Source organism: Gossypium arboreum, chromosome 1 (genome assembly GCF_025698485.1).
Source record: "Gossypium arboreum isolate Shixiya-1 chromosome 1, ASM2569848v2, whole genome shotgun sequence".
Taxonomy (NCBI): domain Eukaryota; kingdom Viridiplantae; phylum Streptophyta; class Magnoliopsida; order Malvales; family Malvaceae; genus Gossypium; species Gossypium arboreum.
In genome coordinates, this window is record NC_069070.1 from 4,136,804 (window position 1) to 4,205,851 (window position 69,048).

General features: G+C 32.7%; 3 protein-coding genes and 1 long non-coding RNA gene across 4 annotated transcripts; 3 read left to right on the forward strand and 1 right to left on the reverse strand.

Moving 5' to 3' along the window:
- Positions 1 to 1,692: 1,692 nt before the first annotated feature.
- On the reverse strand, positions 1,693 to 2,662 carry LOC128290180 (uncharacterized). Its single transcript, XR_008279821.1, has 2 exons — positions 2,585 to 2,662; positions 1,693 to 1,897 (listed from the first exon to the last, which is right to left on the reverse strand). It is a non-coding gene; the product is annotated as an uncharacterized LOC128290180 (long non-coding RNA).
- A 20,680-nt stretch (positions 2,663 to 23,342) lies between these two features.
- LOC108480267 (uncharacterized) lies at positions 23,343 to 26,347 on the forward strand. The gene is made up of 3 exons (XM_017783195.2): positions 23,343 to 23,762; positions 25,104 to 25,336; positions 25,908 to 26,347. Exons 1-3 carry the CDS (start codon positions 23,523 to 23,525, stop codon positions 26,089 to 26,091), a joined length of 657 nt encoding a protein of 218 aa, XP_017638684.1. The 5' UTR covers positions 23,343 to 23,522; the 3' UTR covers positions 26,092 to 26,347.
- Positions 26,348 to 26,760: 413 nt separating this feature from the next.
- On the forward strand, positions 26,761 to 36,441 carry LOC108483148 (sister chromatid cohesion protein SCC4). Its single transcript, XM_017786376.2, has 11 exons — positions 26,761 to 27,453; positions 27,595 to 27,862; positions 27,962 to 28,355; positions 28,533 to 28,571; positions 28,664 to 28,785; positions 29,486 to 29,632; positions 29,837 to 29,926; positions 30,042 to 30,166; positions 35,552 to 35,757; positions 35,840 to 35,964; positions 36,087 to 36,441. The coding sequence occupies exons 1-11, from the start codon at positions 27,089 to 27,091 to the stop codon at positions 36,273 to 36,275; spliced, it is 2,070 nt and encodes a 689-aa protein (XP_017641865.1). The 5' UTR covers positions 26,761 to 27,088; the 3' UTR covers positions 36,276 to 36,441.
- Positions 36,442 to 44,078: 7,637 nt separating this feature from the next.
- LOC108483515 (ABC transporter B family member 25, mitochondrial) lies at positions 44,079 to 55,937 on the forward strand. The gene is made up of 19 exons (XM_017786963.2): positions 44,079 to 44,977; positions 45,079 to 45,457; positions 46,579 to 46,640; positions 46,745 to 46,788; positions 46,978 to 47,080; positions 47,304 to 47,411; positions 47,507 to 47,590; positions 47,743 to 47,803; positions 48,666 to 48,811; positions 48,944 to 49,060; positions 49,690 to 49,775; positions 51,698 to 51,786; positions 52,462 to 52,517; positions 52,797 to 52,877; positions 52,965 to 53,030; positions 53,099 to 53,191; positions 54,217 to 54,281; positions 54,729 to 54,864; positions 55,470 to 55,937. The coding sequence occupies exons 1-19, from the start codon at positions 44,678 to 44,680 to the stop codon at positions 55,611 to 55,613; spliced, it is 2,220 nt and encodes a 739-aa protein (XP_017642452.1). The 5' UTR covers positions 44,079 to 44,677; the 3' UTR covers positions 55,614 to 55,937.
- Positions 55,938 to 69,048: the final 13,111 nt, after the last annotated feature.

The window sequence follows — 69,048 nt, forward strand, 5'->3', positions numbered from 1 at the left end:
TTTAATATTACAGGGAAGGTTAGATATTTATAAAAGGGCTATATTGAATATAAAAAAAAAATATTTAATTCGTAAACTCCGGTAATGCCTCGTACCCTATTCCGGCAATGAATACGGGTAGGGGTATTACAATATTAGCAAAACGAGCAAGCTTTCTAGTTATTCTCCTTGGCTTGTTAGTTGCAATTGATTAAAGTTGTTGTGGAAGTTCTAGGGTCTGAACCTCCTCTTAACTGGAGTCTCATTCTTCCACTGGATCTTCTCTACTAGATTCTCCTTCTACCATAAGAGAATCATTAACTTCTTCATTTGTTAGAATCACCACTTTTTCAAACTCCACCCGCTTATGAGTATCATCTGACTGCTCCTTTTGTACCTTTGAAAACATGGTAGATTCATCAAAGGTAACATCTAACCGCATGCGTGTGTGCACATAAAATAAATAATTTTATAAAACAATTTTAAAGGTGCGATTTTAACTATAAGCATATAGTGTCAATTGTAATATTTGTAGTGTAAATAGAACACTAGAGCATTTCAAGGATCGAACCCAAGGGATTGCTGGTAAATGTATTTATCAAGTTAATTACAAGTTAAACAATTACTAATCTAATCGAGTAAAAAATTATTAGTGCAAATTCCAAAAAAAAATTATTTATAAACAAAATTTAAATTATCAGTTAAACCAACTAATCTAAATTTCTTCCCTATTGCTTTAGACAATGTAGATGATAAAACAATGGTCGGTTGATTCGTTAATTACTAAGCTAATAGACCTATACAATTATATTGATTGCTACTCTTAGCTAGGAATCTCATCTTGATCTCATCCTTGACTAAAAGATACCATCTAAGCTCTCCTTTCGGTTTCACCCAGGCATATCAATTTTTTCTCGGTCTCACTATTTGGTACAATCATATCGAACTATCTAAGGATAAATTCTCCTCTCATTCTCGTTTATCTAGATTTTTCCACTAGGGGTGTCAATTCTAGCATATTAAGCATTTCGATATAATCGAACAACCAATTAATCAAGCATAAACATTAACTTAAACTAACAAATTGTAACACCCCCTTTACCCGAAACCGTCGCCGGAGTCGAGCACGAGGCATTACTAAACTTATTTGAGCACTTAACCAAATTCAAACAATTTATATCATACTTTCCAGACAAGCTGTCCAACTGCATTACAGACGCAAAAAAAATCATATCTCGAGTTACAAAACTAGAAATCCAAATCCGTAAATTTTCCCCGAATTTAGGCTCATATATCTACTTACTAATTTTTTTTCTAGAATTTTTGGTTGGGCCAATTAGTACAGTTTATTAGTTGAAGTCTCCCCTGTTTCAGGGTTCAGCTGCTCTGACCCCTGTGCACTACGAACTAAATTTCTCCATGTACAGAATTCAAATAACCAAGCCATTTGTTTCTCTTAAAAATAGACTCAATAAGGAATCCATACATATATAGTATGACTCCTAATTAATTTTTTTTACAATTTTTAATGATTTTTACAAATCAGAACAGGGGAGTTCAAAATCACTCTGACCTTGTCTCACAAAAATTCAAATATCTTCTGATATGAAAGCCTTTTGCTTAAACCGTTTCTTCTATGTGAAACTATATTCAATAAGATTTAATTTCATATTTTATTCAACCTCTAATTAGATTTTCATGATTTATGGTAAATTTTCAAACTCAAACTACTGCTACTAACCAAAAACTGTTTTAGTACAAAATGTTGTTAACTAGTTTATAACATCTTTACTTCATTTCATTTAAACTCTATACATGCCATATAAATCTTCAAACATAAAACAAAAGCTACCGGAATTGATCTGGATAGTGTGCTTTGTTGTGTTGATCCGATCTACCCACTTCACTTCAAGTCAATCTACATAAAAATATTAAACACGCACAAGTAAGCTTATTGAAGCTTAGTAAGTTCATAGGTTTAAAAGTAATGCTTACCAAACATAATATTTCCAAACAATACCAAAACATTTACTAAAGTTTCCTGCGATTCACAACCATTGTTATAATAATTCACATAGTTGAGCTCAACAAGAATAACTACTCAATCTCTTTCATTTGGATCACTTCTCTTTATTTCTTATAATCAAATTAGGAAACGGCTTACGAAATTGAGTACGTCGTTGCTCAATGCCACGATTCACAACTCAGTATGGTTTTCCTCATTGAAATACCATACCTACATTTTTCAACTTCGGTATGGGAAATGCCATACCTACATTTCTTAACTCAAGATGGATTTGATAATACCATACCTATATTTCATACCAAGATGGATAATACCATACCTACATTTCACAACTCAGTATGGATGATACCATAACTACATTTCACACTTTTCCATGGAACAACCATGGTCTTATCCGTCAATTCATCACACGTCACGATACGAACGTACTCAATCCTGCGTTTTTCCTAATTTGTATTTCCACATTTATTCTTTCATTAACAAAATCTACACAATCCCATAACAAATTCGTATATAATAACACATTATATACTTCAATCATTCACAAATAAACATCTAAATTCAACCATATGAACTTACCCGGCTAATTTGTAGAAGATATTGAAATTTAAGGACTATTCTGCAACTTTTTCTTTTCCTCGTTCTTCTTTGGATTCTTGATCTATAATATAAAATATTTCTACTCATTAGCATTTATTTGATTTCTATTTCACTTTACGATTTATGCTGTTCAAATTTCAAAATTACACTTTTACCCCAAAATTTACAGTTTTCACAATTTAGTCCTTGCTCAGTTCACCCATCAATTGAACTAATTTTTCTCAATTAACACTTTATTTTATCATTATAAACTATTTCAAAAACTTTTATATTCTGAATTTCAACAGCAACCTTCAATTCACAACTTTTTCACAATTAGGTCCTAAATATCATTTCCTATCAAAATCACTTAATAAAACCACCTTAATATGAAATTATAACTTAAATTTCATAATAATTCATCATAAAATTCCCTTATCCATCCAGGGTAACTTCCAATTTCACCCATAAAATCAAAAACTAATGAATTCTATAAGTGGACCTAATTGTAAAAGTCATGAAAACATAAAAATTATCAAGAAAAAGCAAGAATTAAACTCACATGATGTAAAAATATGAAAAACCAGCTTTCTCCAGACCTTCTACGGCGTTTTGGCTGAGAAAATATGAAGAAATGTTTAGATTTTTCAATTACATCATTATTTAACTATTAACTTTTATGCTATTTCCAATTTTTCCCCTTGTTCACATTGTTTTCTTGCTTATTTCATACCCAAACCGTCCAGCCATTAACCTTTGGGTCTAATTGCTCTTTAAATCCATCTTTTTAAATACTTAAGCTATTTACTCACAATTTAACAAATTTTGCGCTATTTTCAATTTAGTCCTTTTTAATTAATTAGCCATCCAAACGTTAAAATTTTCTAACGAAACTTTAATACTAACTCAATGACACTCCATAAATATTTATAAAAATATTTATAGCTCGATTTTCAATTTTGAGGTCTCGATACCTCATTTTTGACCTATTTAACCTAATAAATTCTTTTAATTCACTAATTTCACCATTTCACAAATTCTTCTAAATTCTTACTTGATTCATAAATATTAAATTACTATCTTGTTCAATCTTATTTGTCGAATTTAGTGATATCAAATCACCATTTCCGACACCACTGAAAATTAGGCCGTTACACAAATAACCAATCAACCAACGATCAACAAATTTAGCACACGATAAAGCTTAACACCTAAATAGATATTTCATCGAACAGTTAATATGCACAATATAAAGATTAAAGGTAAGAAATGCTCATTTAGATGAAGAACCTAAGGCACCCCAATGCTTAATCCATCTTCATTTACAAGAGTCTTTAACAAGAAAGAAGAAAGCAAACAACAAAAAGAATATCTATTCTAAAAAGAAAAGAGAAAACCCAATCTAAAAATGAAAAAGAAAAGAAAAACCCTAACCTAAAATTATGAAAACTTAAGGAGAGTAGCCACTAAAATCTGAAAACAAAGGTTCAAAAAATTATGTTTATAGCCTATTAGCATTTAACCTAACATTGACCATTATAACCTTAAATGAAAAATAGATTTAAGCTTGTTGGACAAAAATTAACCTTGCAGTTTTTTCACTTGTTAGGCAGTAGTATCGCAATACCCACAACAGTCTTGAGATTGAAAGTCTTGGGGGTTTAGGTATCGCAATACATATGGTTTAGTATCACAATACCACTGTAGATGGCCTCAATTTTCCTCACTTTAACATTGTCAGGGGTATCACGACTTTCATGCTTTGCTATCGTGATACCCCCTACTCGATGATGTTTTCTTCACATTTGGGCCACTACTGATTCCTTACACCACTCAACCACATTGTTAGGTTCCATATGACATGATTGGCCAATTTGGGTTTCAAAAATGACTTAAAACTAATAAAAAATTTATTAAAAAAACTAAAAATTAACAAAAAAAAACATATAAAAGACACCTAAATTGTTTAAGAACAAGCTCTATAAGTGTAATTGAGAGCCTAATTTGACATATCAAATCACGAAAGATCAACATCCTTGCTAAAGATAATTTTTTATTATTTCTGGACACCATAAATGAAAACCCTTTATAATAGAAGTTATTCTTAAGAACATTGCTTTCTTTAATTTTGGATCCAACTTTGATTCCTTAACATGAGAGTATGCAGTGAAACCAAATACATGTAAAGAATCATAATCTATATTAGACTTCCCACTCCATTTCTTTAATGAAGTTTTTCCTTCAACTGGATAGATGGTAAGAGATTAATAAGATGGCATGCATATGTTGTAGACTCAACCCAAAACTTTCTACCTAATCTAGTATTGGATAACATACACTGAACTTTCTTTAGCACCGTTCGATTCATGCATTCTGATATCCCATTCTATTGTGCTGTAGATTTTACAGTGAAGTGTTTGATGATTCCCTCATCTTCATAAATATTTGCAAATGGATCACATCTATACTCTACACCATTGTCTTGTAAAGTTGTTTGATCCTTTTACTCGTTTGAGTTTCCACAATCCTTTTCCACTTAAGGAAAACTTTTAACACTTCATCCTTTATTTTCATTATATACATCCATATTCTTCGGGAATATGTTGGATAAAATTTGGTTCAAAAATAATTTTCTTGCATAGCAGAAAATTAAAAATTTAAAAACTAAGCCGGTTTGTGATATTTATGGTAGTAAACCCTTTATTAAAATCACACCTGTGTTTTCGGCTTAACAGATCCTTGTCGTTCCTGGCTTTCAACTGAACGAACTTCTCATCTATTCTTGTACCACAAGCTACTTCAAGTATGGGTTCAAACGAATTCGAATCAAACATAGAACCTTAAATTATTTACTTTACTTTCAGTTGGAAAGCAAATTCTCTGCCAATAGAAACCGATAGAATTGTCATTCCGAAAAATATAATTAATACTTAAAGAATAAACTCTCACTATTTTCGGGAAAAATAATAATATCTCAAAGTTGTGTAAAACTTCTTCTTTTTTTGCCCTACTGGTGTTATTTATTTATTGGGAGAAGAGATAGAATCCTTGTTGAATTGTAGAAGTCTATTTCAATAGAAAAATGAACTCCTATTTTTAACTAGTATTTGGTCAAAGTGCAAGTCAAAATCCTTTTCAAGTTTGAGGTTCACAATACATTTTCTTACCAAATCGTCCAATGGCTCACATTCATCCAAAATATCAAATATTACTTCAAAATGATATTTCCAATATACAATACTTCGAAATAATCAGAATGCCTTTTCATGAAAAAATTATCATTTTGTCCCTTTTGCGTCTTTGTAGAATTTCATTACATCGAAAAGATATTTATCAACCGATTCTCATAAATCAGATTTAACTCTTATTAATAATCCTTGGGTGGTGTAAATTACACTTTTACCCTTTTTAGGTAAAAATAGAAAGTTTATAGTTTAGCCCTTGTACTTTCAAATATTTCTATCTTTGTCCAAAAGTGATTTTTCATCACCAATACATATTCCACTTATTCTCATACAAAATAATCAATAATAGCCTACAACTCTCATTTTAGTTAAAATTTCAATTTAATCCTCATACTTTTAAAATTTGCAATTTAGTCTTTTTGCCTCATGCTCACTTCTATAATTCTTTTCATTGATTTCTATCTCCAAAATCAATTTTACTTTCATAAAAATTCTCTGTTCGACTCATTTTCAAAAAAATTTTCAAAATTTTCTTGAAATTTTACTATTTTTTACCCCAAAATACTGCCAGATGTCAAATTGAAAATTTTGAGATGTTATGAAACCGGAACCCTCTAGTTTTTTGTGGCTCAACTTGTAACATTCTATATTACAATTGGTACAAAGATGAAGTAAACAAAAATCCTCTAAGAAGGCATGTGAATACAAATTTTGGCTTATTAAAGAAATGAAATAATAATGATAAAATATTTTACAATATGAACTTTGTGACTATGTACAAGAGAAAATTAATAAATTAAGAATTTGAAGTTTTTATCTTAACATTGATTCTTAGATGTGTGCCTCTTGAATTTTGAAGTGTTCTTGAAAGGGAGTTTTACTGATGAACAAGTCTGTGAACGTTTATGGTTGCTAAGGGTGAATTCTAGTCATTGCAAGATGTTTGTAACACCCCTAACCCGTATCCGCTGCCAGAACAGGGTTTCGGAGCATTACTACCATTTACATATCACTAAAAAATTTAAATACTTACCAATTCAATGCATCATATAAATAAATATATTACCATTCAATCAACAGTTTGACACTTGTATAAGCATCAAACAGCAACATTGTTAGTATACTTGCACATATCTCATATAAATTCAACATTGATATATCTATTTTCTCAACATATCGCACTTGAGTTTAATAATAGTCTCAACTTACATAATTTCCTTGTATCAACATATCAAAGATAATCATATATGTACATGTCATGAAACATATCATGCTCTTACCGCTTTCTTCATAAGCATATATCATTCATTTCATTATATCAATATTTCATGCTCCATCATTTCCATATATTTTATGTATATTTATTCCTAATAGCTTATATCAAACTTAACATAAATTATATTCCATGTACTTATACTTATTTCGTTTATCTATCTTTATAATTATTTCACATAACCATTCGTCATCCGATACATATTACACGAATATCAATTGTTCAATGATGTTAGAGCGTCTCCCATCCACGGTCTTATTTATCTTTGACATGATGCCATAGTGTCTTTCAATTATGGTCTTACTCATTTTCTGTCATGTTGCCATGGTATCTTTCAACCATGGTCTTGTTCATTTCATATCACGTTGCCATGGTATCTTTCAACCATGGTCTTACACATTTCATATCAGGCTGCCATGTAATCTTTCAACCATGGTCTTACACATTTCATATCAAAGAGCACACTCCCGCGAACCTCATCCTTACAGTGGGATTACTAGTCCAGGCTAAATCCCCTGTAATATAAACTCATAGAGTATTGTCGAGATTACCAGTCCAAGCTAAATCCTCAGAACGACAATTACTCTAATGAGCTTGGATCTGAATTACCACCAAAGCAAATTCAGACCTAATTCGGATTACCCGTCCGGGCTAAATCCATTTTACACGTATTCTTCGAGAGGGCTATATCAGAATAGGATCACCCGTCCGGGCTAGATCCTTTTTACCGTTAATTCCTTTTCAGAGATCCATCGAATTTTCCTTTCATTTAACTGGGATTTATTTTCAATTTATATCGAGTATTATCAATATTTCATCAAATATCATGAACTGAACATTCAAATCATATTTTCATCACATAACCACATATTTCAAGTATTTAAAATACAATTCAAGTTACACAAACTTACCTCATTGCTTGTTTGTGTTTATAATTTCATTAATTCGATATCTTTTCTTTTCCACGATCAAGTCCCATATTTAAGTCGTCCGGATCTTTATAAATAAATTTGATCATCATTTTCATTCATTTCATCTTCTAATGCATTTAATTAATGCTCTAGGCAAAATTACCATTTTGCCCCTAAACTTTTAATTAATGACGATTTCGTCCTTAGGGTCAGGAAAATAAAATTCTTGCAATTTAATCCTTCTTTCCAGCTATTATTCTCATATATATTGATAACAGTTAGAGGTGTGCATGGGCTGGGCCAGGCAGGGCAGTTCGGGCAGGCCCATTGAAAATTTCAGTCTGCTTTCTAGGCTCGGGCCCACCCGACCAAATATGGGCCTAAAAATTGCCCAAGCCCGGCCCGAAATAAAATTGTTAAGCCCGAGCCCTGCCTGGCCCGACCCATATTAAATTTTTTTTAACTTATTTCATTAAATAAAAAATTTTAAAATATATTAAATAATCAAATACATTTAAAACAAATATTAAAACAAGAAACAAATAAAAATATATTAAAACAATTCTTAAAACAATACACAAATTAAAAAATATAATAAAATTGATTATACTAAAATTAAAATTAAAATATAAATATGATTAAAAATAAAAAATATATATTTATTATATAATTGGTAGGCAGGTAGGCCTTTTTTTGCCCAAACCCATATTTTGGGCCTATATTTTTACCCGAACCCTCCCATTTTTCGGGTGGGCCTTCGGGCCGGGCCGGGTAGCCCGGGCATGCACACCTCTAATAACAGTCCATGAATTCTATAAAATATCAGAATTTTCCATAATTTCAACACTTTTCAAATTAATCCCTAAAACATGTTTTCCCCCGATCTTGAACTAAATTAATAATTTCATTCAATTTTATAATTTAAATAATAAAATAATCCATTTCATGCAAATTGGTCATTTCTAACATTTTTACAAAATTGCCCATAAAGTTTTACTTTTATTCAATTTAGTCCCTAAGCCTAAAAAATGCAAATTAGCCATGCTTAATGAATATTCATATATGTTTTCCTCCTCCTCCTCTCCATTCCACATCCTTGATGTATGTAGCACACTTGTAAGTAACATTATCTATAATCTTTATTATGTACTTTTATGAATATTCAAGTTGTCCATCTGTGTCATAGTCACTAAATTATTTATATCTGGAGCTATAGGACTCCAAATTAAGATCCGATAATTTTACTTGAATCTAGACTCATATATCTTCTTACCATAAAATTTTCAGAATTTTTGGTTTAGTCAATAAGTACAGTTTATTCTTTAAATTTACCCCTATTCTGATGTCTAACAGTTGTGACCCTTCTTCACTAAAAATTAATTATCTCCTTGTACAGAATTCGAATGATGTTCATATTTGTTTCTATTGAAAATAGACTCATTCAGGATTCTAAACATATAAATTTAAGCCCCTAATTATTTTTATCCAATTTTTTTTTATGATTTTACAAATTTAGAACAAGGGAACCCGAAATCATTCTGACCTTTTCTCACAAAATTCATCATATCTCATGATTTAGAATTCCATTGCTTACATAATTTCTTCTATAAGAAACTAGACTTAATAAGATTTAATTTCATATTTTATTCATCCTATAATTAGATTTATACAATTTTTGATGATTTTTCAAACTTAGACTATTGCTGCTGTCCAAAACTGTTTTAGTACAAGATATTAATTACCATGTTATAACATCCTTATTTTCTTTTTCTACACCATTTCTCATCACTTTCTCTTATTTTTTCTTCACTAACATATCAATAACATATGACCTTATGTAAGAAAACTCTACTATAACATTATTTCCATGCTTTATCAATAATAAGAAACTTAAAAACATATTGAAATCTTGATGTACTTACCTTTTCTTATTGACTTCAATCTTTAACTTGATTTCTCTCTCTCCTCCAGCTTCGATTTCTTGAATCCAACTTGATATTCTTGCTCCCCATCATCTCCTTGCTATCTTTCTCTCTTGATGGCTATGGAAATTCTTTCAATTTTTAGGTGAAAATAATGAATTTTTGGTGGAAGGACTAAATTGTAAAGAAAGCAAACTTCTTTTCTTCTTATTATCCTACGTTAGTTTGCATGGGAAAGGAAATGTGTTGATAATTCTTCATCTTTCCTTCCTTTTATACTAAATAAATAATAATATAATAATAAACATCTTATAAAATATTAATAAAATAATATTTATCTAATTAATTAATTTAAAATATCATCAACATAATCATTACATTCTAGAATTCTATCTCTTACTAATTGACCATTTTTCCCTTCATGATCTTTTAGAATTCCATCCTTGAGTCATCACTTAATTTGGTAAAATTGCAATTTAGTCCCTCATAATTTTTTTACCTATTCAATTTGGTCCTAATTCATCAATTTTTCTTGGTTTCTAGATCATTCCACCCTTAAAATATTTGCACCATTAGTCATTCAACTTTTTATATTTACACTTCAACCCCTTAAATTTTGAGTATTTACTCTTGTGCAACGAGACTTTTCTCATCTTTACAATTTAGTCCTTTCTTGAATTAATATATCATAATATACTTCTCAATATTGACATCACTCAAAAATTCCCTTTTTGTCACTTTATTTCCTTATTTTACTATATCACGGATAATATTTTACTGTAAAAATTTTCGGGGTATTACAATGTTTCTATAATGTATGTCTCAAGACTTGTCAAGATGTCTTGAGATTTCGCTAAAAAATAGTTATTATATAGATTTTTTGGAGGCTATGTCTCAAGACATACAGATCATGTCTCAAGACTTTGCACCTCTAGAGCAAAGTTTGGTTTCGCACTTGCTTGTCTCAAGACTTGACTACCAAAGTGCTTTAAAAATATCTTAAACACCTTAGGACACATTGTTATCGACTAAAAAACATTTGGATAAAAAAAAATTAAAATAAATTTTTAGTATATTGTAAGTATTTGAAAATGCTTTAAAAATGCTTGATAACGTTTCAACCATATTTTTACATAATAAAATAAGAGATAATTAAATAAAATTTATCTTAAAAGTTGTTATATCAAAAGTTTAGGGCATCAAAGCTAAGAATCAAGTATGCAATCTATTTTCTCATCTTAGGTCAACATCAAAAGTTGATATTGTGTATACATTGTAGTTACTGCAACATTCACTGAGCTTGTTTAAGCTCACCTACTTTCTCTAACCATTGCAGATATTTAACGTTTACATGTGAGAGGTGCGGGGATACCAAGGAAGTGATCCAAGTTAGGCTTTAGTTTTTCTATAGATGATATTAATATTATTTTTGAACTGTGTGGATAAGGCAATGTGGTTAGACTTTGATTGATTATCATTATGGTTCTTATGATATTTTATAGGCTTAGTTTCCTAGCACTTTTGATGGATGTTATAATTATTTCATTAGTATTGTTTTGGTTTAAATATTTGCTATGTTGAAGTGTCATGAACTGTATGTATGGTCAATGGTGTGAAAAAATAAATAGAATAAAATAAATAAAAATAAAGAACACATAAATTTTACGTGGAAACCCTTTCGGGAAAAAAACCACAGCAGAGGAGAAGAAAATTCACTATGTCGAAAAATTTTTACTCTAATACAAGAGGAATAGACTATGTCTATTTATAGGCTTGCAAAGCCATATTCTAGTAGGATTGAAACACCTTATCCTAATCAATATAAAATAGATGGAGTTTAATAAGGTTTAAAACCTTATTCTAAAATAAAATAAAAGAAGTCTAGTTCTATATGGATTTTACTTTTATTTTATTTTCCATCGTATTTTATTTAAATAAGAATTTGGGTCACTTAATTCTAACAATCTCCACCTTGACACAAATTCTTAATGAACAAGTTCTTCATCGCGAACTTTCAATAAACAAGTTCTTCACCTCTTCCAAAAACCCCTTAAGGGTTTAACTTCAACAATGAACACCAACCAAGTCTAAGCAATGCTCAAACTTGGTTATAGGAAGTGACTTAGTCATCATATCTGCAGGATTTTCATGAGTGTTAATTTTGCTCACAACAATATCACCACGAGCAATAATATCACGAACAAAATGATACCGAATATCAATGTGTTTTGTTCTCTCATGAAACATTTGATCTTTTGTAAGAAAGATGGCACTCATCGTCACAAAATCGTGCTGATTTGAAGGTCTTCATTGAGTTCACTAAATAGTCCCTTCAACCAAATAGCTTCTTTACAAGCCTCAAGAATCGCCATGTACTCACTTCAGTGGTAGACAAAGCGATCGTAGTTTGCAAAGTGGCTTTCCAACTAATTGCACAACCTCCGATTGTAAAGACGTAACTCGTGAGAGATCTTCTTCTATCAAGGTCTCCAAGAAAATCAGCATCAACATACCCTATAACTCCATCTTTAGTTCTTCCAAACTGTAAGCAAACATTAGTAGTGCCTCGTAAGTATCTTAAAATCCATCGAATCGCTTTCGGTGTTCTTTACCGGATTCGCCATGTATCTCGCTAACCGCACCGATCGCATATGATAAATCGGGCGTGAACAAACCATAGCATACATGAGAGATCCTCTCGCACTAGAGTATGGAACATGTGACATGTACTCAATCTCATTATCGATTGAGGAGATAAGGCCGATGAAAGTCCGAAATGGGTCGCTAAAGGAGTACTAACGAGCTTAGCACTCTGCATATTGAACCCGCAAAGAACTTTCTCAATGTACCCTTCCGACTTAGGTACAATTTACTTGCTTTTCTATCTCCGAGAATCTCCATACCAAGTATCTTCTTTGCTGGTCCTAAATCTTTCATCTCAAATTCTTCACTTAGTTGGGCTTTAACCTTTCTTATCTCTCTTTATCTTTTCTTGCTATCAACATGTCATCAACATAAAGAAGTAGATACACAAAAGAACCATCACTTTTTTTCTTAAAGTAGACACAACTGTCAAAACTACTTCTTTTGAAATCATGAGAAGTCATAAAGGAATCAAACCTCTTGTACCACTTGTCTTGGTGATCGTTTCAAACCGTAAAGGGACTTTTTCAAAGAAGCAAACATAGTCCTCTTTTTACGAGACTATAAAACCCTCTGGTTGTTGCATGTAAATATCTTCCTCAAGTTCTCCATGCAAAATGCGCTTTTACATCTAACTGCTCAAGCTCCAAATCATGCATGGCCACAATACCAAGCAAAGCTCGAATCGAACTATGCTTAACAACCGGAGAGAACACATCAGAAGTCCACTCGGAATTTGATGTAACCCTTTGCAACAAGCCTTGCTTTATATCCGGTTCTTCAACTCCTGAGTCCCTTCTTTCTTTTAAACACCCATTTACAACGAACAACCTTTTTACCTTTAGGAAGTTTTACAAGATCCCATGTTCTGCTTTTGTGGAGTGATTCCATCTCCTCTTGCATAGCAAACATCCACTTTTCGAGTCTTCACACTAATCGCCTCGAATAATTAAATGGCTCTTGATTCGCATCTATATCTTCACCACATTTAAAGCATAAGCAACTAGATCAACCTCGGCATACTTCTTTGGAGGTTTAATTTCTCTTCTTGTCCTGTTTTTGGCGATAGAGTATTGCGGTGAAGAAGCAACTCTATTCTCAATTTTTGTATTGGCTTGAGGAGTTGATTCAGATTAATCGATGCTCCACCGCTTTTGGTTTTCTTTATTGGAAGAGTCTTTAAGAGATAAGTTAGGTAGCATAGCGGTTTCATCAAAAACAACATCTCTGCTAATCACAACTTTTCTATTTTCAGGACACCATAACTTATAACCTTTTACACCACTTTATAACCAAGAAAACGCATTTAATGGATCTCGGTTCCAATTTTCCATTATCAACATGAGCATACGCAGGACACCCAAAAATCTTTAAATCGAATAATTAGCGGGATTACGGACCATACCTCTTGTGGAGTCTTTTCTCAATGGCAACGGATGGAGATCGGTTGATCAAAAACATGCGAGAAGGTCGCTTCGCCCAAAATGACTTGTAAGTTGGCATTTGACAACATACATCGAACCTTCTCCATGATCGTTCGTTCATTCGCTCGCAACGCCGCTTTTGTCTGGAGTATGACGAATCGTCAAGTGTCTCATGATCCTTCGACTTGCACAATCTATTAAACTCCTCGAGCGTAACTCTAAGCCATTGTGCATGCGGAGGTATTTTATTTGTTTTCCGTCTGCTTTTTCAATCATAATTTTCCAAGACTTAAATGTGGAAAACACATCGCTTTTCGCTTCGGAAGAACGCCCAAACTTTTCGGAAAAATCATCAATAAAGGTTAGCATATAATTAGCTCCACCTCTCGAAGGCACTCGGACTACCCCACGATCGAATGGATATACTCCAACGCTTCCTTCGTGTTATGGATTCCTCTAGTGAATCGAACTCTCTTTGCTTCCCAAAAACACAAGGCTCACAGAAATTCAGTTTGCAAATTCCTTGCCCATTAAGAAGTCCTCTTTTGCTTAATTTCGCCATGCCATTCTCACTCATATGCCCTAGGCGATATGCCAAAGTTTAGTAATATCATCATCCGACAAGGAAGAGGAAGCGACAATTGATCACCAAGAATAAGAGAACCTCAGAAACATATAACTTGGCAATCTTTCTTTGCCCTTTCATCACAACAAGGGACCCTTTGAAATCTTTAAAACCCCACTTTCAATTGTGTATCTGCATCTTTTGAATCAAGAGTACTTAACGAAATTAAATTTCTTTTCAATTCGGAACATGCCGCACGTCACTAAGTGTTCGAAAACTCCATCAAACATCTTAACTTTAATTGTTCCAACACCGCGATTTTACATGAAGCATTATTTCCCATCAAAACAACACCTTCAGACATCGTTTCATAAGTTGTAAACCAATCCCGATTGGGACTCATGTGGAAGGTGCACTGAATCAAGTATCCACTCCTCGCTTACTTTAGAATCATTGATGAAGCAACTAGAAGTTCACCATTGTTGTAGTCTTCACAACATCACTTCACCGAATTTTCATTTGTTTTCCTTTTGATTCGCAGCCTCCTTTTAATCTTATTTTGTAGCTTATAGCACTTTCGATTTAATGTGCCCTTTCTTCTTGCGAAGTTGCAAGTTTTACCTCTGCTTGAAGATTTCGATCTACCCTTAGATTTACCACGAGGATTCCGTTCCTGTGTTCTACCACGATCATCATCAACATTCCGGTCTTGTCTCCCACGAACAATGAGACCCTCTCCTTGAGAGTTGGGTTTAACCACAAGATGCTTCATCTTATCATACGAGGTTAAAGAATCATAAACCTCATCAACCGTGAGAGACTCATGGCTATATAAAATCGTGTCTCTAAAGGTTGAATAAGACTGGGCAACGAACAAAGTAGAATCAACCCTAGATCTTCCTTATCATACTGAACCTCCATGGCCTCCAAGTTTGAGAGAATTTCTTTAAACACTGTTAAGTGTTCGTGTACAGACGCACCTTCCTCCAAACGATGAGCATAAAGACGCTGCTTCATATGCAACTTGCTTGTTAGAGTTTTCGACATACATATTTGTTCTAGCCTCTTCCATAATGCAAGTTGGCGCTTTTCTCTTTCATCACATCCTGCAAAATTTCGTTGGACAAATGCGATGTAATTGTGTTAATGCCTTTCGATCCTTACGCTTATTCTCTTTATCTGTTAATGTCGAAGACATCTTATCTATCCTAGCAGGCATCCTCTAGATCCATCTGCAAGAACGCTTGCATCTTAATTTGCCACAATGCAAATCGGTGTTGTGATCCAACAATGAATTTCATACTTCAAAGACGCCATTACCGTGATCGAGATGAATAACCCGGAAGCTCGATACCAATTTGTGAAAAATAAATAGAATAAAATAAATAAAAATAAAGAACACATAAATTTTACGTGAAACCCTTTCGAAAAAAAACCACGAGGAGGAGAAGAAAATTCACTATGTCGAAAATTTTTTACTCTAATACAAGAGGAATAGACTATGTCTATTTATAGGCTTGCAAAGCCATATTCTAGTAGGATTGAAACACCTTATCCTAATCAATATAAAATAGATGGAGTTTAATAAGGTTTAAAACCTTATTCTAAAATAAAATAAAAGAAGTCTAATTCTATATGGATTTTACTTTTATTTTATTTTCCATCGTATTTATTTAAATAAGAATTTGGGTCACTTAATTCTAACAAATGGACATTAAATAATGTGGTAGAATTGTTGCATGAACTTTCCCATAATGTTTGAATTACTTTGATAGCTTATTTGTTCTTAAGATTTATGGATATTGTTCTTGTTATATCGTTCGCTTACTCAGACATGTTTTTGATGATTGAACCGTCATTGTAGCTGTTTTGGTGATTACTTGATAAGGTAAAAGTTGCATATTAAGTAGTATTATTTTGAATGAATTATATGCCTTAAACTGCTAAATTGTTGTGGTCTGGATCAGAGGTATCGGTATTCAGGTTATAAAAATAATACAAAATAATACCTTTGTGATATTTCGATGTGCAGGAAGTCAATATGGTAAATTGGTATCGATACCTTACCATGAGTATCGATACTCGGGGTAAAATAATCGATATTTTATGAAAGGTACTGATAATTTTTAGGGTTTTAACTTTAAACGAGAAACAAGATGTTATTTTGGTACCTTCGATACAGTATCAATACCTATGTGATTTGTTTCGAAATTTTGCTATGTGGTTCTAATGCATGTTTAATGCTTGTTCTAAGTCTGTATTGATGAATGTTTAGCATGTGTTAACGATGACTAGAATTTGTATGACTTCTAAATATTATGAAAGCTAAAATGAAAGATGTTTACTTAATAACGAGACCATTTGGATTGCATGTGATGTGTGACGGTGGTGTGGCATCTTGATACTCGGGCTTGGTGACTTAGTCGGGTATAGGGTGTTACAGATTCAACACCCATTAGTTATTCTGACAAAAAAAATTCATTGGTACATTTAACGCTAATGTAGACTTTTATCGATGGAAAATATGACCATCGAAATAAGTGCAATGACCTAAACTGATGGTCAAAATAATCACTTGGATATGGAATTTGGATTGGACTGTTATTCTATTAGATGAGCCACCAAGAGTTCATATTTACATTATGTGTTATTATTATAATGTATTATTCATATGGTATTATTGTTTTATTGGGATTGAATGAAATCTTCATTTGTAAGCAAGTCTCGAAATTGAAGTATATATATTTGAGAGACTTGCCTAGGTGAATATATAGAGAGTTAGACACTTAATTTGTTCTTGTGAGAATAAATTTGTAGGAATGTTATTTTGATAATAGAACCTTGTATTGCGGTTTTACTTGTATTCGCAATGGGTGATTACAATGGTGAGAGTCCATATTTCTCAAAGTATAAGGGTGAGGAAAAGAATCATAAGGTATGGATTGGGTAGGTTCACTTGTAACTGTTGAAGAGAGTCCATATTTCTCATCGAGCTAAGCTTCGCAGGCGTAGAGAAACTAAACTGTGTAAACAACCTTCTTGTGTTATGTTTCTTTATTTTTTTTTTTTGTGGTTGAAGGAGTGGCTACTACCTTAGGCACCACTTTACTTTAGCGGATTGGTTTTTAGAAATGTTTTAGTTGTTTTAGTTAGTATAAAAGCCTACCACTTAAAGTAGCTAGTGGAGATCCAAAGTGTTGCCAAAATCAAGCTATGGAAGGTTCATCCACATCTAGACCCCCGATGCTTGAAGTTGGCAATTTTGCATACTAGAAAGCACACATGAATGCCTATATAAAAATTGTTGATGAAGAAGCTTGGTTTATGATTTTGACTGGTTGAGAATCTCCCAAAATGGGTAGTAACGATGGCAGAGTAGTCAAGCCAAAGGCTCAATGGATTATTGAGGAGGAGAAACATGCTAATGAAAATTCAAAGTGGTAGTTAGTGAAGTGGTACAAGTTGTGATCAAGTGGAAAGTTTTGAAGATGTTAAGATTAATTTCTAGTGATTGAACTTGGATGAACATATAATGTTTTGAATGATATCTTGAAGCATTTAAAGGCCTAAAAATAGTTGAGGATGATTGGGAATGCCTAAGAAGTGTTTTGGCATGTTTTAAGGTAGTTTCAAGCTTGGTTTTGGTTTCCTTGCACCTAGGTTCTGATACCTAGACTTAGGTACTGATACATGACTACCTAGAATGAAAAAATCTGCAACAACCTATTTTTGAATCAAATCGGAACAACAGTTTTGGAACCACAAATGTGAAGTCAAAATATTTATTTTATCATTTTATTAAAGTTTACAACATGATAGAATTATTGCGTGGAAGTTTCGTAAAGAAATTTTACCGCTTGAATGCTCAATTTGTGAAAAAGGACTAAATCGCGTAAAATGTAAAATGCATGTTCTATTAGTTAAAGGTGTCAAATAGCTTTGGCTGTTAATTATGGTGGCCTTAAATGGTAATTAAGCCATTTGAAAGATGAGTAGACAATTTTGGACAACTATTATGTGATTTTAATGTTTTATTAGTAAGGTTAATATTGTAATTTATAATTAAAAGTTATTAAGTAAAGAAAATAAAAAAAAAAACATGCATGTTCATCTTTCTCAACTAATTGTTAAAGAAAGGAAAGCCATTTTAGAACACCTATCATTCGGCCATAGTTCAACCTTACTTGTGAGTCCATTTTTCGATCCGTTTTTAATGATTTTTATGTTTTTGAGATCGTTGCTTCGTATTCTAACTAGCCCATGCCTTAAATTTTGAGAATGTTAAAGATTTTGAGAGTTTCCTTTGTTGAACCTATGTGTTCTTTGATGTTTAATGTTGAAATATGAAAGCTTGATGATAGTTTTACATATTTTGTTAAGAGATTTTTAACGAAAATGCATAATAGGGATTAAATTGTGAAATGTACAAATTGTGTGGTTGAAATGTAAAACAAATGGAAGTTTTGGACTGCTAGAGACCTATATATAATTCGATCAAGCATGGGTTTTGTTGAATTGTGTGAATTTTATGTATTTGTGAAATAGAGACTAAATTGATTAAATGCAAAAGTTTAGGTGCTAATGTGTAAAAATTCCCAAATATGTGTTTTTGGATTAATTGAATGAGTGTATGAATAAATAAGTTAATTTTGAATTCATATAGATCAAGAAAGAAAGAATTCGGGTTTAGATCAGGGGAAAAGTAAGGTTATCGAGTAGTAGACCTGATCCGTCAATTCCGAATACGAGGTAAGTTTATATGTGATGATTACATTATAAATTTATGTTAAAATGCTTTAATATTGCATAAATTTTTAAAAAGGGATTATGGATAATGTATGAATTGTGAAAACGGCTCTATGAATGCATTCGGTGATAGAAACGAAAAGTGTGAAAGCCCGGGTGAACCTTAAGAATAGTTTTGGATACTATTGACATGTCAATAAATGATACGTTGAGTTGGCTTCGGGCCATGATATTAGCACTTCGGATGCAAATTTTATAGATGGCTTCTAGCCATGTATATCGGATAATTTGGCTTCGGGCTATGATAATAGTTCTTCAGATAAGTTACCTTGATTTGGCTACGGGCCATGGTATAGGTACTTATCGTACGAGACTCCTGAGTATCTGATTTCTATTCCGAATGGTTCAACGGGTAACGAATGATGTGGTTGAGAAAAAGGTTAGTACGAGGCGATATAGGTATGTGTAGAACCTATTCAAGTATTAAATAGTGAAAGTTCGATGAGTTCATATTTGATCATGTTTTGAGACATGAGAAAGGTTTGTAGTTAATGTGTACATGGTTTTTTTCATATGTAATTAGTTGATTTGCATTTGTTCGATGAATTAAGTTATTCACATACAAGCTTACTAAGTTATGAAGCTTACTTTGTGTTAATTTTCTATGTTTTATAGTGAATCAAGGCTAGCTCGGATCCAGGAGTCGTCAGGAACATCATCGCACTATCAAACATCTAAGTTGGTGCTTTTGAATTATACAATTATGGTATATGGCATGTATAAGCTAGATGTGGTATTTTGGTTGTGATTATAGCTATGAGATTTGACTTGTAAATGATGTTAATATTGAAGTGTGTTTGGTTATTAGAAATGGCTTGTAAATGTATATGTTTTGGTTTGTATATATATAGCCATGAGTGATGGCTTATTTTGGTTTGTTTTGCCATGGTTGTAACCAAGACATTATAGAAGTTAAAAGGGTTATGTGAATTATGATAAATGATCCATATTGTTTGATATTGTTTTAGCATGTATTTGGCTAAGTAAATGGAAGTGATTTGAGAATTGGAATAGATGAAATTATAATGGTATGAATTGTGCATTTAGTTGATGATTTTAGCTGCCTAATTGTATAATGAAATGGTACCATTTTGCCTTGTGTAGGTACATTGAAGTTGGGGTGGCAAATTGGCCTTGCAAATGGCTTAGTTTTGTCCATACGGGCGGAGACATGGGCGTGTGTCTCAGTCGTGTGTGACACACGGCCATGCTACATGGCCATGTGTCCCCTGGTGTTGAAATTGAATTGAAGTCAGTATGCTCCACACGGTCTCACATACAAACGTGTGACTAGCCGTGTGGTGCAAGTCAGTATACCCCTAAATTGGCACACGGCCTAGCACACGGGCGTGTGACTTGGCTGTGTTGCATAAGTCAGTATACCCTACAGGTTTGGCATAGCCTAGCACACAGGAATGTGTGGCCACTTCGAAGGGCACACGAGCTAGACACGCGGGCGTGTGGTTAGCCTTGTGACCCAAGTCGGTATGTATGCCCTGTTTCCACACGGCCTAAGACACGGGCATGTCTGGAGCCGTGTGAGACGCACGGCCTATTCACACGGGCGTGTGACCCCTGTATGGTTGAAATTTTTCTAAGTTTCCAAAAATTTTCATATGTTATCGGTTTAGTCCCGAACCACTTCTAAAACATGTTTAATGCCTCGTAGGCCCTTATAAGGAATAATGTGTTTGTGATTAAATGGTATTTGAGTATGACTACATAAATGTATGAGTTATGTATGTTAAATGATGTGAATTGATCGGTAATACCTAGTAACCCTATTCTGGTGACGGATACGGGTTAGGGGTGTTACAAAACCTACAGTAAACATATCAAGTTACTGATACCTTTGCTTCTAAATGCCTTGTTTTGACTTCGAAAAGGCCACGACACAACTGAATAATAAAGCAAGCTTAGTAATGATTTTACAAGTGATAAAAGACCATAAATAAGTTTGAAAGATAAGTGGAAAAAAATAATATACTTGGTACTTGAGTGCACTGTTTAACTTGAAAGGTAGCATTCATTGTTCGGGTGTAGGTTTGAGCTCAAGTAAGGGGCGTTACAGTCACACAACTTCAAAAAGTTGCAATTGGGGTCATCTAATTATTCATGATTGTGTTTTTTGGTTATCCATCCATTAAATGGCTAACGTAAGGATGACATGATCCTTTCTAATTGACATAATAACAAATTTAACCCTTAATGTTTATATTTTTTTATCAATGTGACCCTAATTAAAGAAAAACCCTCAACATTAACACAATATGTTAATTTGGTCTTGATTCTAAAAAATGAAAAATATATAAAAGTTATGTAAAAGTTTCAAGAAAATTACATAGAAATTAAAAAACACATTTGAAAATTTCTATGTATATTTTTTAAATTATGTATTTTCATTTTATAGTTTTTAAACTTTTAGAATCAAGACCAAATTAACACAATGTGTAAACGTGAAAGACTAATTTTTTATGGGGCCAAATTGACAAAACCTATAATTTTTTAGGGCTAAATTTGTTATTATGTCAATTAAAAATGGTCACATTATCCTTCTATTAGTTACTTAATGGTTGGGTGATAAAAAAAAACCACAATCTTGAATAATTGAGAGACCTATCTATAATTTTTTAAAAGTTAAGTGACCTAAACAAAAACTTACACATAATAAAGTAACCAACAATGTACTTTACCTAAAAATATAATTTTTAAGGAGTAAAATTAAAATGAAAGGGTTTTGATTTGTAAAATTTCAGAGTAGATTTGTAAGGGTTCTAAATTTAGTTGAAAGGATTTAGGGTTATAACCGAACCTATAGTATAGGAGGAAATAAGGTATACAAAATCTAAAATTAATCTCCCCATCCATTAGTGATGAGACCAATGTAATATCTATACTTATATTAAGTCTTTCACTAAGTTGGTGTTATAGGTCAATAAGGCATCAACTTAATTTTGAAATTACTAAATTACCCTCGCATATACAAATTAACTTCTACTTTTCTAATGATGTTTTTTTGTCTTTTTCATATTGTTGGAACCTGTAGTTTTGGGATTTGCAAGAAAATTGAGCAGTGTCAACTACTTCAGACATTAGTGAAGAACACACAATATGTTTATACAATTCGGTTTCTCTACGTCTGCAGGGCATTGTCCAAAAAAATAATCTGTTACCTTAACACCTTATACAACAAGTGATTACAAGCTTTAACACTTACCATATTAGCAACTTCACTTTTGCATCCAAGATCTAAATCACTCTCCTTCAAGTTATCCCCTAAGCACAAATTCTCTACACCTTTGAAAATTAATTCTAAATAACATAGTAAGTGCTAAGATCTTCACACCTTTTCACCTATACAAACCTTTCAATATGTAAGGGCTTATAAAGATAAAAATCAATTAACATCAATCCCATCAAAATAGCAAGATAATCATAATGGATAATATCTTTAACATGACCAAGATAAATCTTCAAATCTTCAAGATATGTTACCAAGGTACTCAATCCAATCTAATTGCTTAAAAAATTGAAGTCAATTTTAAAAAAGGAAAGCCAATAAAAATCATAACAAATTTTTTTTACATAAATTTGTCAATACAAAATATGGTAAGTTTATGAGTTAAGTAGTTCCAAACACTACTTGGCACTCTTTATAAACCACCTCAACAAATATAATAAATTAATAAAAAATAATCATAATAAAATTTAAACTTAAAATTCAATACATAATAAACAATTAACTTTTTCATACTAGCCATGCATTAATTAATTTTACGTGACTTTCTATTAAATTTATTTGTTACATAATTTTTTACTCACATGTATATAAATTTAGTTTATATAAAATTTTTATAGAATTTTGAAGGGCGGAGATGTTGTAATATTAAAAAAACATATTTAAAAATTAATTTGAAAAAGAAAGACGAATAAATGAAAAATTTCTATTATTTACTTAGGAAATGAGTATGGATAAAATTTACATAGTAAAAAAGGGTTTTTTTTAATAAAAAAAAGATTATTACTGATTTCGTGGGACTTTGTACAAGTTGCAAGATAACAAGATAAGGTTGTCTTGCAAGATGGCTACTAATTGGTAAAGCCAAATCCAAAATCAGAAAATCTTCTTCTGCCCTCCGCAAAGTACAAACCCCTTTGTTTTAAAAATCTGATCGCTGCTGCTACTCTGGTCTGGATCAAGAAGAGGAAATGTTAGGTGCGCTTAGTGCTGCAAGTTTAACACTTGGTCTGGCTTGTGCGCCAGCAGCATTCACCGCCCAATGCGGCAATGGTGGCGCTGCCAAAGCCTTAGCGTTTCCTAGTAGCAGCAACAGCAACAACCGGGCCCAATTGTTGGTTAAGAGCTCATTCACTTCCACTTCCAGGACTCCACCATCCTTTAGGACAGCTGTTGCTGCAGTCGACTCCGACCAGCTCAGTCCCGACATGGTACTCCTTTTGTATCTATTATTTCTTTACCATCGTCTATCGAATACCAAATAGTTGCATTAATAGGTATTTGAGTCATGATACACTGCAATCTTTCTGTGCATTACCCGCTGTGTAGATATATTTAACTGCTTTTATTCAGGTAGGACTGCTATCACTCGTTTGCCTTTTTTGTTAGTTATACCATTTGATTTCATGCCAAACCAATTTCTAGTCCAATTTATGTACCCATATATTCCTTCTCATTGCCTTCTTCCTTATTGTGCTAAATAGCTAGTTTTCATTGATATACGATCTAGTAGGAAAAAGGGTGCTATTACATATACTTATATCAAAACTGATATTGATTGAGTTTCTATCATGAGTTCAGTGACAAAGAGTCTCTTCTATCTATATTATATACTAAGCCCCCAATTGAGTTGGTGACAAAAGTAAATTACCATTGTTATAAACTATATTATTTTTAGGATGTTTTGGCTTTTTATATCTTTTATATAAAAATAGAAAAGTATAGTCATAGTGGGCATTGAAATTAAAAGACTATGATTTTTAACATCTTCACTTTAATATTTCAACTAAAGCTTTATTTATTAATTAAATCATTTTTTATAAATATATTTGTTACATAATATTGTGATTGTATTATGATTTAGTATTTTATAAAATAAATGGTTATTTATATACTAATATAAAGTGTTTGATTGAGTTTTGTGTCACGAATTAAGTGATACCAACTGTCACTGAGTTGACAAAAAAGTCTCGTATTAGAACAAATAGTTATGTACATAAAAGATAATTATGTCATTGAAATATTAAATATGTTTTATTTTTATAAAAAAAATTTCCACACCCTTAAAACCTTCTCTTTCTTTATAAACTACCATGTGAGTGTGTTAATATGTACATAATTCAACAAGAAAGACCTGTTTGACTGTTACATTGATACTTTGATTGAACAAAGCCGTTGCATTATATTGTTGAGATTTGAGAAGCAACAAAGTGGTAAACAATTCAAATATTTCCCCTTCTAATTGCCTCAGGGTATCATTTAACTCCATCAGTTTCCTAAAGCATGTAATCCTTCATAAATAAAATCAATAGCAGGAAAGAAGGTTGAAATGTGTCGACTTCTGAGATGCTTTTTCTTTCATTTTGATGATGAAGATCTTCTTGAGAATCATCCTCTATTTAAAGGTTTCATGGTGCTGTAAAATTAAAATAATAATAATAGAAACAGTGCCAAGAGGCCATGCTGATTTTCTGTTCAGAGTGATATTATTAAATAGGCTTTTCTGGTGGTATGAATTACTTTGTGGTTCTGAAATTATTCTTATTTTCCAGCAACAATCCAGAAAATACTATTTTGTTGTTGCGAATGCAAAGTTCATGCTTGATGAAGAGGAGCACTTCAAAGAACTTTTGTTTGAGAGGCTTCGTTACTACGGAGAACGCAATAAAGAGCAGGACTTCTGGCTTGTAATCGAACCCAAGTTCTTGGAAAATTTCCCTGACATCACAAAGAGGTTGCGCAGGCCTGCTGTTGCTCTGGTTTCAACTAACGGCCCTTGGATCACGTAAGGCTTGAAACCAAAAAATTTCTTTTAGTTTGAGCATACTTTTCATCTCTTTCTTCCTACTTCCTATGTGCCTACAGATAAAATCTGAATATTAAAAGACTAGTATTTAAGTTAGTATCATTTGCTGGTCTCAATTACCTGCCACCTTGGTTAGGACTTCATCTAGGAGATGTTAAATCTCAAATGGAGCAAGTACGAAATACCCTAAATTCACGTGCAATTGAATCCTTTGTGAATTTGTCTGGTGATACATGAATCATACTCTTGCGTGACAGATCATATTTAAAATGCAAAAGGCAAGAGAAAGAACCATATCTGACTGTGGTGGTGATAATGCAGGAAAAAGTGCATCTTAGTTTAAGAATGGCTTGAAAACACCCACCCTCATGGTTGTAGGCAACACAAATGGAATTACATCCCAAACTATTTCTGAACCTTTTATTAGTGGGAATTAGCCATAGTTTTAAGGTATTAGTATAGCAGGGAAGCAAAGATTCCTACTCGCATTTTGTTATATATGTCATTTTTAACTTGCATCTTTTTGCTCCTAATTCAATTTGCTTATCAGGTTTATGAAATTGAGGTTGGACAGAGTTTTATCTGATAGCTATGAAGCTGACAATCTTGAAGAAGCTTTAGCTTCAAATCCTACCACTCTCGAGTTTGAGAAGCCAGAAAACTGGGTGGCACCCTATCCAAAATATGAATTTGGATGGTGGGAGCCCTTCTTGCCAACTGGAGTTAAAGTTTGAAGTACGGCATTTTTGGCTATCGTTTTTTTGTTTAGTTGGAACCATTTTGCATAACAGATGAAAATTAATGAATGTGGTTGTCCATTTTGCATGAGTTGGTGCTTCCTAGAGACAAGTTGAAAATTTTAATCTCGGATGTTACAACTGCTGAGCTAATATCTTAACTCTAGCATGTAGACCTCTATGTGTAGAACTCTCTTGATTTGATTCTCCCTTTTTCTTGAGAGATAAAGGTAAATAGTTCAAGACTCAAGAATTGCGTACGCTGAAGATCTTGAAATCTCATATGAGCATCATAATAACTCCTGTTGAGTGGAAAACAACCCCTAATATGTATATGTGTGCCTTCGGATAACATCACAACATGCATTCATTTGTATCCCTACTAATATTAAACTCTTTTACTTAATTGGGTACTAATATTAAACTCTTTATATTATTTTAAGGTATTTTTGTCATTTCTATAAATAATAGAAATATAAATACAATTTGAACGTAAAATTTATTAATCATTTTAATTTTTTATAAATATATTTAATACATCACCCACATTGTAAATATAACATAACCTCTGACATTCGTTGATGTCTGCTTACCGGAAGATTCTCATTATCAACATCTTCATCTCTAGGTAAACATTATCCAAGTTGAACATTGGACAAAGTAATCGAACAGAAAAAGATATCCAGCTGTACGCCATACCTTTAAGCGGTTAACCCATGATCCATATTTGTCAATCCAGGATACCAGACTATGTTGGCCCATCCAACAATAGGCCTTCCATTTTTTATGTAAAAAGGTTAATGAGCCCATTTGGCTTGGTAGTTGCGTTCTTGACTTGACTTGACTTGGAAACAGGAGTTGGGGGTTTTGGGATTGGTTGGGAGATGCAGTATGATTTTTATGGCGATCCATTCATTTCTATTTTCTCTCTCTCCTAATTCTGCCTTGAAGAAGAAGTAGAGCATACAGTTTGTGGGTTGGTGAAAATTGGGGAATGGAAGCTGTGGCAGAAGGGCTGTGGGGTCTGGCGGATGAGTTTGAGAAGAAGGGAGAGATAGGGAAGGCGGTGAAGTGCTTGGAGGCAATCTGCCAGTCTCACGCTTCCTTCCTTCCCATCGTTGAGGTGAAGACTCGACTCCGCATAGCCACTATTCTGCTGCGCCACTCGCACAACGTGAACCATGCTAAGTCCCACCTTGAACGCTCACAATTGCTCCTTAATTCCATACCTTCATGCTTCGACTTGAAGTGCCGAACCTACTCACTGCTCAGCCAGTGCTACCATCTCGTTGGGGCTATCCCTCCTCAGAAGCAGATCTTGTACAAGGCTCTTCACCTTACTTCTGCGGCGGCTCCCGAGTATGCTTGCACTTAAGCTTTTCCTATTTAAAGATATTCTACTTCTGACTATATAATTTTTTTTCTTTTACCCTAATTACTGTACTAGTACTGAATCTGATAGAGTAAATTACTAGTGTTAAACACTCCTTGAATTTGCAGTGTTTCGGCCAAGTTATGGTGTTGCAACTTCAATTCTCAGCTGGCAAACGCTCTGATTATTGAAGGAGACTACCAGAACTCAATCTCCACTTTAGAATCAGGTTATGTATCCGCTACTCAAATTTGCTATCCGGAGCTTCAGATGTTCTTTGTGGCTTCCATCCTGCATGTCCGCCTCCTTATGCAATGGGATGATCAAACTGCGAATGAGGTTGAGCGAGCTCTTCAGAGATGCAATCAGGTCTGGGAGACTATGCCCTCTGATAGGGTCAGTTGAGCTCTACCATCTCTTCTCTTTCGTTTTTTTTCTACTTGTTAATCTGTGATTTATATACAATATGGTACTAATTCCTTTTTCCTATCAAAGAGAGCCCACTGCATGGGTTTACTCTTTTACAATGAGCTCCTCCACATCTTCTATCGACTTCGTGTCTCTGATTACAAGAATGCTGTCAAACACGTGGACAAATTGGATGCTGCTATGAAGCAAGATTCCAAGTCTCGGGGACAGCTTACCCGTTTTACTACTACCACCACCACTTCAGCTGGAAATGATTCTCTTGAACCCACATATTTTGGAAATGCCAAACGGGCATTGCAAGATAAGCTTTTCCTCGCACCACCTCCCATTAATGGGGAATGGCTGCCAAAAAGTGCTGTCTATGCCCTTGTTGATCTTATGATCATCATTTTTGGCCGTCCAAAAGGAAATTTCAAAGAGTGTGATAAACGAATTCAGTCTGGAATACATATCATCAAAGGTTTGTTCTTTAAACTAAGACAGGATTGCTTTATTTTTGGGATTTCATTTCTTTTACCACCTTTCTATGATTGAGAATAAGAGAAAAGTGGAGTAGAAGGGTTTATAAGTTCTATGTAGCCGCTTAGACTATATGATTAATGGATGGTTAGGATCTAAGCATTGATGTTTCTTGCAGAGGAACTCATCAGGCTTGGTATAACTGATGATGTGAGAGGTTAGTTTGCTTTTGTTATTTTTACATCTTGTATTTTTCGTCCTGAAGTAATTTTACGTTTTTTACTGTTGAACTTAATTTTTCTTGAGTAGAAGTGGACTTGCAGCACTCGGCGATCTGGATGGCTGGTGTATATTTAATGCTATTGATGCAGTTCCTTGAGAATAAAGTGGCTGTGGAGCTTACACGGTCTGAATTTCTTGAAGCTCAAGAGGTAGGTTTTATGGTTCCAATTATTGCCAATGAACTGTCTTCTCTCTTAAAACTTGAGCTTTAAAACCTTTGGATTTATTTGTTCAAGTCAGCTAATGGTGTTTTTATTTCCCTAGCCTTTTTTATGCAGCATCTTAACGAACAAATTGATAAGTCATCAAAAAGTCTATGCATGCATGTATATGTGGTTTATTTTATATTTTTAGTATTTATAAAGGTTTGAAGGATCCTTGATTTGGATTATCATGAAAAATAAAAATGAGAGAGAGAAGAAAATTTTAGTTTTGATTCTCTCTTTTCTAAGCTGTGTTACATTGAATAACGTTAGTTAGCATTAGGGTTGTTGAATACTATGGTTGTATATTGTATGATTACAAATGTCGAATAACTTAATCTGCTTGTCTTTAGCAACCATGATAGTGACTTCCTTCCAATGATTTTGAATATCCCTTGCATGGTTATTTTGCCCCCTCCCCCCTATTCGTATTTTATGCACAGAAACATGTAGGGTGACTTTCTCTGACTTTTTCCTTAGCAAGATTATCATTTTACATCTTATTTTTCATCAGACACGTAAATGCTTCATGCTGTACAATTATAAACTTCTAGATTGGCAGAATGCTCCTTAATTTTCTCCAGCCAAAAACCTGTATCGGTAATTCTTGAATTTGAATTACTAAGATAGCATCTCAATCCCACAGGCATTGATGCAAATGAAGAACTGGTTCATTCGCTTTCCAACAATTTTACAAGCTTGTGAGAGCATCATCGAAATGCTTAGGGGGCAATATTCCCATTCTGTTGGCTGTTATAATGAAGCAGCTTTTCACTATGTAGAAGCTGCAAAGGTATATTGTTTAACTTGGCAATATTTTGTTTAGCTATCCCATTATGGCTTTTGAAATAGAGGTGGATAGTTAAAAGCTAATACCAATTAATATAAGCAAGTTCATTCTGTTTAGCTGATGTCATCTAATGTACTATGCTTCTGTCTTATTCTCTAGAAGAATATCTGTGAAATTTAAAGTGTGTATTTTGTTTCACATGTTCAGATAACTGAGAGCAAATCAATGCAATTCATGTGCCAAGCTTATGCAGCCATTTCATACTTTTGCATTGGTGATGCTGAATCGTCTTCACAGGTCAAGTAGTTGCCGGCTACAAAATTTTTTGTTGCTAAAAATTATAATTTAGTTTATGTTGTGTTTTTTCTTTCTAGTGTCTATGTCGTGTTATTGATATTTATGTTGCATGTAGGCGCTTGATTTAATTGGACCAGTTTACAGAATGAAGGATTCCTTTGTTGGAGTTCGTGAGGAAGCAAGCATCCTTTTTGCTTATGGCCTTCTATTGATGAAGCAGCAAGATCTACAAGAAGCACGGTGAGCTTCTAATTTGATTAGTCTCATTTAAACTGAAAGATCATTGAATGCTTGGTTTAGGTAATTTGGTCTATCATATCTTAAGTGGCATTTGAGAGAACCCAATTTCCTTTCTCAAAGCATTTCTAGAATCCATGTTAAGTAATTGCTATAACATCTATGTTAGTATGTGACGCATGAGCTTAAGTTTATAATATTTTATTTTGTTATTTCAGTTTATTTTATAATATTTAGTTTGAAGTATTAAATATCTTATTTTGGACAGCTAGGATTATTAGTTTCTTGAGGGTTAAGTTGAGGGTTAATAATAAAATTTTATTTGCAAAAGTCCATTTTATATATGTTGTAACATATTTACAACTTTTCTGATTATTATCTTTGAATTAATAAAGAGGCCTGGAGACTTTCTATAACTCTTAAGTTTTCTAGAGTTTCAAATTCTTTTCTTATTCGTTTTACAGCCTTAATTCTTTCAATTATGGTTGTTTTCTTCCCTAAACCATATCAATTTTGGCATTAGAACTTAATTAGATCCTACGGTTGCTATTAAGCCATGGTTGGACATAGTGGATATTAAGGAAGCGGAAGTCAAGGTCAAGAGACAATATTGACTGCAATACGAAGTGATATTAAAGAATTGTCGCATGCAATTTATGCTACATTGCGACAAGAGGCAGTGGGAGTCCAGATGGAATTCTGGAAGGTGCCCACAATTGTGTATGCCTTAGAATTAAATAGGGTGGAATTATATAGGGTTAAGTTGAGGGTTAATAATAAAATTTTATTTGCAAAAGTCCATTTTATATATGTTGTAACATATTTACAACTTTTCTGATTATTATCTTTGAATTAATAAAGAGGCCTGGAGACTTTCTATAACTCTTAAGTTTTCTAGAGTTTCAAATTCTTTTCTTATTCGTTTTACAGCCATAATTCTTTCAATTATGGTTGTTTTCTTCTCTAAACCATATCAATTTTGGCATTAGAGCTTAATTAGATCCTACGGTTGCTATTAAGCCATGGTTGGACATGGTAGATATTAAGAAAGCGGAAGTCAAGGTCAAGAGACAATATTGACTGCAATACGAAGTGATATTAAAGAATTGTCGCGTGCAATTTATGCTACATTGCGACAAGAGGCAGTGGGAGTCCAGATGGAATTCTGGAAGGTGCCCACAATTGTGTATGCCTTAGAATTAAATAGGGTGGAATTATATAGGGTTAAGTTGAGGGTTAATAATAAAATTTTATTTGCAAAAGTCCATTTTATATATGTTGTAACATATTTACAACTTTTCTGATTATTATCTTTGAATTAATAAAGAGGCCTGGAGACTTTCTATAACTCTTAAGTTTTCTAGAGTTTCAAATTCTTTTCTTATTCGTTTTACAGCCATAATTCTTTCAATTATGGTTGTTTTCTTCTCTAAACCATAACAATTTTGGCATTAGAACTTAATTAGATCCTACGGTTGCTATTAAGCCATGGTTGGACATGGTAGATATTAAGGAAGCGGAAGTCAAGGTCAAGAGACAATATTGACTGCAATACGAAGTGATATTAAAGAATTGTCGCATGCAATTTATGCTACATTGCGACAAGAACCAGTGGGAGTCCAGATGGAGATTCTGGAAGGTGCCCACAATTGTGTAAGCCTTTGAATTAAATAGGGTGGAATTAAGATCAAAGTTGCTGATTTTCATGATAACATGCACGTGGAAAATTATTTGGATTGGGAAGTGTAAAATTAGAAAAATAAAGAGAAGAAATATAGAGTGAAGTCTTAATTTTCAGCTTGATTATTCCCTCAAGTTAGATGGGTATTTATGCTATAGGAAATGTACAAAACAAGACAAAGAAACATTGAAATTTCAATTGTTGTAATTGAGTCTATAATCCATACAATTTATATTTTATAATCTCTATCATAATACTCCACAAACTGGAGTATGTATATCATATGTTCCTAGCTTGTTATGTATATACTCGAATTGAGGTTTCTTGAGGACTTCAGTGAGAATAACTGCTAACTGATCATTGGAATTAACAAAACTAGTGGCAATGCATCTGGACTCTATTTTTTGTCTAACAAAGTGATAATCTATCTTTATGTGTTTGGTCATTCCATGAAACACTAAATTTGAAACAATATGCAATGCTGCTTGATTATCACACGTCAACTTCATTGGACTAATTGTTTCACCTCAATTCTTGAAGTAGTTATTTTAACCTAGTTTACAAGTGACTAAGGCCATGGCTTGATAATCTGCTTTTGCACTTGATCTTACTACAACATCTTGTTTTTTACTTTTCCATGATAATAGATTCCTTCCTATGAAGACATAATATCCTGAAGTGGACCGTCTATTTGAGGGAGGTTTTACCTGATCAACATGAGTATCTGAAAACCTGTGTATTTCCCTTATCTTCATACAAAAAGCCTTGCTCAGGGGCACCTTTGATGTATTTAAGGATGCGTATTACTGTATTCCAGTGCCTATCACGTGGAGTTTGGAGAATTTAACTAACCACATTAATTGCAAAGAAAAGAAAATATTTAGACTTGTGATAGTGAGATAATTAAGTTTCCCAATCAATCTTCGAGATTGACTAGGATTCTTTAGTGGCTCCCTTTTGTCCTGGAATAAGCTTAGCATTAAGATCCATAGGTGTCTCCAGAGGTTTACAATTCAACATTCCTCTAAGTGATAGCTCAATGCCTTCATGAACATCACCTGTTACAGCAATATCATTCACATACACCACTAGATAGATGCACTGGCCATGATTGGTCTCACGGTGAAAGACTAATTGATCTGCTTCACTCCTTTTCATCTCAAATGCTTGGATAACAATGCTAGGTTCAAACCAGACCCTCAGAGATTGTTTTAGGCTATAAAGAGATTTCTACAGTAGACATACTTAGACTCCCCTTGGGCAACAAAACCTTACAGTTACTCCATATAAACTTTTTTAGTCAATTCTCCATGAAGAAATGCATTTTCAAGAATAGGAATAACTGGGCTGAGAAGAATATGATCTCAAACTGAGGCTAGATTTGCTCTCACAGTCAAGGCAAGTACAATAAAATTGTCTCTTGCTCTTGATCAATGACATTTTCAAAAAGAGGCATAATAACATTGGATTCATCCTTTAAAATTTCAACTTAACCTAAATAGTTAGTCATGTCATGTTGATTTTGCTAGAGATGAACAAGATCTAAGACAACTTCATAAATTCTTGGTATATAAAGTCTTCGCCTTAGACCAAAATTTGTAACAGGTTTTGCAAGAATAAAACAAAGTAACTTTGCTTTAAGCAAGTGCCATAATAAACAACATAGTTGTGCATCAATTTTCGCCCAAGCATCTCTATTTTTTCATCACCTTTTCTAGCATCCTTTTCTAAATGATCCTTGTATCCTTAAATCACAATTCAATAGAAGCAGGCCAAGAAACATAATTATTACTAATTCATAATTTGGCGGTAGTAATTGAACGATTTGCCACATACATCCTCCACAAACCATCTTGCTTTATTGTGGTGGATCACTTTTTGATGATGGCGCATTTCATTCCTTGTTTTAAAACTTCTTATGCTACATATTGCTGAGTTCTTTTTTTTTTTCAGGGTCGTAAGATTACATGGTGTTCCTATATCTATAGTTTTTGATAGGGATGTCAAATTAGGACATTTTTGGAGGACTTTGTGGTAGAAAATAGGAACCCAGTTGAATTTTTTCAGTAGTTGTTATCCACAAACGGATGGACAAACAGAGGATTTTAATTGAAGTTTAGGAAATATGCTTAGGTATCTTGTTAGGAATCATGTGAAGAGATGGAATTTGGTTATTCCTCAAGTTGGGTTCGCATACAACTTTGTTAATAGAATAATTAATGAGACTCCTTTTGAAACTGCCTATGGGCTTGAACCCCAACATGCACTTGATTTAAGTTCCTTGACCACTTGGAAATAGGGTGAGTGCTGATGAGAAAGCTTTTGCTAATCATATATGGCAAGTTCTCTAAAGGTGATGGTTGCCTTAAAAGCAAGCAATGAGCGTTATGTTACTAAAGCTAATCTACATTGTCGAATTAAGGAGTTTGAAGATGGAGACTTAGATCTCATACACTTGAGGCAAAAAAGGTTTTCAAAGGGTACTGATTACATGTTGAAGTCAAAGAAGTTCGGGGCATGTAAGGTGTTGAGGAAAATAAGCTCTGATGCTTATGTGATTGAGTTGCCTACAGATTTGCATGTCATTTTAATGTTTCTTACTTGTATTCTTTTGAGGGTTTCAATGGGGATTTTGCTGAAATTTCTGAGCAGGTGCTGCAACTTTTTAAGGCTAAAAATTGAGGTTATCAAAGATGTCTTGGATTTTAAAGAAGCAAGGTCTAGAAGCGATAATAAATATAGGAGATTTTTGGTGAAATGATTAGGCAAAACAGTTAGTGAAAGTACTTGGATTGCAGAAGAAGAGCTGCAAAGAGTTGATCCAAAAATTTATGCTGAAGTGGTGAAAGTTTTCTCACCAGAGTCGAGTTTTCCAAGCTGAGGAATAATGTAGATATTTTCTTTTATTATTTCGGTTTATTTTATATTTAGTTAATTTTATTTAAGTCTACGACAAATTATAAAACTTTATTTGCAAGAAAGTCTATTATATATGCTGTAACAGATTTACAACAGCAACTTTTCTGATTATTATGTTTGAATTAATAAATTAACCTAGAGGTTTTCTATAACCTTAAGTTTTCCATAGTTTTCATTTTCATTTTTAACGTTGTTTTACAGCCTTAATTCTTTCAATTACCACTGTTTGTTCGCTAAACCACATCAGTGAGTCAAAAACTGATGCTAAAAATTTTGTATATTTGAAAAGACCTATTCCTTCTTCCAATGCTACTTCTTCAGTTCAGTCCTCCCTTGTCCTATCTCAGAGCACTGACGAATGATTTAAATCCGATGCAAATGAACAGTTTCCTCTATAATAGGGAAATTCATTTTAACTATGCTTCAGAGTGTTGGATTGAAGGTACCATTAGTGGTAAATGATGGTTATTAGAAGTGGTGAAAAGATAAACAACATGCTCAAAAGGGCAGTGTATTTCCTATTTTATCAGTAGTGGGTAAAAAGTGAACATGTTTGGATGTGCAAGATTTTTATATACTAATGCGCAAAAAAAAAAAAAAAAAGATTTTTGTACTTCTACTACTGATATCATTAATATATTTTTGAAGGTAGAAAATATAATCACCTAAGAAAAGAAGACTTACTCTTTTGTTTATTATAGAATGCTAGAATTAATTTTATGGTTTAGGGTCTGGTAGGACTGCTATATCTCTTAATCGGTTTGTGTAAAATTACAACTTTGATGCAGAAACCGGCTGGCCAAGGGTTTGCAGATTGCTCATGTTCAAATGGGGAACCTTCAACTTGTTTCTCAGTATTTGACCATTCTTGGGAATTTGGCACTTGCTCTGCATGACACTGGACAGGCCAGAGAGATCCTAAGATCCTCACTAACTCTAGCAAAGAAGCTTGGTGATATCCCAACTCAGATATGGGTTCTGTCTGTTTTGACAGGTATTATTCCTTGCTTCGCAGGTTTCACTTATGGTTTGACTGTATTCTCAAAGTACTTCAATTATGAATATTCTTCATGCAGGTCTTTTTCAACAATTAGGTGAGAGGGGAAATCAAATGGAGAATGATGAGTACAGAAGAAAAAAGTTCGATGAATTGCAATCGAGACTTGCTGATGCACGTTCATCCATCTATCATATTGAACTTGTAATTACTGCCATTTTACTCGATATATCTCGTTTTGTAGTGTAACGCGGTTTGTGTAATTGGCAAAAGGTCTTAATTTGCTGCCACTTACCATTTTATTTCGTGTGTATTTTTCTAAACAGATTGACAAAGTAAAACTTCAAGTTCAGCAATTTCATGAGATTGATATGAAGCGTACAATGGCAGACGAATCTATGAGAGTCAATCTTGACATCCCAGAATCAGTTGGCTTATCAACACCAATGCCAGTCCCATCATCATCCAGGCTGGTTGATTTAGATACTGGAAGACGTGGTAAGAGAAAACTTTAACTTTTTTTAACATATTTTCTTGTTTATTTGATTTAGGGAAATGGTGTTAGCACTTGTATGTATAGATTTCCTAGTAAGGTTATTTTCAGAAAGACAGCATCACCCTTCTAATTGTTATTGCTGTTTAATGTCTTTTTCTTTAATAAAAATTATCTTCTCTAAAAAATTGATGCAAGCTATGTTATTGTTTTTAAAAATTAAATTCAGTGCATGGTGAAAGAACATGAAATTGCTGGACAATGGCGTAAGTCTCTATGAAGTCCTCATGCATAACACATGGCCACATGGGGTGGGGTTTGTTTACCTTTCAAGACCACATTGTTGTGCACGTTCCCTATATGCCATATTAAGACTAGTAAACTTGCGAATGCCTCTGTATCAAGCATCCTCATCGCATTCAAACTAGTCGATGCAACTTACTACATCAATAAACAATAAATTATCATTAATCCCAACTTGAGTAAGGACATCGTAAGATTCCTGACAATTTTGCAAGGCGTGAAGGAAGTTATCCACAGGTGCACTATACCTCCCACATCTAGCATCATTAAACATGGGAGTAATGGCTATGTAAGACCCCACTCTCGATCCGATCTCAAGATCTGGGACATGAGATGCCACACTTGTTGTCAAAGCAATTACGATATCATTTCAATATTCCATGAGACGAATTGTACAAACAATTAAATATTATATCTTCTAAAAACACTATCTAATCAAATTTGCATCATGAGTAAGCTTACAAAAGCTCTCATACTAATCTGATGGTGAATTAGGGATTAAAATGTAAAAACCATAAAATTAAGGAGTAATGTTGTGACATTGAAGGATTCATATCACGACATTAAGTGTAGTGACCTTGAAGACTTCAACCGAGGTGAGTTGTGACCTTGAAGACAGGAAATTGATGTCGTGACTTCAGTAGAGGAATGTCGCGACCTTGAGGGTAGGGTAATTCAATTTTGCGACGTCAGCATGGGGAATCACGACTATGGAAACAAAAGCTTGATGTCACGACACCAATAAGAGAGTGTCGTGACCATAAAGGCAGTTTTCCCCAAATTTTACGTGTCGTGACCATGAAGGCAGTTTTTCCCAAATTTTACTTCATTCATCTTAAATCTATTAAATACAAATACCAGATGGTCAAAATGACCCCGAAATGCAACGCAATACAATTTAGGCATTAATTCAAAAGTCAAACTACCTTACTTGACTCAACAAGTACCTTTCAGTATGTGATCATAAGTATATAATGCATTCATTTACTTGGCAAGCATGAAACAACTCCATCACAAGTACAACGATGTCAAATTGGTAAGTAAGCATTAACTCACTATATATATATATATATATATATGCTTAACATGAACCACATGTGGACATGCTCATAATATAAACCTTTCCATCATATATACCAATATGAAAACTTGAAGCTAAGGACCAACTTAAAGGTTAAGTACATACCACTTGCAATTAACATAACATAATGTACGGACCTATTGGTCATTTTGTGACTTTGAGATTTATGAAACTTAGCACAGAAATATGCAAATCATAAGCTAAACAATAGGGCTCAATGGTACTTTCATGATTTAAATCAATAATCAATAAAAACAAGATATCAATACAATAAATATATTATTCATCTATCGGCTAAATCAATTTCCATTTTCATGTCTCAAGTGCATAGTCTAATACCAAATTTCATTTGACATTTCATTCATGAACACATAATTTCTTTTACCATCATATCTCAATTTTGCATATGACATAGCATACTAAAAATTCATTCATTTCACATTTCTATATCAAATCAATAGATTCGTTTTATATCCTTGCTGGCCCTCAAAGCTAGTTTTATCCAGTTCATATGATCTTTCACATGCCATCTTTTATTACTTTAATATTAATATACAAGGTAAACCATTCAATATTGGTATTTCATATCAAATATCATATAGCACGATATATGTTTTATAATCCCTATTAACCAAAAATAGGCTCAAGATGGATACACGGATCACCCAACCATTACACCAATATACCTGACACCTAGTGCCTTATCGATACATCCAAAGTATAATTTGCGCTTCACTCCTCATCGGTATAAATCGAAGTAAAGTGTGTTCTGCACCTCATGGGGATGTCCAAAATATAGTATGCACTCCGTGCCTCATCGGTATAAGCCAAAGTATAATCTCGCATATTAATCCTATGACATGCAACTATACCCGACTCTGCCCGAGACAGTTAATAGGGTAATCAATGTTCTAAACACATATCATAGTTTCATATAATACTCATTTATACCATAACCATATCAATTTAATTCACAACATTCCATATCATCATATACAAAAATGAGAGTACAAACCATATTGAATTCAAATAATGAAAGTACAAACCATATTAGCCACTCATCTACAACTCTTGTCTTCCTTTCTCTCAGGATGGTCCAACGTCGTCTTTAGCTACGTACGATAATTCACATATAGAAACGATATTAGTTTTCACCTCTTCACACGAAAATCACATAATCAAACATAGTTTGCATTTCATTAATTTTAGCTCGTATATCTAAAATAGTCATATTTTCTGGTATCTAACATAGGATCAAAATTTAATTTCATATCTTTCATTAAGTACCTTGTACTTTTAATCTTAATCCAATAATAATTTTATTATTCAATTTGGTCCCTAATGTTATAAAATTATCTAGAAAGCTTAACTTAATTTCTAACTTAATCATTAACATAATCCAATCTTACTAACTAGTAGTCTCTTAAATTTCAAGATTAAATTCATCAATTATAATTTAACGGTAACTTTCTAAACGTTTAACAATTGAAGAATTTAATACATGTGTTAGCTACATCAAGCTCCCACGATTCAAATTCATAAAAATCTTAAGGAAAGAACTTAATTACCTTGATTTATTTTGGATCAAAATGGAAAAGCAAACAAAAATGTTTTTCCTTCTTCTTAGCTTTGGACAACCGAACACAATGAGAAAGAACTTCATCTTTCTCTCCACTCACTCAATATATATACTATGACTAAGGCCTTAATTAGCTTAATTAATCTAAATATTAACCTTTAATTATACTTAACTAATTAACCTAATTAATTCAAATCAAGTGGATGTCATCAAAACCCACTAAATCATTTCACAATAATGGTTGAATAACCATTTGGTCCTTTGGTTAATTATTGATTGGACCCTCAAGCTATTTTCAATTTAAAATTTAATAACAATTGAACTTTTATAATTTAGTCCATGAACTTTAAGTAATGATTTTCTGGATTTAATTACTTAATCGTTTTTTAATATATTTTCATACTAACTTTGAAAATCCTCCCAATAGAATCCCATGGACTCGATTCAATGAATTGGGTTCCAAAACGATATTATTGACACTAGCTAAAGTCGGGTTATTATAATTCTCCCCTCATTCAAGAAATTTCATCACTGAAATTTACTTAAAAAGAGGTCGAGATATTGCAATCTCATCATCTCTTCTGGCTCTCAAGTAGCCTCTTTAATGCTATGACTTCACGGTAAGACTTTATGTTAAACTAAGTTTTATTTAATAAAATATTTTGATATAACAAAGATAAAAAATTTTGAATAAAAATTGTTTTTGAACAAAGACTTAATGAAATTCAAAGTAAAAAAAATTATTTCAAATCTTTTTAAACTCTAATCCATCTTCAAACACTTTGAAAAATTACCGTGAACACTTAGAAAATATTTTGGACAAGTTCAAAAACCTTTCAAGCCGCTTAAAACAAGTGAAAAACTGTTTAAAATAAAAAGTATCGATACTTATTATTAAATATCAATACCTAGACATTTTTATCGATACCCATGCATGGTATCGATACAAAATTAGCATTTTGAAATTTTGAGCAAAAGTAAAAAAGTATTGGTACTTATACTGTCATATTTTTATTAATACATTTTCTTGGTATCGATATGAAATTAACATTTTGACTTTGAGGGAAAATTGAGCAAAAGTGTTAAGTATTGATACTTGCAATTAAGTGTCGATACTTATGAACAATTTATCGATACCCTCCCCTAGTATCAATATTATTTTAAGGTTCAATGTTTTAAAAATTAAACAAGAAATTACTCGAATATCGATACCTATAAAAAAATATCGATAAATTCTTTAGGTATCGAAATGAAAAAGGGCCAATGATCAGTAAATTGAACATTAAATGCTTTAAGTATCGATACCCATCAAAAGGTATTGATACCTGTTGTTCCATGTGACATTAATTCACTGATTTTTACACCCCGAACGACTCTATTCAATTTTGCAACAATCACAATGGTTGGAAATCAATTTGGGAGTGTAAATACCAACTTTCAAATGTTCAACAACAACAAGAGAGTGCTAAAAGATTAAAAAGCTATCCTATCAACCTTTGTATTTCAAATTTTCATATTTTACTTATATACACTTGTGAGCATTTATTGTTTTCTATTAGCTCAAGTATTTTCTTTGTATTAGTGTTTAATTGACAAACATCTTAATCTTGTAAGGATTGTTTCTTTGTTTGCTTATGTAACAACCCGTTTTTCAATGGTGTTAGAAATGATAGTTTCAAGACCACAATTTCAACTAGTGAGTTGATAAATATTATTTATTTAACATTTACAAGTCTACTGTAGTGTCATATTAAATTTTGGTTCAGTAATTTTGATGTTTAGTTGGTTAATTAGGTAAAAAAGAACTAAATCATAAAGGCTGAAAAAGTCGATCACTATTAACTTAAATATGTTGAATGGATAAAAAAGCATGATTGAATGGCATTATTAGTTAATTATACCACTAGTCATTATAATGGATGGTTAAAGTTATGATTTAGTTTAAATTTAAGGTCAATTTGAAGGGTAAATTAGTAAATAGGTAAATATGTTAATATAAACAAAAGAAAAAGATTGTCATCTTCTTCTTCATTCTTTTCCACCACCGTTTACACAATTTTTAAGCATGTTTATGGTTTGGCCAAGCTTTTAGGTGTGCATATCAAGAAACGGATCAATTAATAGACTAACGCGAAAAAGGAAAAATTGCTGAGTAGTCTTCGGTGTTGTGTTTGTTGTAGATTCAGTTTAAGTAAGTTGGTATAGTTAATAAAATTGATTTAATTTCTATTTTTGTGAATTAATAAATATTTATGTATGTTTGTGATTGGATTTATTTGCATAGTAAATATTAAGTTGTGGAATAGATCAAATTGTAATGATATTATAATTGAGGGTTATGATTGAAAATGGAAAATTATATAATGAATTTATGTGATGAAGTAATGCATAAGTAGTTAAATGTTATGGAAATGACTCAAGGCCTGTATGAACCTTGTGAATACCTAGGATACAAATGACATGTCATTAGGGTTTTTACCGTTTTGGGTGCTGGTCTTAGATGTCCTACCGATGGCTAAGATCCTGCATTCATTGCAGATTTTTCACAGCTCATGTAAGCAGCATCGTGTAGCCTAACATCTTAACCCACAGCTCATGTGAGCAGCATCGTGTAGCCTAACATCTTAACCCACAGCTTATGTGAGTAGGCATATTTCATAGCTCGTGTGAGCATTGTTCCCGCGTATGTGACATGTGAAGGTTGATGTATATTATCAAGTGTCATTATTTGTATATGTTTTATAAGCATGATTAAGTGATATGTTTCATATGTGAATTCACTAACTTTATGATATTTGTGATGTGTATAGGCAATTAATGAAATCGTGTTTTTGATTGTGTAATTAATTGTACCATGTTTAAGTTACATTATAATCAATAATTTGAGCTAATTTTTATACGAACTTACTAAACAACGAATTTCTTACATTCGTTGAGTTTGTTTTTTATAGATTATTGGAAGTTTTGGTCAGTTGGAAGTCAAGTCGGAGCTCATCCTATTCGTTCAATGACTCGATGGAGTTCTGGTCATTTTGGTATAAGTTATAATTGACATGTAGTAGGTGTTTTAATTTCATCTGTATATATTTAAGTTGTGATGTGTTTTGGCTATATAAATATTGTTGTGTATTTTGCTTAGTTGGTACTTTTGGTAAACAAGTATGTACATATATATGAATGGTTTTGATCATGTTTTGTAAGCTTAGTTTTGGTACGTGATAAGATGCAAGGGTTAAAATAATAGGCATATGCTTTCTGGATTGGTGTTTGATGAATGTGAAATTGTTTATGCTTAATTTGCGGTGTCAACTATGGCATACTAGTTAGGCACTTAGGATGTATGAATATGTGTTGGTTTTGGTATGTTTTGATGAGTTTTGAATTGGTTTGAATGTTGGTATAATGTTGCTTGTGGCCTAAGTGAAATTGGTTTAGGTAACTTGTTGGAAAAAGGGGAAATTAGGTACACACGGCCTGACACACGACCATGTGCCATACATAGGTTTATGGCACGACCGTGTGGTCTGTGTGATTTAAGTTTTAATTGGCACACACAACATCAGCTAGTTACACGGTCTAGAGAGACAACCGTGTAGCTCCTCCCACACCGCTTTAGTCCCTACACACGGTTAGCCAACACGGCCATGTTTTATGGCTTCACACGACATCAAGCTGTCACACGGTCTTGTAACCCCTGTTTAATATTTTTATTCCACTTTTCTCAAATGTTTCAAATGAGTCCTTAAATTGTTTTATAGCTTCGGTATGCTCAATTTAACACTATAAGGATATGATTAACACGATTTTGATTTTGTGTTTAATAATTTAACCAATGTATGGAAATGTTTTAATCTAATATATCATGATTCTGTTCTGTATTGTATAGTAGCATCCGGTAACCCTAATTTGGTGTCGGGGATAGATAAGGGGTATTACAACTTATTTTTTTATTTTTTTAGAGGGTTTGTATTTTAGATTTGGGTAGAAATTTTAAGGGAGTTGTAAGGATAAACCTTATCCTCAAAAGTTTATCAAATTAATGAATTTGAGAAAATCCTTAGTTGTAGAAAGCTATGGTAGTGAATTAGGCAATTAGGGTTAAACTATTCTAAATTCTTGTGTTCATGTTCTATACCTTTTCTTTTGCTTCCACAAATTTTTTAAAAGGCCAATTCAGCCCCCTTTTGACTATTTTAGTTGATTGATTGAGCTAACAATTAGTATCAGAGCTAATTTCTAAAGATGGTCTAACAATCAAGAGAAGATCCACGAAGAAGCTCAAACGATCATCAACATTCTCTACAACAATGACGTCCACTTTCGGGTCAATTTTCTTTGGAGAATCTCACTCTATCTCCAAGCCTCCATACTCCAGTAGAGCCAACTACTCATATTGAAAGGCTAGGATGATGCTATTCATTCAAGCAAACGACTAAGCAAACGACCTTGAGGCTTGAGATATCATTATAGATGGTTTTTCCATCCCTCTAAAGTAAGAAGGAGAGCTCTTGGTGCCCAAAAGCAATGTTGGCAAGCAATGTTGGAAGATTCTCTCCAATCCAGACCGTACCCCTAATCGTATACTCCAAGCAAGATACTTTTTACAGATGAGTTGTTATATGTCGAGGAGGCTACTAATCCCTCATTTGTATGGCATAACATTTGTGTTGCTAAGGATTTGTTGGTGCAAGGTATTCATTGGAGGTTTGGGATGGTCGCTCTATCGGTGTCTACATAGATCCATTGCTTGATGATGACTCTACTTTTTTCATTGTGTCCACTCCTCTACCAAACATAGAGTTCCTATGCGCTTGTGGTATACTTTATACGAATGGTACTTCGGACAAGGATTTCATCAAGGGCTTGTTTGTTCCAATAGATGCTACGTGTATTCTACGCTTGTTGGTTAACCCATTTCCAGATAAGTTACTTTGGCACTTTGAGAAATCGGGGCTATAAACTGTTAAATTTGCTTCTCGGGTTGCTTTTAGTTTGCTACAATTTTCAAGTTAGCTTAGTCTTGTAGGACAATGGCTGTTAATTTGGACTGCTTCCCTATCGCCTCAAGTTAAGGATTTTTTTGCGTAACTTTGTTTTGAGTCGCTGTAGTTTAGTCGAGAAAGGGTGCTATGTGACCTCGTTACTATTCCCTCTAGTTTATGCATGCTATTATTCCCTCTAATTTTTGTAACCTTTTTACGGTTGACGCTCATAATGTAACCATTGTGGAAGGGCTTTAAGACTCGGGTGTATGTGGCTTAAAGTGTTGGCTAAACTAAGGTTTAATTTAGCCTACATCCAATTTGCTTCAAATTCAGAAAGGGGACAACTTTTATAGTAGTTTTAGATAGATTCTATATTCCAAGGCGCAGAAGCTTAACTTTCACCACCAATATCCAATAGTGGTGGTGAGATATTGAATATCGCACATTTGAGTATTATTGATTGATCGAGTAGTTGAATGATGAGGAGCTGGAAAGTGTTGAGTGCATCCAGGTGCTTGAGAGCACGAGGGCAACTAACGTTGCGGCAAGATGCACTTGACCATAATCCCCTCTTTTTTTCCGGCGCTTTGCATTTTAACCGTGTTCCAACCCCAACAGGCGGCGGTAGCAGCTCTTTTTTTGGGAAAAGTCCCACTTTCATCACCTGCAACCCTAGAAATGCATGCTCATGGAATCTCGTCAAAAGATCTACTAATGTTAACGCCTGCGTTAACAATTCTTCCTTCTCCCCCCTGTCCACGCCCTACCAGCAGCCGGTTTGTCAATTTGAGCCCGATCTAAGCTTCTTTTCCCCCTTAAATTTCTTTTTTTTTTTAAACTTTAGTAACACTTTTGGTCTTCAAATTTCGGGTGACAGGATTCGATACTAAATGGGCGCTTATCATTCTCATCTTCAACCTCAAGTAACAATGACGACAAATTACAAAATAAAGCATCATCTGGTACCGAGAAAAGACAAGCTGCAGACGTGCAAATTCTGCGCACTCTAGCGGGCTATTTGTGGATGAAGGGTAATTTGGAGTTCCGTTTAAGGGTGATGACTGCCCTGGGATTCCTTGTTGGGGCTAAGCTTTTGAATGTTCAGGTTCCCTTCCTCTTCAAGCTTGCTGTTGACTGGTTGACCGCCCCCAATGCCATTGCTCTTGCCGACTCTACTCTTGCGGCTATTTTTGTTACCCCAATTGCAGTATTAATTGGTTATGGCATTGCCCGTATCGGAGCTTCTGCTTTCAACGGTATCTGCTTTTCTCTTCTTATATAATTTATTAATAATTAACTTGTAGAGTAGTTTAATGTTGGTGGTTAACTAAATCCTACTTTGTCTAGGAAAGTTAAAGGGTAAAGATACAATTTTGTATTTTAAAACTTCGTCTGTAAAGAGACAATTATACATAATAAAAGTTGTCAATAAATTTGGAGGATTGTACTTTCCATAATCATATCATAATATATGTTAGAGACGGGTCGAATGAGTTAGCAACCACTAACTTTGAAAGTTCAATGAATAAAAATAAGTTAATATTATGTGTTTACATTGATCTGGTAAAACTCATTCCAAAGGAAATTGTTTGCAGACTAGTGTGGTCTATTGCATACTGAGGATGGGTTTATACTCTTAATGGTGTTTATTGTTGTTAAATGTCAAAAAGTACTGTGGACATTATAGAAACTCTACCATGTAAATATAAGAAATGGTGTCATTTCAACAACAAAATTTTGGGGGTCATCTTGCAAATGTTTATAATGAACAAGATAAGTAATACTAACCATGAGATGTGGTGTGGTGGTTGCTCACCTCATCCTCTTTGGAGAGCACTCACGGCGAGGGGATTAGTCACTGCTACTGGCTGTGGACACCCTGGTTACGATAAAAAAAATGTAAGATACTCATAATAGTGCTAAAAGTGAACATCAAACAGTCGTATATTCAATACTAATGCTAGGAGTTGGTGTTCAAATTGATGGTTCAAATCAAGAGAATACCTTATTGTAATAATTTTAGTTGCTTAGATGAAAAGCTACTTAATAAATTATTAACCTATAGTACAAACTACTAGAGGATTATTAGTTCATAATAATGGTTGCCAACTAAATCTCACACTGTCTAGAAAATTCAAACGTTGAAGACGCAACTCTTGCATTGTAAAAGCTGTCCTTTGAAGACACAATTCTTTCATTGTAAAAGCAACTCTTAAGAAAAGGTATCTTGTTCAGTGATTCATTTGTTCATTATTTATGTAAAGGATTTTCCTATTAAGTCATTTTCATTGTTTTTTCTTGGAGTATTGAGGGTTTTATTTCATTGTTTTCTTTTTATAGTTTCAATCTCCAACTATGCTTCCTCTCTTTTGGGCAGAACTGCGTACTGCTGTATTTTCAAAAGTAGCATTACGAACAATCCGCTCTGTTTCCAGGAAGGTATGTGGAATTTCTAGTAATTACACTGCTCATCTTATAAAAGATTGCATCTTTTGCATGTTTCAGTCAATTACAGTTTGGGAATGTTCTTTTTCTTTTTGCAGGTCTTTTCACATTTGCATGATCTTGATCTTCAGTACCATCTTAGGTATTGCCTTCAATCTCAGATACACTACAATGACTTTTAACCTTTACTTCATTGTTTCTTTCGCCCTTCTAAATAGCTTGTTTATCTATGCTCACTTCCATTATAACAGTCTCTCCTACAATGTAGTTTACCTTATGTGATTAGTTTTGTACTCCTGCTTCTGATTCTTTTTGTTCACCTTATTTTCAGTCGAGAAACCGGCGCTCTAAATAGAATAATTGATCGTGGTAGCCGCGCAATCAATTTTATTCTTTCATCTATGGTTTTCAATGTTGTTCCCACCATTTTAGAGGTTTGATTTTGGTTCAACTTCTGATAAGCTATCTATTATTTAAAGATGTTAATTTCTGCTTTCACATGCTCCTACCCACCAAAGAATACCTGAACTTTTGCCGCCATTCACTATATTAAACATTTTTCAATATCTTTGTCAGAGTGTTAGGATTAAACGTTGGTACATTAGATCTTATGCAGTTTCTTAACAAATACAACCGAGTTAACATATATCCTTCCAGATATCTATGGTATCAGGTATACTGGCATACAAATTTGGAGCACCTTTTGCATGGATAACTTCTCTCTCTGTTGCTGCATATATTGCATTTACTTTGAGTGTGACTCAGGTACTGTGATTCTTGCCAATACCTTTTTCGGGATCCTTAATGTAGTTTGAGGACTGAAACTTTTTACTTGCATAAGCTTCTCTTGCAATTTTCAGTGGAGAACCAAATTTAGGAAAGCAATGAATAAAGCTGATAATGATGCAAGTACAAGGGCCATTGATTCACTTATCAATTATGAGGTGAGGCTTTATTCTCTTCTATGAAGATTTTAATTTTATTGTTAATTTATAGTGGTCATTTTATTTTTCCGTATTTGATAATGATTTTTTTACCTTTATATGGCCCCGCCTTAGTACCTGATTTCTTGTTTGTCTTTGGCCTTATCTTTCAGACAGTTAAATATTTCAACAATGAAGCTTTTGAAGCTGAAAAGTATGATGAGTTCTTAAAGAGTAAGTATTTTAGGCTGACTATAATACTTTTAAGTGCAAGTTCCTCTCAAACTGGAAATAGTAGAACCATTAACCTGTAAAACCTGATATTAAGAATGGAAAATCTGGAGCTACTCAATTCTATTTGTGTCAGGCCTTTACCTGTAAAGGCTAGCCTCATAATCTAAAGTGTTATAGTGAATTTAACAATTTGCATTTAGTAAGACTTCATTAAAATGAATGGATGTTATTGCATAACAGATCTATTGAGCATATACAATACTAGTAACCTTGGAAGGCCCAAAGTTTGTTCACAGTTGAATTCTAGTGATTAGAAAAGAACTTTATTAACTAGAGATGATGTGGATATTGGAAAGTCAACACTTTCATTTGCTTAATATATTTGTTCAGTAGAGGCTCATATATGCATTGCAAATGTGCTCCATGCTTCTACATTCCAAATGTGAGACCTTCTAAGGAAAGGACTCCCCTGAACTTTGCATACATTACCTACCTTTTTCTTGCTTCTTACAGTTAGTTAGTACAAGGAGATTGTAATCCTGAGAGGACGGCTGCTTTTGGCATTATCTAAACTATTATGCGAAATAAGTTTTCTTGCTTCTTACAGTTAGTACAAGGAGATTGTAATCCTGCGAGGATGGCTGCTTTTGGCATTACCTAAATTATTATGCTAAATAAAATTTTGTAATGTTGTTCTTCAAGCTCTGCAGGACTCTTTTATTCATTTACTAGAGAACCTTTAAGTGACTTTACAAATAGGGTTAGACAAAATGGAAGTCAAGTTGGTCTATTTATGTTTTCATTCTTCACACTCTCTGATATTGCTTCTATTACTCTTGTTTCTTTTTTACTCTTTTTCTAGGGTATGAAGATGCTGCCTTGAAAACACAACGGAGTCTTGCTTTTCTGAATTTTGGCCAAAATGTGATATTTAGCTCAGCTTTATCTACAGCTATGGTGTTGTGCTCACATGGAATTATGAATGGCCAAATGACTGTTGGTGATTTGGTAAAACCTTTTATTGTCTTGTTGGCCCGTGCTCGTCCCATAATTTTCTTTTCTGAAATTTTCAAAAGAAATTGAATTTAGTCCAGTTGTCGAATAATGTGATGTGCACTGTTTTTAAATATGAATATACAGGTTATGGTGAATGGGCTACTTTTCCAGCTCTCTCTCCCACTCAATTTCCTTGGAAGCGTTTATCGTGAGACCATACAGAGTCTTGTTGACATGAAATCCATGTTTCAATTACTTGAGGTATTTCTTGAGGATGTTCCTACAGATTAAGAGTACCTTGATATATTGCCTTTGATGCTAGTCGCTTCATTTGGTTTTCGAGTGCTATTCCTGAGTTGAGCAACATCACAAATCTTAGTTTATGAAACCATTTTAAAATAATTCTGGAAAAAAATTTCCTTAACCCTGAGGAGGAAAGTTTCCTTCGACCCTGATTGCCCTGCTTCAAAATTTTACTAATGCTTTATATTATATTAATTTTTACAAAACTAAGCCAAATACATGTTATAAAATCTTATACTTGAGAAATTCTAATTAGTATATAGAAAAATTAAAAGAGGCATTTTAGCAACTATCTTGGGGCGGGGTGGATTTTTGTCTAAAATGTCTCGACCTGGCCCCAAAAGTTTTGATCAAATAACAGCCTTGCCCTTCAACCCAATTTTCAAAAAAAGGACCCCTATAGGATTGGGTAAGACAGAATCCGAGGGTTTGGGTTATTTATAAACCGTAATCGTGCCTATGATCACGATCCATATCAAGAGCACATATTATTTCAGTTTAGTAATTCAGAATTTATTCAACATGATATAGGGCTCATATCATGTTGCTCTCCTAACCTAAATTATTCAACTTAATAACTTTTGCAGGAGAAGGCTGAGATTAGTGACAAGCAAGATGCAAAACCTCTGAAGCTGAATGGGGGAAGCATTCTGTTTGACAATGTGCATTTCAGGTGATTAACAGTTATCTTTACAGTTAGTCATGTTCTAAAGGTAACAATTTGCGTGTCATGTTCTAAAGGTAACCATTTGTGTTTAGTCGATAGGCATTGTGTTGGGCAAGTTGCCTGTAGTTGTACTTTTACTAGAGCTAGGATCTAGTGGTTTAGATGTTACCCTATGTATGAATGAGAGAGGGGCTAGGAAAGGAAAATAAGGGAAATGGAGAGATGTTAGCTTTCCTTTGTCTATATATTTCTAACATAAAAGGAGAAAAGGAAAAGATTAGTCGTTATGTTGTTTTACTATTTTGCCTATATTGATAAAATTATTATTAACATTTTGTGGGCTAGAATTGAAAAATGAACTCAGTACTGTATCGGGAATTGTTCATAAATATAATTAGAGATAAAAGGTCACATTGATCAAGTATACAATTATAGGAGGCTAATTGCATATATGAAAGAATGCAACAGGTTGCTTTGTTTGTGAAACACCAAGCTAGGTTGTAGTGAACGATCAGCTGTTGAAGTATCCAGCTTCTAGTGATCATGTCCGTACCAACAAAAAAGAACCTTCAATGATGATGAGAGGAAGCTTTGTCAAAACACTATGCTAGTAGTGTTATGCAAATTGCTCTTTAGAGAATTCTCAAACATTAAAGCTTTGTTTGGTATGAAGGATGGAAAGGAGTAAGAATGGAAAATTTGCTAATCAAATGGTTAAGATTCATAATTACTTTCTTACTTTATAGAGAATGGAAAATTTGCTAATCAAATGGTTAAGATTCATAATTACTTTCTTACTTTATAGTTTAACCATTAGATTAACAAATTTTCCATCTCACTCCTTTTCATCCTTCATACCAAGTAGAGCTTAAATAAAAAGATGAGTCAATTTATTAAAGAGGGGTGCCAGAGCCTTCTTTTTATTGGATATGATCTAGCCTTATGACTCGTGCTTTTGACTATTTGTCTTAAACTTTTTAATTAAGATACTGTTTGATAAACTAAATTCTTAATATAACTCGTGCTTTTGACTATTTGTCTTAAATTTTTTTAACTTTTAATACTGGCTATTTGTCTTAAACTTTTTACTAAGATACTGTTCGATAAACTAAATTCTTAATATGACTCATGCTTTTGACTATTTGTCTTAAAAGTCTTAAGTATTGAACTTTTAATACTGGAATTGATAAGTACTGAATATAAATTATTAAAACTGTTTGATATTTTTACTGAAAATTAAGTGTTGAATTTAAAATATTGTTTGATAATAATAAATGTTGGATACCGACAACTTCATATTTTTACCTTTATAACATTTTTGAGCCCGTCATCTTCAACATTGAAAAATAACTTTTTAGGAAAATCTAGTTCAAAAAATAAAATAAAAATTTATTAATTTTTTTCTGCATTAAGTGATAAGCAGGTCATTATCTATTCAACATTTTCAGCCATTTTTTATTGAAAAAATTCAAATAAGTCATTTTTAAAATCCATTATCAAACACATTGGAAATATAAGTTCATTTTAAATGCACTGAAATTTTTCAATGCCTTATCAAACAAGGCCTAAGTCTAATTTAATTATACTCAGTTTAATCTTGCACAAGTTATGTTCTATTATGTGTGACCCTATTAGATTTCTTAACATGTTGGCAAGTAATATAGTATCATAATTAGGATTGAGTTCATCATTACTTGTTAAATTAATCAATCTCATATTTATACATTATGGTTGTAATCTAAACAAAAATCATGAACTTCAACTGTTAAGAAAGGTCATTGAAGTTTGACTAACCTATACGCGCTTGGTTTCTCTGCATAATTTTTAGTTTTTTCCATCATTTAGTTGTTCAGTTTAACATTCAGCATGAGTTTGTTTTTACTAAATGTGTTTAATTGCCATCCCCCCTTTTTTTCTAATTGTAACAGTTACCTGGCGGAAAGAAAGATTCTGGATGGGATATCTTTTATTGTACCAGCCGGGAAAAGTGTGGCTATTGTTGGAACTAGTGGAAGTGGTAAGGCTTCAAATGGAAACACACACTTGGTATTTGCTTTGGTGTGTCAAGTATTTGGGTTAAGGGTATATTAAGTCCTTTGTACTTGATGTTTCAGTATACATACAGACACATATATACATTTTGTGCAAGACACTTCGGTTCTATATAAATACATAGGAGACTACCATATTGCCAGACTTAACTTTTTCTTCAATTTTCTACCTTTAGCATGGTATTAGGTCAGGTGTTACCCTTTTCCTTTAACTCATGCCAATCTGAGTGGAGATAAAAGAAATCTCACCTATATTAGATTGGCTTACCTGGGCACATAACCTATTGTTGATTGATTCTAAGTTGGATACCCATCTAAAATTAACAATATGGAACATAACAATCATCTGTTCAATGCTCAAACTCCCAAGACTCAATACATGCATAACTTGAGGAAACTATTTCTACTTCGGGTGTATGAAAAGTGTATGGAGCTTGAATTATTTGGTCGGTTATGTGGTTCATGAAATTTCAATATAAAGCATTTGTCTTTTTCCTACTTGCCTTTAATTTTGATTATCAGTCGCTAATTACAGCAACCGTGTCTAAGGGACTTCTAGCTAATTATGCTTTTGTTATTGAAGCTCTTGTATTATATTATAGTTTAACCATTGATTTAATCAATTTTAAATTTACTTTCAGGCAAGTCAACCATTCTGCGATTGCTCTTCAGGTTCTTTGATGCTCATTCAGGAAGTGTAATAACAAGTACTTTTTTTCAGTTGTATTATAAGTTACTAATGCGTCTTTCCGGTTTTGGGAATTATTAGTTAATGACCTTAACATTCTTCACAATGAGTATACAAATTTGAATCATATAAAAACTCCAAATAGTTACTCACTGGGAAAGCTCTTCTTTTTGCATGCTAGTGACAGCTTGCATGCCATTTCATTTAAGACCTGAAATTATTTATTTGGTCTAAGATATTTAGCATTTTCCTTTTCCAGTTTGACTCACTGGTTAGTTCTCTGTACAGATCAGGATTGATGGTCAAGACATTCGAGATGTAACACTAGATAGTCTTCGACAATCTATTGGTGTTGTGCCACAAGATACTGTTAGTTCAACTGGCAATTTTTGTGTTTTTTTTTTTCGATAATTTATGCACAAACCAATGAGGAACACCATTGTGCTCTATGGGCAGGTACTCTTCAATGATACAATATTTCACAATATACATTATGGCCGTCTTTCAGCAAAAAAAGAGGAGGTTAATCTCATATTTCACTGCATTGTTCTTTTCTTCTGTTTACAGTCTAAAAAGTCATTTCTATATAGGTTTACGAGGCTGCTAAACGGGCTGCAATTCATGAGACTATCATGAACTTCCCTGAAAAATATTCAACTGTTGTTGGGGAACGAGGGCTTAAGGTAAGAGGCTCTCTTAATGATTGTTTTGATACATAATAGTGGTATTATGCCTAATTAGGGCTTCTTGGGTGTAATGCTTGGAGTTTTACTTGACTAGAGATGGCAATGTGGTGGGGCAGTTTTTTGCCTGCCTCTGCCCTGACCTGATGTAGTCCTCACATGCCCTGAACCTGACCCGACCCTAACATAAAAAATAAAATTAATCACCTATACCCAATCCGAAAAATTAAGTGCTTCCGACCCGACATACACAATTTTTAATTTTTTTATACAATTAATTTTTGACAATTTTCAAAATTTTATACAATTTTGGTGCTGTATGCTATTGTAAATACAAGTTTATATCAAATATATTAAAATTTATAAAACCAAACTAATATGACAAGTCAGTTGTAAACTGAAAGCAAATTTTGGAATTGTTCTCATTTGAAGAACTCGCAAGATCAATATGCAATATTAGGGAAAATATGAAAGTCTGAAATAAGAACTAAAATTTCTGTTGGGGGAGACTGGGAAATCAAATAAAACACTTTTGAAAGAATTCTTCCTCAAGCACCACATGCACTTAATCTCTGGGTTAATTAAGAAGTTAGGAAAACAAATTAAAAAGGAATAAGTAAAGAAATTTATGGTTGGGGGGAGAAGGAGACAGAGGCTGCATAAGAAAGGAAAAGGGGAAGACTTATGTTAAAACCTTATTGAATATTTATATATTATATGTAACGGTAATTTTGTAATTATCCTGGGGCAGGACGAGTTTTCCCTAAATCTGCTCCGGACCACTACTAAAAATTTACCTGTTCCAACCCAAAACCTATTTGAAAATAGAAACCTGAATATTGGATTGAGTCGGAACTTGTTGGGTACAGGTTTTTTGCCATCTTTATATCAAATGCACTATTCAATAAATCAATATTGACGATAAATTCCTCTCTAAAGAACTCTAATGGGAGAGAGTTATTTCCATAGATTGCCTTTTGGTACTCTCTAGAAATTCTATCTAATTAGATGACTTTTGTCTCCAGTTAAGTGGTGGTGAGAAACAACGTGTGGCTCTTGCTCGTGCATTCCTGAAAGCTCCAGCCATTTTGTAAGCATTCCTTCTTGATATAACATATTATGCATGCATATCTTGACTACTCTACTTCTGTAAATAATAATATATATTTAAAATGACAATCAGTAATAAAACAAAATAACAAAGGTTATATTGGTCAGTTAAAAAGTTTTTTCAAACTCGTGCTTTTATATATATTATAGATAAATAATTGGTTTACAATTTTTGATTCCCATATTTTGAGTTTGTTACATATGCGGATAGATTTGACCCAACAAAGAGAATTAAGGTTGCACTGGATAGAAAGATCTTGTCTTGTCATTCTCAGTTAGTTGAAAGATATAATCTTTTTTAATCCTTTCCCCAAGAACCTACTTGTGATGTGGGATATAGGCCAACAAAAACAGAAAAAATTTGGAAAGCCTATTTCTTTTTTCTGTAATATACAGAACATTATTTTCTGTTCATTTCTTTTCACAGGTTGTGTGATGAAGCTACTAGTGCCCTTGACAGTACAACTGAAGCAGAGATATTGAATGCATTGAAGTCACTAGCAAATAATAGAACTTCAATCTTCATTGCTCACAGGCTTACAACAGCAATGCAGTGCGATGAGGTATGGATGCTTTTACTATTTGCATGAATGATGTGTTTTTACCATTTGCTTACATCCTTTGGGCTAAAACAGTTAAAATTTCTCAGACTTTAGCCCGTCAAACCAGTTTTTCTATTGTTTCCTCGTGCCTTCTGTATCCGTGCCCAATAGACAAAGATTCTGTGGCAACTATGTTGATGAGTAGTTCAGAAACATATATATATATTTATATAAAATGATAGGTAAACTGTAGCGAGCCATTGAAATAGTTTCAGCAATTTCCAGGGTAGTTACCAAATTAGTAATTCGGCAGCATCTGTGAAAACTGTCTTTATTTATATTATAATATCTATTGAGCCCTAAATTCATCTAGTTCTTGGTGCTTTGGTATTAACTTATTTCAAAACAATAAAGTTGCTTTCTTCATCAGAGAAACAAACACAAATTGGTTTTTCACTGAATTATGAAGCTTTGTGTTAATTGGTCACAATCTGTGAGATATTTGGGTTGAACTGAACATTGTAATTACTCGTCTGATTTGGTTCCTCAAATATTATCACTTTCAACCAACCTAATCCTCATTGGTGCTCAAGTTTTTCTGGGTTTCTATTTTATTTTATTTTCAGATAATAGTTCTGGAGAATGGCAAGGTTGTTGAGCAGGGACCCCATGACATTCTCTTGGGGAAGGCAGGAAGATATGCACAGCTGTGGTCACAGCAAAATAGTTCCATGGATGCCATAGACACAGCGGTGAAAGTTGAGGCCTGAAATTTAAAATATAGTCCTGTATAAGGAAACCGGATCATGACAAAGCTTAAATAAGCATACAAAATTTGTAGTTCAAATGTAGCACCATCGCAATTCTTCCGTGCCCTTATTGGCAAGATGGAGGTGAAGTTATGTATGTTATCTTCTCTTTCAATACTGGGGCAAAGCTGTTGTGTCTGATTTATTGTACAGTTATGATGCGTCAAACTGAAGCATCTGAACTAGATACCAATAGTTAAATACCATGATATGGTGTTATTGATCGTATTATCAGTGGTACCCATTTTGGGTAAAATAAAATCAATTCAGTGTGTGACTGCGTTATTCCTTTCGCATACTTGGATGGCCTTGGTGTGCTTTTGTAGTTAGTTTTAGTTCCAGATCAGATCCATTTTTATTTGAGTGGTGTGCTGAAATTGCCGTTACCATTTGGAACTGGCAAGTAAGCTGCCACCACCCTAAAGCCTGTGGTCAGTAACCAGCAGGTAGCTGGCTGAAGAGGTGATGGTGAAGGAGAAAATAGATGAGAGAGAAGCCCACCGGCGTTGGAGAATATGAGATCTGGCGGTAAAGGCTGGCTGATGACGGCATGGGTAGCCAACTGGGAGGAAGAGAAGAAAATTTGAACCTTGAAGTCTCAGGGTAAGTTTCCATCGGTTGCTTTTTTGAGTTGTTGGCTTATACATTATTGGCTTAATTTAATAATGTTTATCAATCGTGAAAATGCTTAAATCTTAAGTCAATTATATTTTAAAGTTACTAACTTTTCATTATTTTGTAATTAAAAATAAAGAAAAATTAGCTGATTGAGTCTTAGTTCGGTTAATATGAGTATTATTGTTAATATAGGTAGATATAAGTTTGAATACGTAGAAGTGTATTATCTTTTATTTATGTTTAAAATATATTACAAATAATATTGATTTTTTCATTTTAATTTTAATTTAAATAATGATTATGTAAATAAGATAAGAGGTGTTTTTAACGCAAGTCTCGAAATCCCAGGCCCATCTTTGTATATATTTTATAATATTAAATTTAAAATTAGTAATAAAGTGAAGTGAAACCATGTGTAACAGTCATATATGTAGCTGACATCTATAGACATGGATGTTTTTAATATCCATGCAAATGCAGAGGAAATGAATAAAGCAATTTACTCATCAAATAATTTTCTTATATTTATATTAGTTTATATTATAATAGTGCTGCAATATATAAAAGTTAACACGTTAATAATTTATATTATATGAGTTTTTAAACATTCAACATCATGTGAGACTCATTGATTAGGTTGCCTTTATATCTTACCATCCATGAGGCAGTTTGCCAACTATCAAAACAAGTAAAATAGTTCTTACTGGAGTTGACCAAGCGTATGCATTCAATACACTTCCTTTCTCTTCTCATTCGGAGATTAACTTCAGCATTAAAACGAGTTTCAAAAGTCAAATTTTCAATAGATTCTAATATTTCATTCACTTCAACATTAAAACGAGTTCCGAAGGTCAAATTTCGATAGATTCTAATGTTTCATTTACTTAAGCATTAAAGCATTCTGAAGTCAACTTCCAACAATTCCTAATCCTTCTCTTCTAGATATAGCCTCGAGCCATTGAAGATTTTTATTTCATCACCTAAAAATATTAATGATCGTAATTCTCTTGGAGACATCTTTAACACATTTAGGCTCAATTTGAGAGGTATAGCAAGCACATCTTACCATATCTCAATAATTTTGCCTTGGTCATCTTCTAGTTCGAAACCCACCATTAATATCCCTAATGATGTCATCAACTAAATGATTCTTTCAACCCTAGAAGAAGGTTGAGGTAGCTCAACATCTTCATTGCTATCATCTACAAGATTCACAATCTCAACTTCATGTGCTTTAGCGACATGCTTATCAAGAACATTCTCAATGCTAGATGCAACGACCACTTCAATGGGCCAGGCTGGTGACAATTCAACAACTTTATCTTTTCTGTCTTCTCTTGTTCCATCATCATTCACCACTACATTGAATGATTCCATAACATTCTGAGTATTTTTATTATGCACTCGAAAGGCCCCTTGAATATCCCAGAAAGATTTCTTCATCAATCTTTGAATCAAACTTGCCCTGATATTCTCGATCCTTCAAGATGTAGTAGGTACTTCCAAACACATGGAAATACTTAACATTTGGGTTCCTCTCCTTCCACATCTCGTATGGTGTCATACGGGCCTTTGGTCTAATAAGAACCCTGTTGATTATATAGGTTGCATGTTCACTGGCTTAGCTCAAAACTTTTGAGCAACTTTTTTGTTGTTGAACATCACTTGCGTCATCTCTTGTATGGTACTTGCGTCATCTCTTGTATGGTGTGATTCTTGTGTTCTACAACTCCAATCTGTTGTGGTGTCTTGACAACAAAGAACGCATGTTTGATTCCTTCCTCATCGTAGAAATTGGACAAGCCTTCATTCTTGAACTCGTATCTAAGATCACTTTTGATTCTTCTAATCATCCCAATGATTTGGTGCTTTTCATTCATACATCTCCTACATAGTTTTTTGAATTCTTCAAATGTATCTGACTCTTCTCTGAGAAACCTTACCCATGTGTACCTTGAGAAGTCATCTGCACACACACACACACACACACACACACCCCGAGACATAACGTTTTCCACCAATGCTCTCAACTTGCAATGGTTTGGATATTTGAAAATTGTTGATGACTCTCCCTGTGTTACTTCTCTTTTAAGCATCCACTACAAACTTTGTAATGAATGTGGCTGAGCTTTTCATGCCACAACTCCTATTCTGACACTTGTTAAAAGTGATGGATTGAACTACTCTATAACAGTTATCAACATTTTGAGCCCCTTCCGTTATCTTCTCATTTGATTTTGATGAAACTAAGTACTTTTCTTTGTTAAAATTAACAAACATGTCTGGTCACATAGGTGGCTAATACTTACCAAATTAGCTTTCAGGCCATCAAAAAGAAAAAAAAATTTAGGAACATTAAGAGTTCCTTTTCCAAGAATATGATCCTTCTTCTCATTATTGAAAGCGACTCGGCTAGAATATTGTTCTTCAAAATCAAGTATAATTAGTTGTCTATCATGTGGTGAGAGTAGCCACTATCAAAATACCAAACATCATCCATTGTAGATTTTAAGAATTGATGTGCTACCAGTAAGACATTGCATCAATCTTTTCCAAATAAACTACGCTTCTTCACATGCAATGTGCTAGGTAAAGTGGTTACTCCACTTTTCCATCTTAGATCATGCAACAATATGAAATATCATGGTCTACTATGACCAAGCACACCACAATAATGGAAAATGAATTTAAGTCTAAATTTTATCATCTTCTAATGTTAGATCAATGTAGATAAAAGCAGAGCAAAGCAATTTTTTCTTGAAGATCATTATATTGGATTTGGTGTCCTGAGTGTGGTACATTCGTTTGTAAACTTATAATTTTTTCAAATAAATCGGTTAATAAAACAATTCATGGATTACATTAGCATACCTTGTATAATTGTCCTCACGTGGTTTTTGCATGCAAAGCAAAATAGAAGCAAATATTGGCTCACTGGTTGTCTAATGTTTAAACTAATACTAAGCAACATTACATGGTCGGATCGTAATACTGAAGGACAATTTATATTAGTAGATGAACCTAAACATGTCCTTGGTCTAATTGGAAATGAACAAACCAATTGAAAGACTAATATGTCGTCTATTAAGTCCAATTGGTGAGATGTCTTGTCTTAGGCATCGGAGCGGATAACTCCCAAAAGATAGAGACATAAATTTGACTGACTGGACTAATAGTATATCGGACTAGACCTAAAATGAATAGATCTCGAATCCTTTTATGGATTTATTCACTTATGATGTTTATAGTGTGGTATACCTAAATCTTGAGTGGATGACAGACTATGTATGCATGACTCATATACTTTGATGTAAGTAAAAGCCTGAGTTCAAATAGATAAGGAACCAAAAATTGGTGCACTGGGTATACGACTTTTGAAGTATGTAGCGCCATTCACAACAGTGAAATTCATAGCCCAAAAAAATGGGTTAATGATATCCTCTCATTGGCATTACATGGTTGGTGAAAAGTAAATGTGACCACGGTCGTTTTTCTTTGTGATGGATGACTTGATTATTACTTTATAGTAATTGACTTTTCATGAAAGAAGATGTAATGGTTACCATGAGATAAAATATGATCATATTGGGAGAACAGATTTATCCCAAAGATATTAATAGTATCTTATAAGGGTAACACACTTATGACAAAGTCATTTGATGAAAACTGATTGAGTTGCTTGTGAATGGTATGTCGTTAGGGAGAGCTCAGTCACGATACTACGGTGGAATAATTTCAGAACTAAATAAGTTTATAATTAATAGGCAAAAACCTGGAAGTTAATTATAAATCATTTGAGCTCTGATCGTATATGTCTAATCTGTCCCTCCGCTAGCTCGTTGAAACAAAAAATGAATTGTATGTTGAATCAAATGAACATAAATTGATAGAAATATTAAAAATGGATAAATGAGAAATGTTTGGAAATGAATGTGATTTTCTCCAAAATGAAATTATCTGGAAATGAATTTATTGTTTTCAAATTAAATGAAGTTCGAAAATGGAAATAAATCATTTGGTCATAGTGAATCCGTTGAATGTTGAAATATTAAATATATTTTCTCATAGATTCTTTTATGGTAAAGTCATCATGATTTTAATGGAATTAGAATTGGGTTGAGAAAATTATTTAACTAGAAAATTAATTTAAGATGTTTATTTTGGAAAATAGAAAAACTAATATTGGGTTGCATAGAATTATAAAGTACTGGGTTAAAATTCCAATAAGTACTTGTAATTGGACTCGATATGGAAGAGGCTTAAAAGCCCTCATGTTTATTGAGAGGAACGGCAAACCCTAGTTTTAACTAGGGTTGTCACCCCGCATACTTCTAGTTAAACTAGGAGTTCGTTTTTCTAAAATAAACTTCTACAATTCAACAAGTTCCCTTCTTTTCCTTATAAATAGATGATACTGGTAGGTTAAATACAGAAGTTTTGAGATATTGTTATTCTGCCCAAAAATAGTGAGAGTTTTATTCTCTAAATGTAAATTTTATTTTCCGGAATAACAATTCTACCGGTTTCTATTAAAGAGAGAAATTTTGCTTTCACATTAAAAGTAAAGAAAACTATTTTCGATTCTATGCTTGATTCGAATCTTTCGAGCCCATGCTTGAAGTAGTTTGTGATATGAGGATAGTAAAGAAGGTCGTTCAGTTGAAAGCGAGGAATGACAAGGATCTGTCCAATCGAAAACACAGGCGTGATTTCAGTAAAAGGGTTTATTACTATAAATATTACAAACCAACTCGGTTTTCAAAATTTTTATTTTCTGTTATGTAAGAAAATCGTTTTTGAACCGAATTTTTTCCAACACTTTAATTGTAGTGCAGTCAACATTAGGCACTATATCTATTCCTTGAAAGCAATACTCCTTAATTTTTTTTTCCTTTAGCTTTGCTTCATTTGGCTTCATCTAGGTTCATTTCAAAGGTTTGCAATGATCCAATTAATTCATCAATCCTTAGATTGTCTAGATATTTTGCTTCCTTGATGACAATGACTTTGATAGCAAAACTTTCAGGGAATAATCTCAACACCTTCCTGACCAACTTGGAGTTGGAATATTTTTCTCCAGAAGAAAATACCTAATTCAACAGATCACAAAGCTTTGCATAGAATTCACCAATAGTTTTTGAATCCTACTTTCTTAGGGTCTCAAATTTAGTGGTTAACATTTGCATCCTAGATTGATTTGCTATGTTGGTTTCTTTATGAGCATTTTTAGGGATGTCTCATGCCTCCTTAGTAATTATATTTACACTTTAAAGTCCTCTTACACTCTTGTGCATCTACTCCACAAAAGATAGCATACCAAGCTAATTTAGACTTTGGAGTTTTCCCTATTTCTATCTCAACCATAAATGGTTGCCATCCAATGAAAACAATGTGTCATGCTTTCTTATTAGGGGACTTGATGAAAGCTTTCATTCTCGCTTTCTAATAAGCTTAGTTGGAACATTCCAGCATAGGGGATAATCAACTGAAAATCCTTTCATGTCAAGTGAGAGGCTTTGATATCAATTATTGAAATAGACAATTGTTAATTACTAAGAAAAATAAACTTCTTAAATGAAAGTGATGGCTATAACTGCTAATGAAGATGGAACTGCGATAAACACAACAAAAATAAGGCATACAAAATTGTTTATATAGTTCGATTTTTCTACATTTGCGGAGCCTAACTTGAAGTGATTAAATTTATTATGTTTCGACTCAATACAACAAGTGATTCAAGTTTTATCACACCCCATTATAGCACCCTCTCTTTTGTACTTAAAGATCTAGATCATTCACCTGTAAGTTCTTCCTCTAAGAACTTAAGCAGTAAACAAATTGTGTTTACTTCCTCAATTGCACTCTCAAAAATACGTTCCATAATTAATAGATAATTTCTCTCAATATTCTATACAAAACCTAAACAAATCTCTCAAATATATAAGAGTTTCGAGACTTACTAGCATACTAGAGATTAATTACAATCAATTCCCTTATTAAACAACAACTAAAATAACAATATACAATTAAATAATAAAGACTAATTTAAAGTGGATTGTTAGAGATGTGTCTTCAAGAGATTTGATTGCTTGATCCAATCCAATATTCAAGATAAGTTTCTCTAAATGGATCGAACTTCATAACCAGGTTTGCATACTTTTACAATATCAACATTAATCAAACTCCAAAGAATTTATTTCAAAAATTTCCATCTTTAAAACATGGCAAATAATAAAGTCCGATGCACTATTAGTTGTAGCGACCACTACTGTTAGCACATTGACAATCAAATCAAAACGTTTGTCTCAACACTAATAGTTTTAAAGATAAGTAATTAGTAATTAATAGAATGTGATGTTTAACATAGCAGTAAATTACAAATTTTTCAATCAATTAATGATAAAGTGTTTGGGCAAACACTTCTTAATAATAGTAATAAGTAATTTATAATATACGAGTAGAAAGTATTATAGACAAAACTATATAGTAAATGGTATATGATATAAAACTGAATAATCAATAACAAAAGATAATAAAAAATTATATTTGTAATTGTACCAATTTCTATAACTTATTAATTAAGTAGAATATATATATTATAAATATCAATCAGTTTCTAATATGAAAATGAATTCTGTTCATACCAATTTGAAAATACATCAAATTTAATTAATAAAATCATATAATATTCACCTTTTAATTAATTTATGTATAATTAAAGGTAAAAACATTAAAATATAAAAAAATTATAATTTTGTATTGATATTAATATTTAAATCTTATGTTATGTTTTATTTATATTTTGTATTTAAATTTAAATTTAAGATTTTATTTTAATATATTGTAATAAAAATATTTTAATTATATATTTTAATAAAAATATTGAATTAAATTACCATATTATAATTTGATAATATCACGTGGGTAACATATGACTTTAAACCCTAATTAATTTAGTGTTACCCCAACTAGTTACCAACTCGTTTAAGGAAATTATGAATAAATGAATTATATTATTGTAAATGTACTTTTATCTTTTATATTTTTATTAAAGTCGGTAAAAAATTGCATATGGTGAGGTTTGAACCTATGCCATCAACATTATAAAATCCCTTCTTTACCACTTCAAAAAAGATTTATACTAATTTTTTTTATACATCGTTATTGCATGTTGTTTGTATATCTATACTATTATTCAAATGTGTGAGTGAGTTGGTGTAATGAGTTAACTTAACATCAACTCAATTAATGAAATTAATTAAATGACTTTAAATATTTTAAATAAGTTGTATTATTATAATTTTTTTTCTTTTTCATTTTAAAAATAATAAAAATTGCAAATGTTGAGATTTAAATCCATGACTCCATTATTTATAAAATATTTTATTTACCACTTGAGCTAAAGCTTTATTTTGACATTTTTTTTACATTGCAATTTCACCTACATTGTTTGTATGTCTATACTATTATATAAAACTCTTGATAAAGTTTGTGTTTAAAGTCAACTAGACACTAACTTAATTGAAAAATTACTAAACTACTCTTATATATTTGAAATAACTTATATTCTTTTAAGGGTAATTTTACCTTTTCACATATTAAATAAAACCATTGAAAAATTGTAAATAATAATATTTGAATCTCTATCATCAACGTAACATATAACCTCAACCTTACCATTGTAGCGAATGCTTCATTTTGATTTTTAATTTTTGCGTTTTAATTTTATTAAACATTTATTTATTTTATCCTTTTTCTTTTTTTTATTACTTTAATTCTCAACATTTAAATTTTAATTAAATTGTCTTTTTTACATAAGACAGACTAGATTGTTAAAATTTTAATAGTTTTGATGTAACAATTTACAAATTCACATGCACTTTATTGTTAAGGTAGATTTTTAAAAAACACTTAAGAATTTTTTATTTTTACATTATTATATATATTTCTAACTTTTTGTAAGTTACAAGTAGTTAGTGAGATTCAAATTTTAAGAGTCAAAATAGTTTGGCATAATGAATTATTTGGCCTTCTAATTTTATAAAAAAGAAAAATTATTTTAACTATCAATTTAATTATTTTACGGTTTTAGCTTTTAAACTTGTGTTATTTATCAAATCACCTCAAAATAGATAAAAAAGTTCATGTCTGTTAAATTTGTTGATGTGGATTGCCACATGGACAAGTAATTAATTTTTAAGATTTTAAAAAATTCAAAAAATATAAAAATATATTTAAATATGAAAATTATTTTAAATATATAAAATATAATTTTAAAAATATTTTAATTTGTAAAAGTTAATTAATTATCAATGTGACATACACATATATTGACACGTCAGCAAAGTTAACATAGGTTGATTTTTTCATTCATTTTGGGTGATTTAGAACAAACAATACAAGTTTAAAGACTAAAAGAGATTAAAATTTTAATAAAGGATTAAAATAATTTTTTATAAAATTAAAGGGCTAAATAAACTCTCATGTCAATAAATTTTTGGTAAAAAAAAATCAATTTAACTAAAGGATAAAAAAATTAAAGCTAAAATATGTTGAACTAAATTTAAGGTAAACTATAAAAATAGTCACTTTTGTTTGCCTCTGATTACGTTTTAGTCACTTATGTTATCATTTTGTTACAAAGTAGTCACTTTACCGTTAAACTCTGTTACCTCCCTAATGGCAGTCCTACGTGACAGTCCAAATGAATTTTAAATGTCAACTTGCATGACTAGTTATTGGGATGAAAATAGGTTTTTAATTAAATAAATTTAATTTGGACTGTCACATAGGACATTAAAGTTAGCATTTAAAACCTATTTGGGCTGCCACGTAAGACCGCCGTTAGAGAGATAACAAAGTTTAACAGTAGAGTGACGACTTCGTAACAAAACGATAACTCAAGTGACTAAAACGTAACATTTCATACATAAATGACTAAAATGTAATCTAAGACAAATAAAATGACTATTTTTATAATTTACCCTTAAATTTATTGATAAACAAAAGTAGGTGGCTTTTTTTATTTCTGTCTCGCCCAGCGTAGCTGGCTATTTAATGCGATCTACTTTTATGGTGGCAAAGTTAGTTTATTCATTAATGTCCAAAACAAAAAACAAAAAAGTTTGCTTTCTCAACCATTTAGATATGTACATCAAATATGAAATAGCAGCTGCTATGGAACTTTGTTGTCATTTATTCTCATCAAAAATATCTTCTCTACTTGTCTTTTAATGCAAGATTCGATACTTACATTTATTTAAAAGAATTATACCAACAATATTTAAGAAAAATAATTTATTCCCTTCAATAAATCTGGGTTTTTTGGTTTTGTCCTTATGGAAGGAGGATCTTATAATCTCAAATTAAACCATCAAATTAACTCTATACGTACAGATTTGTCCACTTTGCATAGCTGAACCGAAGAAAGAAATTAATTAGGAGGAGCAGTTGAGGGGGGGAATATGAGAGAGGTTGAAGGAGGCTATTCCCTAAAACAAAAGTAGTATAATCATACTTGTTTTCTTTTTGTTCCATATACATCTTAAAGTTTCCATAATAGTAACACCATAAAGTTCAAAATACTCATCACCCCACATGCATCCAAATGATCTATTACCCTTCTAGTCTACGAAGAATGACCAGCATTCACCAGAGCACAGCTATTAACATCTTGCTTTCCTAATTTAATAATCCTTATACATACAATATCACCATATGCATACATGCAGTCGATGAAAACAGTTAAGTGATTAATATCTTATTTTATATATGGATTAGTATTTGATACATTATTAACAAAATACTTCACTTCATAAGTATGGTTTATAAGTATGGTAGTAAACTACCATATTAGTTAATTATGCCCGTACCAATTAAAATATGGTGTACTAGCTGGTAAAATTTTTTTAAATATATTTTAAATTTATATTTAAATATTTATTATTTATTCTAGTTAGTAAAAAGTGGCCTTTAACTAAGAAATAGATTCCAGAAGCAAACTATAAGCTAAATTAAAATAGGGTATTATGAGCAATTGCAATAATCGGGTTCATTAGATTTATTGAATTATGGATTGTTATTTACATAGTATGGAATGATCTTACTACTAGAAGCTAACGGTACGCCGAAATATACCAGTACTTGTACGTACAATACCAATAGAAAGTTGGTATGTCCATCGATACGATATTGACTACTTTGATTCAAATACAATTACATATTCATTTTTTAATACTTATTTTTTATCACACCCTAAATGGGAGTATGTGTCATCTATTAAATATTATTGGTAGACCTAAAAGATTCTACTGATAGTGTATCAAATAATTTTTCATACATACAATTGTCTGTAATGTTAACTGAATTTATTTCTAGTTGGTAGGTAGCAATGATCTATCAATTTTATTTTAAAAATAACACTATAATTTTTTAACAAGTAAATTATATTTCTTTTGCATATTTTAAATGTTATTATTCCACTAGATAGTGAGTGTGGTGGAGGTGCTACATTAGGAAGTCTTTTCAAAGATAGGTCATTGAGGTGAATTTCTCGATTACTCTCCCAGATACTATGGGTAATGAGAGGCACACTACCACTATCATGGTAGAATCTTTGGCTGTAGACCGGCCACCCAAATACGATACCCTTTTTGGATGGCCACTGATGAAATGGCCAATGCTCACTTTGGCAACTTTCTGTATAGGCAAAGCTCCCTACCTCGATGGGAATAGGCTATATGCAATCCAAATGTGAGAAAATGTCACATCATTTCTCTTTAATAAACCCAACAAAGTCAGAATTATAGAGCATTAATTAAAGTCTTTCAATGAAAGTAACAGAGAACGAAAGGCCAAGTAAACCTCATTAACAAGAGCATGATAAAATCTAGAAAGCCTAAACGTTGGAAAGGAAATAAATCAGTTTAAATTTTAGCTTGTAGAACAAATAGAGGATTTACAGTTATATCATGACAACGTAGAAAGGGTAATGCAAACACCTTTCGCTTTGGCTAGACAGGAGAAATACGGTGATGAGTTTGCTCAGGGAGAATCTAAATACTTTTACCTGATGAGCTACTGATATGTTGGGCATTGAACCTACGTCATTGTACATTCTCTCAACGTTAAAGCGATTACTAAGACCATCAAGCAAAAAATAAAAATAAAAAAGAGAAGATTCGCACCCAAGTAGTAAGAGAAGAAGGAAAAAAATTATTAGATGCACATTTCATCAGAAATGTTGCTTGACCCCCTTTCTAATGTTGTGATGGTAATAGAAAGTGGTGTATGTGCATCGATTTCATGAAACCCTACTAGCCGTTGAAAAAATTATAGTTGGAATAGTACCATTAAAGGAACACGCGTCTTACAAGATGTGTTTTCACTAATGTGGCAGTGAAAATGTGTCATGTAGAATGCGTTTTTGTTTTCTCTACTAAAAGCGCGTCCTATGTGGTTTGTTTTCACTAATGTGATTATTTTTATCTATTGTTATTTAATTTTAGTTATTTACTTTATACTTATATTTAATCCCCCTTCTTTATTTTCATAGGTTCACATAAATTCTTGGTTGTATGAAATAATAAAATTGACCATTGTAGTCACTGAGAGATTGGCCCTACTCATTATACTACAAATTTAATTTAATTTCAGTTTAAGCGTAGGAATTTATTTTTGGTGCATTCGGCACGCATAAAATTTTGGTGTCATTGTCGAGGACTAGAACTATTAATTTTATTTCTTTTTCTTTATGACCAGGTTAAATACGAAAGACCCACTCGTGTTTGACCTGAAGATCGAAAAAACCATTCACATTAGACGAAAATAGGTGATTAAACGGGGTGAACGACCATAGGAGCCAGACTCCCTACATTCTGAAGAAGACAACGAGATTGAGGAGGAAAACACATTGACAACAGAAAATGACAAGGAGTTACTGTTTAAGACAAGAAATGTCGATAAAAACCAAGCTATTAGATAATTTGCTGAGCCACCAGATGAACAACAACCGTTATGCACCTACCCGACGGTAAAGGCACCATTCAAGCTGAAATTAGGCCTTATGCATTTATTACCTACCTTCCATGACCTATAGAATGAGAATCTGCACAAACATCTCAAGATATTCCATATGGTTTGCTTGAGCATGAAACCATAAAGAGTTATTGAGGACGAAATTCATGCTTTTTCTTATTCTTTAGTCAATTTAGCTAGAGAATGACTATTTTATTTACCCCATAAATTGGTTAATACTTAGATTGAAATGTCTCACTTATTTTTTGACCGATCGTTTTCGACATCTAGAGCAACTGTGTTAAGATGAGAGATTTGTGGAATGCGATAAAAGGACTCAAAATCACTATATAAATATTGGGAGTGCTTCAAAAATATGTGCACAAGTTGCCTACAACATGGCGTAACTAAACGATCCCTTTTGCAGCACTTCTACAAAAGATTACTTCTAATGGAGAGGAAAATTATTAATGTCACAAATGGAGGAGCATTAGTCAACATGACTACCCAAGCTTCAAGAAATTTTATCTGTACCATGGAGGCCAACTCCCAACAATTTAGAACTGTTAAATATGACTCCTATTTTCAATCAAATTTGAAAAATAGTCTTTCAGTTAAACTCTGTTTACTTGTTTCAATCAAACACTGATTAGTTTAGATTATTTTATTATTATTTGATCTATGAATTTAGCTTATAAATAGGCTCTTTTACAACCATAGAAAATACACCCATTAGATATTAGAACTCATAACACATTTAGAG

What these genes read in the sequence shown, in the direction of transcription:
- LOC108483515 (XM_017786963.2), top strand. Translation starts at nt 44,678, where the DNA reads ATGATGAGGAGCTGGAAAGTGTTGAGTGCATCCAGGTGCTTGAGAGCA. An exon ending in TCCGCTCTGTTTCCAGGAAG is followed by an intron (nt 46,641 to 46,744) that starts GTATGTGGAATT and finishes TTCTTTTTGCAG; the next exon opens with GTCTTTTCACATTTGCATGA. An exon ending in TTACTTTGAGTGTGACTCAG is followed by an intron (nt 47,412 to 47,506) that starts GTACTGTGATTC and finishes TGCAATTTTCAG; the next exon opens with TGGAGAACCAAATTTAGGAA.
- LOC108480267 (XM_017783195.2), top strand. Translation starts at nt 23,523, where the DNA reads ATGTTAGGTGCGCTTAGTGCTGCAAGTTTAACACTTGGTCTGGCTTGT. An exon ending in ACCAGCTCAGTCCCGACATG is followed by an intron (nt 23,763 to 25,103) that starts GTACTCCTTTTG and finishes CTTATTTTCCAG; the next exon opens with CAACAATCCAGAAAATACTA. An exon ending in ACTAACGGCCCTTGGATCAC is followed by an intron (nt 25,337 to 25,907) that starts GTAAGGCTTGAA and finishes TTTGCTTATCAG; the next exon opens with GTTTATGAAATTGAGGTTGG.
- LOC108483148 (XM_017786376.2), top strand. Translation starts at nt 27,089, where the DNA reads ATGGAAGCTGTGGCAGAAGGGCTGTGGGGTCTGGCGGATGAGTTTGAG. An exon ending in ACTATGTAGAAGCTGCAAAG is followed by an intron (nt 29,633 to 29,836) that starts GTATATTGTTTA and finishes TCACATGTTCAG; the next exon opens with ATAACTGAGAGCAAATCAAT. An exon ending in ATGCTGAATCGTCTTCACAG is followed by an intron (nt 29,927 to 30,041) that starts GTCAAGTAGTTG and finishes TGTTGCATGTAG; the next exon opens with GCGCTTGATTTAATTGGACC.